Source organism: Eucalyptus grandis, chromosome 11, assembly GCF_016545825.1.
Source record: "Eucalyptus grandis isolate ANBG69807.140 chromosome 11, ASM1654582v1, whole genome shotgun sequence".
NCBI lineage: Eukaryota > Viridiplantae > Streptophyta > Magnoliopsida > Myrtales > Myrtaceae > Eucalyptus > Eucalyptus grandis.
The window spans coordinates 21357362-21428007 of record NC_052622.1 but is presented as its reverse complement, the minus strand read 5'-3'; the positions used below and the strand labels follow the sequence as shown (position 1 = coordinate 21428007).

General features: G+C 38.7%; 6 protein-coding genes and 1 long non-coding RNA gene across 10 annotated transcripts; 4 read left to right on the top strand and 3 right to left on the bottom strand.

Moving 5' to 3' along the window:
• Nucleotides 1-1942: 1942 nt before the first annotated feature.
• LOC108955904 lies at nucleotides 1943-7429 on the bottom strand. Its single transcript, XR_005547303.1, has 4 exons — nucleotides 7304-7429; nucleotides 7127-7227; nucleotides 4331-4404; nucleotides 1943-2481 (listed from the first exon to the last, which is right to left on the bottom strand). It is a non-coding gene; the product is annotated as an uncharacterized LOC108955904 (long non-coding RNA).
• Nucleotides 7430-15360: 7931 nt separating this feature from the next.
• LOC104425336 lies at nucleotides 15361-18125 on the top strand. Its single transcript, XM_010038019.3, has 2 exons — nucleotides 15361-15816; nucleotides 16576-18125. Exons 1-2 carry the CDS (start codon nucleotides 15732-15734, stop codon nucleotides 17745-17747), a joined length of 1257 nt encoding a protein of 418 aa, XP_010036321.2. The 5' UTR covers nucleotides 15361-15731; the 3' UTR covers nucleotides 17748-18125.
• A 4880-nt stretch (nucleotides 18126-23005) lies between these two features.
• Nucleotides 23006-28191, top strand: LOC120289825. The gene is made up of 2 exons (XM_039305181.1): nucleotides 23006-23159; nucleotides 27608-28191. Exons 1-2 carry the CDS (start codon nucleotides 23006-23008, stop codon nucleotides 28189-28191), a joined length of 738 nt encoding a protein of 245 aa, XP_039161115.1.
• A 6268-nt stretch (nucleotides 28192-34459) lies between these two features.
• On the top strand, nucleotides 34460-35049 carry LOC120289824. Its single transcript, XM_039305180.1, has 3 exons — nucleotides 34460-34480; nucleotides 34532-34606; nucleotides 34705-35049. The coding sequence occupies exons 1-3, from the start codon at nucleotides 34460-34462 to the stop codon at nucleotides 35047-35049; spliced, it is 441 nt and encodes a 146-aa protein (XP_039161114.1).
• Nucleotides 35050-41603: 6554 nt separating this feature from the next.
• Nucleotides 41604-48662, top strand: LOC104425337 (DNA-(apurinic or apyrimidinic site) endonuclease, chloroplastic). 4 transcript variants are annotated; one of them, XM_039304663.1, is made up of 13 exons: nucleotides 41604-41835; nucleotides 41907-42068; nucleotides 42389-42578; nucleotides 42656-42753; nucleotides 43502-43581; nucleotides 43952-44197; nucleotides 44281-44603; nucleotides 45246-45356; nucleotides 46391-46528; nucleotides 46609-46656; nucleotides 46831-46911; nucleotides 47268-47427; nucleotides 47611-48662. In XM_039304663.1, exons 1-13 carry the CDS (start codon nucleotides 41627-41629, stop codon nucleotides 47730-47732), a joined length of 1968 nt encoding a protein of 655 aa, XP_039160597.1. In that variant the 5' UTR covers nucleotides 41604-41626; the 3' UTR covers nucleotides 47733-48662. The 4 variants fall into 4 exon arrangements, with proteins under 4 accessions (XP_039160597.1, XP_039160600.1, XP_039160599.1 ...); XM_039304666.1 differs by having other exon boundaries at nucleotides 41691-41835; nucleotides 41907-42024; XM_039304665.1 differs by lacking the exon at nucleotides 41604-41835 and having other exon boundaries at nucleotides 41842-42024.
• Nucleotides 48663-49331: 669 nt separating this feature from the next.
• Nucleotides 49332-53447, bottom strand: LOC104425339 (peptide chain release factor PrfB3, chloroplastic). The gene is made up of 6 exons (XM_010038025.3): nucleotides 53156-53447; nucleotides 52234-52451; nucleotides 51769-51969; nucleotides 50746-50958; nucleotides 49871-50051; nucleotides 49332-49681 (listed from the first exon to the last, which is right to left on the bottom strand). Exons 1-6 carry the CDS (start codon nucleotides 53310-53312, stop codon nucleotides 49389-49391), a joined length of 1263 nt encoding a protein of 420 aa, XP_010036327.2. The 5' UTR covers nucleotides 53313-53447; the 3' UTR covers nucleotides 49332-49388.
• An 825-nt stretch (nucleotides 53448-54272) lies between these two features.
• LOC104427413 (probable F-box protein At5g04010) lies at nucleotides 54273-55173 on the bottom strand. The gene has a single exon (XM_010040508.3). It carries the CDS (start codon nucleotides 55112-55114, stop codon nucleotides 54368-54370), a length of 747 nt encoding a protein of 248 aa, XP_010038810.1. The 5' UTR covers nucleotides 55115-55173; the 3' UTR covers nucleotides 54273-54367.
• Nucleotides 55174-70646: the final 15473 nt, after the last annotated feature.

Here is a 70646-nt window from a genome sequence, read left to right as displayed (position 1 = left end):
TTTTTGGGAGTCGCCAGAAAAAGGCAATTTTTTTTCTTTTGGGGGTCACAAAAGGAGTAATTTGTTTAATTAAAGAGAAGTTGTTGCATGTTAAATGGAGAAAGCGACAGGCTAAGCTATTATTGTGCCACATGATCTACATCAGGCATTTATTGTTTAGAATTAACTTCTGTTTGACCAATGCTAGCAAGCATTATATCCACATATTTAACTAAATCTATCGAAAAACACATTTTCCAATTATTTTTGCATGATGATTTATTTGGTCTATCGCATTTTACATAAACTATATGTATAAGAAATTTTATCTCCGATGGAAACTGTTTAGCACCATATCAATCGTGATTGGTTACGCCTGAGGCAAAATTACATAGCCAAATCATCATGAACGAGTATAAGAAATATGAGCCAATCAGTTAGAAAGTAAGATCTAGAATACAAAGTTCCAAAATTTAATACCGCGGCATGACTGCAATTTGCAATGAAAGTTGCTTAAGTTCAAAGCGTGGACGGCTTAATCATTGTGGCTTTAAGTGAACCCACTTTTGACCGGTTCAATCACAAAAGTAGATTAGCTTCACTAAAGAAAAGGAAAGATGGGCAGAGATCGAAACTTGTCAAATGCTTGGGCAAAGGTCTCATGAGCCGAATCGAGTGTGCATGATACACATCACCATCTCTGTCACAATAATCACACACACTTCTTCTCCCCATTGCCGAACAGCGCCTCTGATGCATGCTGAGCAAACTGAAAAGGCGAAAGTCGCATCATTGTCGTATTAGTTTAAAGCTCGGTTAGAAAATGCTTTCCTCTCACATTTCTTTTGGATCAAATCCCATGTGCTGGAGAGCGGCGGATAAAGGGCTTGACTGGTCCACAAAGCCTCCCCAGCAAAAGAAAAGTGGCTTTGATCACAAAGATGGCCATTTGGGTTGTGAATTGACAGTTCTATTTTCGTTGCAAGGCTCCCTACTATGGGATTGGATGTGATCTGATGATGGTTTGATTTCTCCCATTTTGTGAACTTGGCTCCATTTTGTCGGAAAAATTGTTCAATAAGATTTAAATCTATTATACTTTTATCAATTTCACCATAAATTTTTGAATTTTATCAATTGAACTATAAATATTTTCATGTTTTATCAATTTGGTCCACCCGGCTAATTTTGGCATCACTGACATATACATTGGCTATTATAAATAGCAAAACCGATGCTAATATGCACTTAATAATATTTTAATATTTTTTTGAATTTGTTTCTTTTCTTCTCCTTTCCTTCCTTTTTATTTTATTTTCAATTTTCTCTTCTTTTCCTTTTGCCAGCCTCAAGCGAGGGGCACCCAAGTGGGGTTGGCGATGGGCTGCCCTCACCAAATCGAGGGAGGGTTGCTCACACTTGCCCAAGTGAGGGCAACCCTTGCCAGGCGAGGGTGGCCCTCACCACCCTAAGCCCAAGTGTCTCTTGTTGGAGGCCAATGAGAGCAGCCCTCACCTAAGGTTGGCAGCCTACATTGGCCATCAATGACACTCAATGGGGGGAAATGAAAAGAAAGGAAAAATGAAAATTTATTAAGATATTATTAAAAATTATTCACATCGATGTCAGTTTTGTTATGTAGGACGGACATCATTCATGTCAGCAATTTCCAGCCAAAATTGGCTAAATGAATTGAATTGGCTAAGCATGAAAATGTTAAGAATTTAATTGGTAAATTTGAAAACTTTAAGATTGAATTGGTAAAAGTGTAGTAGGTTTTAAAAATAATTTAGACAATTTTCCCTTTTGTCCTGAAATTGATTAAATGATAGAAAGTGAAAAAAGAAGCCCAAATGGGATTGAATGATGAGAATCGAAAATCTTTAGCTTCTTTTAGTTTAGATACTTTGACATACATTCTTATCTAGCAATAGTAGGATAGCACAATCCGTGCACAAAGGCATGTGAGGAAGTGAATTATAATCATAAATTAACAAGAATTCAATAGTTCACTGGGAATGCCATTCAACAACGCTCGTCTTCACTCTCTTGCTGGTAGAGCTTTTCCTCTCTTCTTTGGGAAGAGATTTCTTCTATCCCTTCAATGGGTGATAGAGTAAACAAAACCCTAAAACCTCCGTAATCCTCATATGGCATCTTCCCCACAAGGATTTCTCCACTCTCCAGGTTCAGTAAGATGTCTCCCCCTCACAACCCAAGCCTTTCCGATGATTACAATCCCAAATGAAAAACCCTAACTCCATAACCGACCCATCCCTTCCCTTCACAACCTATAAACTTTCAACCTCACCATAGTCTAGCCCACCAATCTATCAAAGCAACCTTGCGACCCTGCCACTTCTATCATAAAGCTCCCTTCAATTTGTTCTTCAAAACTTTGAATAAACCACTCAGCAATCTTGCCCGCCTTCACAGTTTGGTCCAATCCCCTGCTCCTAGGTGCCTTTGCGTGAAGATAACAACCAGCTGTAAACCTCATACCTGCAGAAAAGAAGAATAGAAGGTAACATGGAGAATGATATGTGAATGGCTGCCTTATGTAAAAGCCTGGGCCACTTGTGGTTGGAGGATGATATAGTAGAAGTGATCAAAGAAATCCCCCTAGAAAAAAGAAAGGAATGCAACCATACTCTATTTGGTAAGTTATTTTTCAAACCTAATGTCAACTTCCAAGCTTTTCTTAATACAATGAAGAAAGCATGGAAAACATAATTGGTGGTCTGCTCCCAAAAGGAACCAAGTTTTCTCTCTTTCGTTTTTCAATCGGAGGAGGAAAAAGAGAGTCATGACATCCGGACCCTAGTCTTTTGCCAGTAATCTATTAGTACTCAAACAATGTGAACCTGAAATCCCAAAGCATTGTTATGATTATTCTCGATGCGCTTTTTGGGTGCATATTGGAGGGATACCCCCTGGATGGATACTAGAAGAAGTGCTCACTGATCTAACAAAAAAGGTAGGCAAAGTTTTGGAAATTCAAGTGGACTCAAAAGGAAACAGACCACAGAAAGGTGGAAAAGCAAGAGTGGAAGTGGATCTGTTAGCTCCATTGAAATCAGGTACTATTCTAGATATAGAAAATAAGAAGTTATGGGTGGAATTTAAATATGAACGTCTACCGCACTATTGCTATTCGTGTGGAAAAATTGGTTATTATGCTAACTATGAAGAAATTCCTTATGAGCACACAAAATGGGCTGAAAACAATGCAGGAAAATATGGCCCATGGCTTAAGGCGGAAGTGCAAGACCATAGCCCCCACTGGGAAGCGTTCTATGGCAAATTAGAAGAAGAAATTATTGTTGAAGAAACAGAACCAAAAATTCCTCCTACAGCTTCTAAAATGGACTTAGTGGCCAGAGACGAAATTGATAACAGGACAGCCCCAAACCGTAACAAGAAAAGGGCAAAAGCTCAAACGTGCAGGAGGCACAAGAAGAATCAGCAGATACCACTATGAAAAATACAGATCATGGCAAACAGATTATGTGCTTCGAAGCAACTAGGCCGATCCTATCGAAATTTGGGAATTGCAGCAAGAAAAGTATAAAGGTGCAGATAGCGAAAAAGCATAAATGCATAGCTGAACTAGTTCCCCTCATGATCGATGATATAGAGCTTTTGGAGACCCCAATTCAGTTGAGCGAAAATGGCAATGAATGGCTTTGGTGGCTAGCCCTAATAAGCCACCGGCGATAATATGAAAATTATAAGTTGGAATTGTCAGGGGCTAGGCAATCCCTAACATTCCAAGAGCTAAGAGCTCTAGTAGCTCTTGAAAGGCCCAATCCGGTATTTTTAATGGAAACAAAGAATAAAACAACGGTGGTGGAGGGTGTAAAAAGGAGACTTAAGTTCCAAAATATGTTCCTAAAAAACCCGGAAGGAATTGCGGGAGGCCTAGCAATTTTGTGGAGTGGGGAAGTGATGTTAAAGGTAAACACAAGCACTAAAGAGTTTATTAACTTAGAGTGCAAAGATCCGGCTAGTGGCTATCAAATGAGGATTACTTTCCTCCATGCACCGACGAACTTCGGAGAGAGACTAAAGCTATAGCAAAAGCTGAAGGATTTCTAGTCAACAAACCAACTACCGTGGATTTGCATGGGAGATTCTAATGAAATTTTATATGTTTGGGAGAAGGTAGGGAAAAGAGAAGCTGATAATCACCGATTAGCAACGTTTCAAGAACTCTTAAATGAGTGTTCCCTAGTAGATATGGATAGCAAAGGTTGTGCTATGCCTACACTTGGGCAAACAATCGGGAAGGGGAGGCCCTTATTAAAAAAAGATTAGACAAAGTTCTATGCACAATGGACTAGAGAATTACCTTTCCTAATGCTGAAGTACAGGCTCTACCAGCAATTGGCTCGGACCACAGCCCTCTCCTCCTTGTGTTGCATCCTGAAAGTAAGAAAAGGAAGAGAGAATTTAAGTTTGAAGCATACTAGTCAGAAGATCAAGAGTGTGGAGAGATTATAAAGAGAATATGGAACAAAACACAATTAAGCCGAACGAGTTTATCAATGAAAGTCAATGATATTTCTAAGGAGCTTGCAAAGTGGAGCAAAGATAAATTTTGCAATGCACCGTGTCATATCAAGGAGCTAAAAATGGAATTAACAGAGATAACTAACAGGAATTCCAAAAAAACCAGCAAGAAGGAACATTAGAAAATTGTCGACCAAATTGACAAGCTTTGGCAATAAGAGGAAAAATTTTGAGGGATGAGATCACGTATCAATTGGTTGTAATGGGAACACAGGAATACTAAGTTATTCCATGTAACTACAGTGCAGAGAAGGTAGAGGAATAGGATTACAATGCTGCAAATGGAAGATCAAAGCTGGTGTAGGGATCCATCGGCACTCAAAGAACACATAGGGTCCTTTTACCGGAACCTATACAAATCGGTGGGTCTCAGGAACTATCAGCCAATCCTAAACGAGTGCCCCAGCCCAGTAAAAGAGGAAATAAATGAACATTTAATGGCAAACATTACCCTTGAAAAGGTGAAAGATGCGGCTTTCTAACTGGGCTCATTAAAGGCCCCAGGACCCGACGGACTAAATGGCATTTTTTATCAACAGTTTTGGGAGGACAAAAAGCTGGATTTGTTCCAGCTTGTGTAGAACTTCTTTGAAACAGGTACCCTCAACCCCCTCTTAAACAAAACACACATATCCTTGATATCAAAAGTAAAAAAACCCAGAAAGTATAGCACAATTCAGACCTATCAGCTTGTGTAATTTTAGCTACAAAATCATCTCAAAAGTCATGGCCAATAGACTAAAGATTTGGCTTCCAAAGATTATAGCACCTAAACAGAGCGCCTTTGTACAAGGTAGGCAAATCCATGATAATATTTTAATAGTTCTGGAAGTCCTACATCAGCTGAGAATAACAAAAAGAAAGAAAAAGTTTCAGGCAATCTTGAAATTGGATATGCAAAAAGCCTATAACAGAATTGAATGGGATTTTTTTAGGGATTGCATGCTAAAAATGGGTTTCTGTGAGAGGTGGGTATCTTTAATCATGCAATGTGTCTCGACGATGTCCCTAAGTGTGAAGATAAATGGGGAGCCTACTCAATACTTCACCCCTTCAAAAGGAATTAGACAAAGTGGCCCTCTTTCCTCATACATATTCATCTTAACAGCAAATGTTTTGTCTTAGATGATGAACAAAGCCCTAGAAGATGGAAGCCTCAAGGGTATAAAGTTAAACAGGTTCTGCCCTACACTGTCTCATTTACTCTTTGTTGATGATGCTATATTTTTTATGGATGAAACTATTGTAGAATGCCAAAACCTAGCAACTATTCTTAACCAGTACTGCTTTGCAATGGGCGAAGCTATAAATTTAAACAAATCAGGTGTGTTTTTCAGCAGCAATTGTCCTTTATCTCTGAAAAGAAACTTAGCACAAGAACTCAAAGTTCCAATAATAGACAAAACAGGGAAATACCTCGGCATACCAATAGACTGGGGTCATTCAAAGAAATAGATGTTCGCTTGGATTTTAGCAAGAGTAAGCTCAAAGCTAGAGGGATGGAAAGAAAAGTTATTATCCAAAGTAGGTAAAGAAACTCTGATAAAGAGCGTTGTACAAGCCCTACCTCATTATGCGATGTCAATTTTAAAATTGCCTATCTCTATATGCAAAGCCATAGAAAAAAGAATTGCTTCATTCTGGTGGTAGAAAAGTGATACAAGAAGAGGCTTGCATTGGAAAAAATGGGAAGCATTAAAAATAAGAAAGGATGAGGGAGGTTTGGGGTTCAAAGATCTGATGAATTTTAACAGAGCAATGCTCAGTAAGCAAGCTTGGCGATTATCCACGTCCCCTTCAACATTGTGGAGCGAAATATTAAAAGGCATTTATTTTCCAAATGGAGACCTGTGGAATGCAAGAAAAAGGCAGCGACCTTCTTGGGGATGGCAAAGCATTTTAACAGGAAGAGAAGCCATAGAATTAGAGGTTAAATGGTCAATGGGGGATGGCCAATCTATCAACATACAAGAAGACAAATGGCTAAAGTCTGGAGTGCTGGGAGGCCTGGCCAACCAAAATGAACCAGTTATGGTGGCAGAGCTTATCGACGAAGACTTGAGGGAATGGAAGGAAAGTTTGATTATGAAGATTTTTGAAGAACAAGTAGCAAACAAGATACTTGCGATAACCATTAGCCCAACCCCAAAGAATAATTGTCTAGTTTGGACAGGTAACAAATCAGGGACATATACTATGAAGAGTGGGTATAATATGGTCTATTCTAACACCACAAAAACAGAACCAAACAAAGCCTCATGTTCTTTCAAGCCTCCAAGAACCCTGTGGACTAGAATCTGGAGTCTAGCTATCCTCCCGAAAATGAGAACTTTCCTCTGGAGTTTATGTCAAGATGCCATACCAACGAGGGAGAATTTGCACAAAAGGAAAATGCTACCCAACCCTTTCTGTCCGATTTGCTCAGCCCATATGGAAACAACAAAACACCTATTTCTACTCTGCAAGTGCACAAAAAAAATATGGGCAAACACACGAATCAATCTCAGCAGGAACTCATGCAACATAACAAGGTTCGATAAATGGCTAACGGAGGTGTTTGAAGGAAGGGAGGTACCCGAAAAAGAACTAGTTGTTGCTGTGCTATGGAATATTTGGAAGACCCACAACAATTTTATTTTCTGAGCAAAGCCTCCAAAACCAATTGATCTTGTAGATCTTGCACAAGAACAACAAAAGAATTTCAGCTAATGGCAAAATCATAAAGGGCAAAAACCCACAAATCGAAGCTTACTGATTAGATGGACGCCGCCAGAGAGAGACGAGATGAAGCTAAACATTGACGCTTCTTGGTTTCCGGGTGAATTCCTCTGCTCAGCTACTAGTATTTTGCAAGATCCATCGAGTCTGGTCGTTGAGGATTTCACTGCAAAGGTTCGGGCGTCGTCTTCCCAACAAGCAGAAGCCCAATCTCTTCTACACGGGCTGAAGTACTTGAGACAAAAAAGAAAAAGAAAAAGAAAGGCATGTGGGAAAAGAGACAAGTCAAAGTGGAAGCTGGGTGTGAGAAAGTGACAGTTTCAGCTTGGTTGAAAGTGTTCTGGGCCGGGCTAAAGCATCATGGGATTTAAAGGAGATTGTGGAACATTGTAAAGAAAATTTAGCCTATTTCGAATTAGCAAGGGTAGTGTATTGTCTGTGAGAAGCAAACCGAGCGGCGGATTGGTGACTTTTCCTCCCCTCTCCCTTTCGAAAATTCTATGTTCGGAATTTTATCCATCGTTGCCTTGTAAGTCTCGCTTATTTTCATGAATGAATGTAATATCTACTTTCGACCAAAAAAAAAAGGATAGTTCACTGGGAAACCAGTTTTGTATGTATACCAATCTTGATATCTATGGTTATTTTGATCCATGTCGGTTAGCAGCGTAAGGCATCAAGAAATGTTAGTGCAAGTACAATGACGAAGTAGTCTTCTCTTTGCAAACGGACATTGAACATTCAAAACTATCCATTCTCGAAAGGGGTGGCAATCTGTGTGTCCTGTTATGATGCATGCGTCATTCATCCTCAATTTATATTTAAAGAATTAAACTCAAATTCCGGCCAACATGTAGTAGCTGCTATGACATATCTTCTCTGTCTAAGGTGATATAATTAGGGAAAAAAAAAAGGCCATGCTTTCCTCCTCCTTACCCACCTTTCGGTCGATTGGTTGCGAATATAAACATCGGTCACATTCATTTTAAGATCTCTAAACTACCAGTGGCCCATGGACCTGCTGCCGAAAGCTCTTTCCCACCCCCGTCGCTGCAATGGCGACAGAAAAAAGAGTGCTTCGGCTAGCGTTCATAAGGTCATCCTGAAAAGAGTTCTGGGCTTTTGGAACTTTCCGGTTTACAACTCGCAAATGGCATTGCTTTCTAGCCCAAAAGTCAGAAGGATGGGGCTCGATTTGAGAAAAATCCCCTCTAGTCCCAGCCCAAAAAAGATGAGTTTGTCCGGAACCAGATTTGGAATCGGATCATCCGACAGAATCCTGTCTGAGACTCTCCGACTGACTCGCTTCGTTTGAGATCAGAGACACATCCCAACGCTAGGTTACTGCACAGCCTCGTGTGAACATGAAGAACTTGACGTGACTCAACTGAATTGCTGTCTTTTTGCAAGCTCTCGACATGGCAAGAGAATCTTTTCCTCTGTTTACTTCTGTCTTTTTGCTACCATAATCACAGGGGTGCTGTTAGATAAAATAAAATAAGATAAAATATTTAAGCTCTTTTAATGAAAATATGGACGATTTCTCTATCGTGGTAAAATAAACTTTGTTATCTGATTTAAGTGAAGTTGGGTAAAATTGAACCAAATGCCATTAAAAAAAGTGCCGAAAAGTCCTAAACTTATTGTACTAATGTCAATTTATTCATAAAACTTTTCGTTATGCATTGATTTAATGCCAATTTAGCCATTTCTACTAATTTTGATTAGATGTTACTGACGTGAATATTGTCTAGTCCACGTGACACCACCGACGTTGATATTAACAAAATTTGATACTATTGATTTTTTCTTTTTATATATATTTTTACATTTTTTCTTTCTTTTGTTGGTGATCAACCATTGGCCATAGTTAGGCAAGTTAGCCTCACCTAGGCAAGGGTCACTATTGTTCACCATAGGCTAGGGTTGGCAAGGCTTGGCAAGGGCTGCCCTTGCCAAATATGGCCAGGCTAGCCCTTGCTCAAGCCAAGGTGGCCTCGCTCGAGCGAGCCTCTCTTGTGGCTAGCGATAGCAACCCCTCACCCAAGTGAGGCTAGTTTGCTCAACCATCGCCTATGGTCAATGATCGGTCACCGAGAAAAGGTTAAAAAGAAAGGGCAAAAAGAATTAAAGAAAGAAGAAAAAATCAGAAAATAATAAGTTAAAAAATATCAAAATTTTATAAAAAAATCATCTATGTGGGCTTGCCAGTTGCCACATCAACAACATTTGATCAAAATTAGTTCAAAGAACTTAATTGGTACTAATTCAAAAGGGTTAGGACTATATTAGTATAATTAAAAGATTGCAATAAAATTTGTACAAATAAAATTGATTTATGACTTTTTTGGCACTTTCCCATAGTGTCGTTGATCTTGAGCATAACATGGTTTGAATCCACTTTCAGCAAGTCCAAAAGAGCAAAGAAAAGAGAGACAAGAAGATGGTTCGAACCCATAACATTATTTGAATCCACTTTCGACAAGTCCAAAAGAGCAAAGAAAAGAAGATGGTTCGAACCCACCATTGACTTTGAAATAGCAAATTGGGTTCAATTCTTGTGATTCTGTAAGATAATATGCATTGCTTTCAAGTCTATCGTAGTTACCAAAACTTTTAATAAGTACTGCATAAGAGAAATTAAACTTCATGCACTTGAACTTTTAATAATTTTAATTTCCGACCTCCTCCTACTCCCTCCTCCAAATCCAAATCTCAATTTCACCGTTGATTGTCTATTTCCTACTCGTATTCTTTATTTACGGGGAAATTCCGAGAGGGGAGATTGTGAATATGTTGAGCAGTGGGGGACACGAGCATGGAAAGTACGAAACGCATTCAATTCACATCATTATTGCTCCAATAAGACCATAGCCCCTTCTCATCAATGACTCCTGACTTGTACGACGGAGGGCTGCTCTCTCCATCACCTTAGAACCTCGGTAGCCCTACCAATGGAGGGCAGTCACCAGTCAGAAAAGGAAGCTTAGATTTTTTTTCTCTGGACTGGAGGCGACATCGGAATACTGTGCGTGAGCAGTACCATTGAGTCGCTCAGCCCACTGGGGTTCCTTTGTAGTGGGAAAATTGTCATGAATTTTTTGAACTTATTGTATTTTTTTTAATTTAATTAAAAATATTTTAATTATATCAATTGAGTCATAAATCTTTTCATATTTATCCAATTGAGTCAATCTAGTTATAAGGCATGGCATCTAAGGTTGACATAAAAAATTTTTAATAATTTTTTCATTTTTAGATTTTTTTCTTTTTCTCTATTTTCCTTCTTTACTTATTTTTACCATGGCCAACAAGGGACCATGGGCGAGGGTCGTGATTGCCCTCGCCCAAATCTGGGTGAAGCCATCATGGTCATAAGCAACACCAACCTCACTAATGGCCGGTAGGGGTGATTGCTTTCCTATTCCCAAAATTGGGAATCGGATAGGGAACTAGGGATTGGACCACCTTATTGGTCTAGTATAATGACATTGGTCATTTTTTTGTTTTTTTGTAGATTCGACATTTAAAATATTGAAAATCATGTTGAAAGATTCATTGGATATGGACATTATTGATCACACCCCTTTTGGTATTGTATATAATTTCCCCATCCCTTTAGAGTGATTGCATAAAGATTCCCAAAAGTGCATATATGTTTTATTTTATACCATATGCATAGGAGTTAAAAACACCGACCTTGAGAATGGTCTTTGTCTGCTGCTACGGCATTGCTTCATTCATTACGTAATCCCCATTCACGCAACCAACTCCCTAAAAACCTAGTGCTAACTGCTACAGATATGTTATCTCCCCTTTATGTAATATCTCCATCTTATATCAATTAATTTATGTAATAATGTATATATAGTTGGTCCGGTCCAATTAGTTACCCTCTTGGAATGGGAAACTAGACCACCCGAACATTACTTCCACTTTGAGAAATTGGGAATCGGATTGATACTTTTGAGAATTGGACCAACTAGTCGATTTCGGTCCGGTCTAAACGGTTCCCAATTCACATGGTCCATTTTGCACACCTCTAATAACCAGTGAGGGTATGATGACCCTTACTGGCCACTGTAAAAGGAAAATATTAAAAGAGGGAAAATAGAATAAGATAGAAAAAGGAAAAGAAAAGAAAAGAATAATTAGAATGAACAAAAATATTAAAAATTAAAAAAAAATATTTACATTAAAGATGATCGTGTCATATAGGATGATTAACGTCCATGTCAACAATTTTTTTATTAAAATTGATCGAATTGATTGAATTAGTAAAACCTTTCAATTGGTAAAAGTGTAATAGATTTTTTTTAGATAATTTTGTTCTCTATGGTTGGTACCAAAATATCAATCGTTCAGTCAAACCAAAATGCACGTTGAGGTACGCAGGGAAGCATGTGAGAGCATATTCTCGGGGCATTGCAACCTGCATTAGCGTGTACCCTTGGCTTCTTTAATGTGTCCTTGGTTCAAGAGAGCACTGCAGCCGTGGTACATCACCTAATGAATCATGATGTCCTGAAATCTCCTTCGAGATCTCCCATGATTGCTCGAAAGACAATCTTCCTCAAGAGGTTAAAAAAAGTCAATCACCTTGTGCTTGCGGGTACAACTCGCTTAATCCGTCGAATAAAGCATATTTCATTATTGTTCAGGATCACGAATGTGGAGCTTGCTTACCTGGAAATCCACGAAACGCCGGTAAGCTCCATAAACAGGTCAAATCCAGTCATTTGGTGTGTGTGCAGGACTCAGACCAATTTCCACGAAATCAATGGAATTTAAAAATATGTGGCCTATAGTTCTCGATCTAGAAAGCCCCTAAAGCCAAACTATCTAGGTTACTTATAAATTTGTATAGTATCTCTCGATAAGGTTGTTAATATCTCATGTTTTGAAATTCTTTCCAATCAAATTAAATTTTCATGTTTTAATTACACAAACCCTTTCTCTTCCCTATAAGCACTTATTCTATCCCCGTTATGTTTCATGAGTAAATTTTTTTTTCTCATTTATTCGGTAATTTAGCCTGGCACATTAAATAATGTTACCTGATACCTACATGACATTGATCTTCTCTTACATTGAACAATTTCTGTTTTTTTATTCATGAACAATAATTAAACAAACTATTATGGATCAGATTGGGTCAGCAGACCTAATTCGAGTAAATGCAACTCCCTTGCGTTACACCAAATGAAGACCGGCTTATTCTTTTTACAACAAAAATGTGCACTTTATTTGTTTAAAATCTAGACCTATGGAATAGTTTTTAAATTTGACAATGTATAATGTTATTGGAAAAAAAAATTAAAAACAGAAGATTTTTCGATCTATAACTTGAACTGGCCCGAGCTCTATTGAGAATATTTAGCAAAAAAAAAAATTTCAGCCTACAACCTGAATTGGCCCTAGCTATACTAAGTATATTCAGTCTTGAAATTTTTTCTTTTCTTGAGTCGAGTCAATAGACTGGATCAAGACAAGTTAGGCCAAGTCTTTTCAAGTTAGGCAAAAATTACTTCCAAGCTCAACTTGTCCAACTTATTTGTAGCTTCAGAGTCATTTTTTTGAGCAAACAAATAGAAAACTATTATATCTTTTAAAGCACCAATTGTTCTCTAAATATGTATAACTAACACTTCGAAAATAAAATAATTGAAAACCGAATATTTGCTTATGAAGAATGCTTAACAAGTGCCTTGTGGCATTTGACTAAAAGACCCTTTATAATTATGCTAAGAAATTAATCAAGGACTATGCGCTCTAATTATTAAAAATATGACTTTTATAGGACACATTGTATCGCTTTATCACTACAGGTCCTTGGAAGTGCACCGTACACCTGCGTCCCCATCACGAGCAAAGTAAAAAGGAATTCAAGGGACCGCCTCCAAGAAGTTATCTTCTAGAGTGCGGACCATAGAACAATTATAATTTAAATTATTTACAACGGAACAAGTAATTTTATTTATTTTTTAACAATTATAGGGTCTAACATGTTCATGCCAGAATTGTGTTGCAAAAAATTAAGAAAAAACAAATCTAATGCTAGATAATTATAAAATTAAGAACTCAAAGGTTAGTCATATACTATTCATAAATCTCAATAAAGTGACAAAGATAAAATTAACCATCCAACTATAAATTTGACAACAAATATTATTTTTCAAAAAAAAATTTAAAAATTTGGGGCTAAAGCCCAAACAACCTAGATTATACCGGACACATTCGATCCCGACTTTTTTTCCTTTTTAGGTCGGACAAAGAGATCGGGTCAAGAAAAGTGAGGCCGAACACATCCGAGAGGAACCAAAGGTGCCAAAAGCCCTCGTAGGCCCGACTCGCCCAGCTTGGCCTAGTTCCTTCGAAGGTTCACCAGCTTTTATTAAGCAACCAAATAAGGAGCGATTGTATTTTTTTCTTGAATTGATTGTCTATGCAATATGAACAATCAACACTTTCAAAAAATTAAATAATAAAACCAAACATTTTTCGTGAAAAAAGAAAAGAAAAAAAAAAGATTGGTGTTGCGCAGAAATTGTCTAGAAGATCCTGTACGAAAATGGCTAGAAGTTAAGCCCGGATTAGCCACTCCAATTATTAAAAATCATGACTTTTACTAAGGGGACAACCTAGGACCATATTGTACCGCCCTGTCGCTCTAGATCTTTCCCAAGTGCAGCTGCTCACGCGGGTCGCCATCACGCACCCAATTAAAAAAAAAAAAAAAAAGTCAAGATCTCGCACGCGTCTCTGACCGCGTCTAGGAAGTTACTACGAAGAGTATCGACAACACAACAATTATACTCCGAATTTTTCACAATAAAAAAAGGAATTTTTTTTTTTGATATTAGAATTGGTCGAGAAGACTCAGGGACGAGCATAATATAATATACAGTCTTGACCCTGATATTTGGCATAATTCCATAAAAAATGCATTGACTATATATTGGTTCTCAATTCTATTTTGAACTCTCTCTTTTTTATTGAAAAAAATCTCAGACTTTCACTATTACCCAAGTATCCTGACACATATGAAAAATCGCCATTAATTTATTCAAATAATTAACATCAGAATTAGTCAGGGGCGCATTATTTCATCAATGCCATTATCTTTGTATTGAACAATAACAGCCTCCCAATATTGACTTTTTCTTTAGGAAATTAACCCCTTGTTCTCTATAAGGAAAGAAAAAAACGTCTATATTTGAATTTGATATTGAGTGATGATGTTTGTGTACGGATTCTATGTAGCGATTATGAATGAAGATCAATCGCAAGGGAAACTATAATTAGAAGCGAGCGATATTAATCATTCCAAATCAATCCACATTTATGGCAGGATGCTCACGAATCAATTATACCCATGATTTCTTTTTTCTGAGGATGGTGTTATTCGTAGTGCGCTAATCTATATTGACTTGGTAAATTTATAATCTTACTCATGGAGCGCTCTAGCAAGCAATAATATAAAACATGCATATCTTCTATATCCATATATTAACCTAGAAATTCATTTTGTCTCACGTCACTATCTCTCATTTATTCCTTATAAATTTTTTTTTTTACCTTGATTACAAAGCGGGGAGAACAAAATATAAAATTGACCAAAGAAAAGTACAAAAACCAAGAAATTGGCGACCCCACCTACTACTAAAAAGTGCACTCGCTGAATAACTTAATTGTCTTTACTGAATAATCAACTTCACCCTTGCGCGTCTCTCTTATCTTCCTTCAAATCTTTAATATTTTTCTAGCTTAAACATTGAGTTTCCCTTACTCAGAAAAGCAGCAAAATGTTCCTCAATAGTATTTTCTTCCGGAAGAATAACTTGTGCAATGGTAAAACATGAAAATAATTTCTTCTCAATTCTAATGATAATCGTCCAAGGAGTGCAAACTATCCGATCGCACCCCGTAATGCGGGCATGAAAATCAGTACTTTTATGACGGAATCGATTAGAAATTTTTTCATTTCGGAAAAAATAATGTTGTTCTTGTTTTTTCTGAAGAGAGAGAAACGAGAGAGAGAAACCGCCATTAGAGAAGGGGGAGGGGCCTGTATAAATAAAAACGCCAGGTGAAACCCTCCCCCTTATTACTGTGCGTTGCTTTTCTTTAAACTTCACCTCGTGTTTCCATAACTTCCGAAGCATCCCCCCTTTAGACGTTGCTCCCAAAGCCTAAAACCTCTGCGACCCTCTCTCTCTCTCTCTCTCTCTCTCTCTCCTCGTCGTGATCGCAATTCGGCAGCCGATCCCTCCGTTCTTGGACGACCCTCGTTTCCTTTGCCGCCAACGAGGCCGGGGATCGTTGGCTCGAGGAGTTCCCTCTCCGACGGGTGGGTGGCCCTTCTCCTTGTTCTTGCTCTGCTGCAACCTGCAGAGAATTTTTCTGGGGTTTTTGAACGCCCGGTTTTCTTTTTTTCCGGGGGAGTCTTGGTCGGGTCGAGGATGGGCAGTTGGAGGGGACAGAGGGGTTCTTCTCGTCATCAAGGTGGTCAGGGGACCAGATCGCTGGCAAGAAAGCCGCCGCTCGGTAATATTTTATTTCTCTGTTCCTTTTTCTCTTTCCTTTTTTCCTTTCCCTGTGAATCTGTGATTGATTATTTCTGTCTGTCTTCGTGGTTCGTTGGTTTATCTTTTTCTTTTTTCTTTCGATTCTTTGTCTGCAATAATGTTTGCTTGCTTCCCCTGTTAATGTCGGGTTCGTACTTTTAAAGGCTGTTTTCTTTTTCTTTTTTTTTTCTCCCCTGTATTAATCTTGATCGTACTTTAGAGATATACGGTCTGGTGGCAGTTGAATGGCTTCTATTTGCGAAGGGGATCGTGTTTTTACGGTGGTTGGGAGTCTTTCTTTGGTGAACGAGAGTAATTTCAGTGCGTTGGAGTTTGAAGTTGAGAGAGTTGTATGACTGAGCCGATTGCGGACTGGATATCACGAGCGGCTTGAGATTGATTGTTGGTTAGTTTCATTGTGTGGAGTTTGGCATTGGGTGTTGTTTGATTGTTATACTGCCTTGCCGCCGTGTCTCTTACTTGGGATGATTTGGGCTGTTTGTTACGAATTTAGCATTGTCATATAGGGAAAGAGGTGAATTGGCACTGAGTTTTTATCATCTGATGGTGTGGTGGAGTGTGTAACTTTTCCAGTGTGGATGATATTATATCTTGCTAGATTGGGTCATTGTTCGTACTAGATTTGCATAAATCAGTCACCTTTTTTTTCCCCTGGCTTTTGTTTGGAAGTTGTGTCTTGAGTTGATGAACTATAATGACGGTTTTTTTTCATTTACAGGCTGTTGGCAGCCAGCCGTGCCAACATGGGAGAAGGAATTCTGCAAATCGGTTGGCTCAGTTACCTGGCGCAGGCTCTTGGATGCAAAGAAGTACTTGCACATACATGACAAGGTAGTCAAATGGAATGACTCAGCTGTTGAGGAGGCGTTTCACAACGCAAAGGAACGGTATTGGGCAGAGATCAATGGGCTTCCGTGTTGTATCTCTCTGCCTGATCCAGATATCCATATAGACATAGTAGATTGGGAATCCAAAATGGACCCTGAACTGCTTCTGGACTTGGAGCGAGGACCTGAGGCTTTCTATGGCAGTAATAGCGGTCAAACGGTTATCTTTGGCAATGTCTTATCTAATTTATCCTTTGCATGTGATGGATGGGGAGATGTTGAAGAGGAATGGCCAAAGGATCAGACATCTCGGAAGGTCATTGATGATTGTGTGGGTGGCGAAAATGTTTGTGGAGCTGATCCCGCAGAGCAAGTCACAGCTGATGCTGATGCTCTTTGGGGCTCGAAGCAGGGCCATTTTCAGGGCCAGAGCCAGTGGATTGGCAGACAAGAGGATTTAGAGAATGACAAAGTCAAGACTGTCGACAATTGGGACAACTGGGATTGGGATAAGATGAATAGAGAACTTGAACCTACGGGGTGCGAAAATACACATGGAGTTGATTCTGTGGATCGAGATGCAGCTGCTTGTGACCCTTTTTGGGGTTTGAAGCGAGAATGTTCTCAGGGGTGGACTCAGGAGGTCAGTGCTCAACAGGATTCTGATGTAAAGAAGTTGGAGAACGGCCATGATGGAACTGGCAACAACTGGGACACACGGGATTGGAACAACACGAATAGAGAACTCAAACACAAATCGGGCGGAAAAACATATGGATCTAGTCCTGTGGAGCAAATGGCAGCTGATGGTGACCCTATTTTGGCTTCAAAGCAGACCCCATCTCAGCAGTGGAATCAGTGGGTTAGTACTTCAGAGAACAGGCAATATATGGCCAGTGACAATTGGGATACCTGGGATTGGGATAAGATGAATAGAGAACTCCAACCTCATAGACAATTTATCCCAAGACACAAGCGCGCAGGATTTGGCCGGAATGACAAGCAAATAAGGTATGGATGGAACCACGGTAAAGGGATGAAGCAGAATAATTTCGTTTATTGATATTTGTGCTGCAGTCTGCGTCTTATAGCCTTTTATTCTTTGAGATCCCTTACTCCTCTGTATCGTGGATAAACAGGGGTAAGGTGACCGTTTTTTATCTGCGGTAATTAGCATTGTTTTGTTGGGCTGTACATGTCATTCTCTGTGTATTTCGCATATTTTTAGAGCTGAGCGGAGTCTGTTTTGCCGTAGCTTAGTAATTCGTGTTGTGTTCACAATTTTGTCCGACGAGTCTGGAAGATTCGTCAAGTCTAAGCGTTGATTACTTCTGGTTGCCCTACGTAGTTTCTTTGCTGTAATGATCAAGTATGAAGTATAAGCAAGAGCAGTTATTACAGAGTTGTGTCCTGAAAAAGGAATGCCATTCAATTCATTGGATCTCCAGTTCTTTTTTCTCTGGTAATCTTCACTTTCTGCTACTTTTGTAGCCTCTATGCATTGAAGCATAAGGTATAAGCAAGTCGTCAGGCTGCTCGTGTCTTTGCAAAGGCGATCCTTGTCGCTGCTTCGGAACCGGCAAAAACATGTTTCCTCATGGAAATATATATGAAGGACACCACTATGGCATAAACTAAAGGAGCTTCGCATTTATTGGATTCTGAGCAAAACTGAGAGATGATGTCAAATTTGTCAAATGAATTAAGGTTGCTATTTACTCATTTTGAAAGATTTGTATATAATAATGACATACTCTTCCATTTATGTTAATAATCTCTATGTAAAAGCCGGAAATCTGTTTAGACAACTAATTAGGGTATAGAACAAGTTGTTAATTTACAAATAGTTCTATATGACATTAAGACATGGGATTTACAGGCATCAACGTATTTCAGATGATTGTTCCAAAGTTTCCTATACCTTTCATCCATCTATTAATGTATCCAACACTAAATTGAAATTAAAAAGTAATAAAATTATGAAATTGTATAGATTGTTCACTTATTAATTGGAGGAACAAAAATGTCTGTATGTGGGGGGCACCTTCACAATGTGTTTACATGTTCAAAGACATTCATACTCTGTTATTGAAAAAGAATACACATTGACGTACATATATATATGTGTGTGTGTGTGTGTGTGTGAAAATTTGCTACAAATACTAATTTTAATACAAATACATATTATATGAACATAACGAGGGATCAAGTGCGTACCTAGTACGCTTGTACCGCAGACAGCTAAGTGATTCTGTGAGTAATAACTACCTTCATTAAAAAAAATACTGATGATATGAAAAGTGCCAAATTTTAAAATGACACATAAGCTTGTATCCGCTAAGTAAATATTTTCTCACTTATTAAAGGCATAAAAAAAAAAATGATATGCAAGGGTGAGCATTGATTCAGGGTCAACCCTTAATCGACCTTAGACCGGCCGGGTCTGGTCCTAGTTTGATTCCCAAGGGTATTGCGCCGATCCTTTGTCTTGGTATTCCTAAATTGTGCATTGTGCAAGTTGGTTTTTGGTCTTGAGACTTTAGGATTGGTTCAACCCGGATCAATCTTGTATATACGGTACATAATATATATTATGTGTATTATATAATATATTGCATATTTTTGTCTACTCTATATCCTTGTGCCTCCACTTCTATTCTTTCTCATGCGGTTTTGTTTTGTAAATCAGAAAAACCTAGCCTAGATTCGACCCAAAAAAAAATATAGAAACCCTCTTTGCTCACCTCATGAGCATAGCTCAATCAATGAAATCGATTGCCTCTTTTGTCTCGCCTCACGAACGCAGCTTAATAATTCCAAATGGAGATTTTTATTGTTACCTTATTTTAAATTTATGTTTGATGTTCCGGTATTCATAATTTGGCTACTTATTGTCACATTATTGATGGATATATAATTTAAAAGAGTATATTCATTCTTTCAAAGAATATGAAAAAATGAAACAAAAAAAAAAATGTTGGTAGTGGGTTGACTTTGAAATTAGATTGGACCCATAAGTTAGTTCGGATCTAGGTCTCAAGTTCAACAAGGTCGGTCCTCGGTTCCAAAGATTGAAGGCCAACATTGTGCAAGTTGGTTTCTGATTATGTACTAGACCAACCTAACTCAGATCATGCTTACCTCTAACATACATGGAGTTTTACTGGACGGACAAAATACTGAACATCGAGTCATTCGTCTATGCAAATTGACGAGTTCACTCGAGATCGCCGATTTAACTCGTCAATTTGGAAAACCGTTTAATAGTAACATTTATAATTTTCTAGGAGGCACATCCTAGCTGGCAAGTTTAGCGGCAAAACTTGGAGAAATCTGTACAATAACATATGTAGATATTCGGGCCATTATGCTTCCTTTATATATCTTACCGTCTTTACCACCAATTAAGCAGATTTATTTTTCTATTCTTTCTGGTAATAGGAAGAACATTCATTGGTATATTAAGATTGATTTGTAAAGTTAGTATAATGTAGTAAATTTGAGTTGAATTGGCTTGCTTAATTATGGATCTAGTCACAGTTGGTCACGTAACTTAATATATTAATTTAAGGGATATGCACACAGGAAGTCCTCCAACTCGTCACAAAATTGCAATTAAGTTATAAAATTTTCAAAAAATGTAATTAAGTCCTAAAATTTGTTATAAAAGTATAATTGAATCCTAATACTCTCAAAATGTGCAATTAAGTCTTTTCATTAATTTTGTCCAACCTGACAAATGGAAAATGCTAACAAGTTTTAGGATTTGATTACACAAACTTGACAAGTTTTAAGATTTGATTGTACTTTTTGAAAATAGACACAAGGACACTATGAGTGCCAAAACTTGGCACAAAGAGAAACTTAAGTGCCGAAATTTACGAAAGGGACACTTAAGTGCCAAAATTGAAGCAAAATTGATCATTTAAGTGCCAACGGTAAAAAAATCTGGCCAAAACACTAACGTGGCAATTTTCTGGCAAGCTTAGTGAAAAACGACGTCGTTTTTCATGTTGATGTGGCCAAACAGTGCCAAAATGACGTCGTTTTGGTGCTTACATGGTAAATAATTAATATAATAACAATTAAATTCAATTAAATTAAAAACAAATTAATTCATTTAATTAAAAAAAATAGGAGAAGGAGGAGGAAGAGGAGGGAGGTAGTCGGTGGGCGAGGGCTCGGCCCTCGCTACTCCCGCCTCCCCGCCGTGATTCTTTGAAAGGTGGGGGAGGGTTGGTTGGGGCTGCCCAGCCTGGCTAGGGGTCGGCGACCCTAGTCGATTAGCGGTGAGGGCCTGTGTGCCCTCGCCTAGATTTGGGGCGAGGGTTGTTGCCCTCCTGAGCCCTTAGTCGCCATCGCCTCCTCGCCGTCGCTAGAAAGGTGGGGGAGGGTCGGCCGGGGCTGCTGTACCCTGGCCGGGGGCCGGTGACCCTAGCCGATCGACGGCAAGGGCTTGCGTGCCCTCACCCAAATCTGGAGCAAGGGTCATTGCCCTCTTGAGCCCTCAGCCGTCGTCGCCTCCCCGCCGTTGTTGGAAAGGTGGGGGAGGGTCGGCCAGGGGTCGGCGACCCCAGTCGATTGGCAGCGAGGGCCTGTGTGCCCTCGCCCAAATATGGGGCAATGATTGTTGCTATCACGCCTCAAACCCCGGGCATGCACACATCCCTCGATGGTCGACTAGAATTTGCGACGTCCTAGGACGTGTCGTCGACCATTTCATTTTATATACATGCGAAAGTGAACTAATAAACCCCAGACAACAAACAAGCACATGGGATAATGAAAGCAGGACAACCAATCAACACAAACCATACTTTATAAACAAACCAGGATAACTTATAGGTCTATACACACCAGTTTGTCTCCAAAAAGAAACTACTAAGTCACCTACGCTCCTAACCCTCTAGCCTCGAGCTCCGGGTTATTCACAATAGGAACCTGAAAAATATTTAAACCATGACGGGATGAGAACAAATCTCAGCGAGTCAACACCCTAAACCTCGATTAGGACGAGAATTCACTTAGAGGCAGCCTAAACATGCACCATATAAGATTTACCTTGCCTCAGCACATCCTTGCACATTAGCACATCACATATATCATATGCACATAGCAAAAGTATTTAATAACCATGACACTTCATTCTATTCTCAAACAATTACATGGGTCCCGATTATAATGCCAAATCGTTATGATACGTCTCATTCCATGCCACACAATTTTATCTCATAATCAGGCGCTATTATCTCATATCGACGGTTCATTTCACGCTCATTATCTAAACTCAAAGCCCTAGAGGTAGCTCCCATGAAATTACGTTATCGTGTAGCACTTAGCTCTTGATCACATATAACAATAGTATAAGGTCCTAGAGGTGGCTTTCACGAAATTACGTCACATATATAGCAATAGTACAAGGCCTTAAAGGCGACTATCACGAAGTTACGTTATCATGTAACATTTAGCCCTTTACTTCACATGATAGTAGTGCAAGGCTTTAGAAGTGGCTCCCATGTGACTCAAGTCGCCATGTACCACTTAGCCCTTGACTACAAAGCTCTAGAAGTGACTCATACAAAATTTTGTTGTCGTGTAGCACTTAGTCTTTTACTCGTTCACAACACATTTGATTTCCTCAACACAATACATCATCTTTCAATAGTTATCACATAATCACATAAATCAATTGTACTAAAACAGCATACATAACCCTTCAAGAGAGATTTATCGAATCATCCCAATAAAATAGTTGTGCGTGGTCACACATTTAAATTGATCCATAAAACATGATATTCTACCATTTCAAAATTTCACGATATAGTACCTAAAATATTTTTGGTGTCAAAACCTGACACCTGATATTTTTCTAATTAAATACCATAAAATTATATTTTTGCAATAATAATAAAAATCATCACCAAGCATTCAATTGCATAATTTAGCAATCAATTTCACAAATCAACTCATTCACGATGATCAGCGTAAAATTCCAATAACCGACTATCCCGGTACAATTTACGCGAATTATAATTAATTAAATAAATTACAAATTATTTAAACTAATCCACTCAAATAAATCTAATTAATCTAACCAAACTAATCTAATTGAACTAATTAAACTAACCTAGCTAGGCTAATTATCTTAATCTAATTAACCTAACTAACCAGCTAACTAACTAGTTGGCCTAACTAAGGATTAACACTAATCCTTAATTAACACTAATTCACCTAACTAAGTGCAATTAAATTCCTAATCCAAGACTATGGTGTTAACTCATTGGATTAGCGAGAAAATGGATTCATGGCAATAGTGGCACGATGGCGGTGAGATCTCATGTTTATGGCGACTCCAACGGAGGGCCGGAAGAGGCTGAAAACAACCTTGCAAGCTCACTACTTGCTACTGGTTTCGGTTTTGGAGGGGCTACTGGTTGGGCTGAGGAGGGCTGGACACGGCGAGGGGACGGTGAAGGTAGCAATGGTGGAGCTAGGTGGACGAGTGGTTGGCTTGAGCGAGCCGATTGATGGTTAGCTTGGGGGCGGTGGGACGGTGGCTGAGGAGGCGAAGCAAGCAGCCTTGGCGTCGCGGCTGGCAGACGGCGACACCGGTGAGCTGCTAGACTAGCAGACATCTCAACAACTTGCGAGGCTGCTATAGGCGCAAGGGGTGCTAGAATTGTGAGTTGTGGTGGAGCAACAAGGGAGTAAAAATGAATAAAAAGAGCTAAGGAAGAAGAAGAAGAAGCATATTGGTTTTGTTGGGGATAGGGCTGGTCGCACAACAGGAAGGGGGGACAAGGGGGCCAAGAAGTCCACCATGCAGCCAATAGCCTTCCAAGGGGAAATATCTACAACTTGAGTGTTTTCCCCTAAAGTCTTCAACCACAATTTTGTCAAACCAACAACCAATGATCAATTTCTCTTCCAAAACTTCACAAAACAAGCCAAATGGGCAGCTAAAAATGCTCAAGAACTAGCCCATACGAATTTCCATCTATTCTCTTTCAATTCCTTATCAAATTAAGTCATTTTGGTGGTCAATTTATCCCCTTTAAGCTGCCATATGAATTTCCCTTTTATTCTCCACAAAACAAAATAATTGGTAGCCAAAACTACCAATTAAGGTGCCCATCCGAATTTCTTCTATTTAAATTTGCCAAATTTGATTTTTCCACCAAAATTCCGGGCTTGACGGAATTTTCTCAAAAGATGAGACGAGCTCCTAAAAATAAATCATGACATGATTGAACATTTGATTCCCGAAACCGAGTTCAATTTCGTGGTTAAAATCGACCGGACGTGATTTTAGCACGACCTAATCTACCGAGTAGGTTTTAGGGATTTTATCGTGTTTGACTTGTGGTCGATAATTTTTATCCACATTTGTGCTCTTCAACTTGCCGGTGACTCTTGGTTGTCATAAAAGTCTTAAGGTTTCAATTACGTGTACCGAGTTCAGAATCGATAGAAAATCGGGTTAGTGTCGTTCGACGCGAATTTTGTAATCAAGTGGAATCATCCACAACTTAATTACCTATATTCGATTACTAATAGATTATAATGGTGCCGTATTGACCCTTGTCGAGCAATCGATTTTTGATCGAATTCTCAAGTCTGCCGCGTTTATGTCCTTGAACGGCTTCACCTGATAGATTAGTTAACTCGTGAGTAATCAGCTCCAAGAAAAAGGACCATAGGCGCATCGACGAAATACTCATTTCATAAAATTGGGATAGGGTTGAAATTTAGGATGACACAATTGCCTTCCCCCTGGAGGGTTGCGAACCTCACCCTAGATTTGGGCGAGGGCACGTAGGCCCTCGCCGCCGATCGCCGGGGTCGCTAGCCCCCAGCCCGGGCTTAGCCGCCCCGACCGACCCTCCCCCACCTTTTCAGTGACGAGGAGGAGGTGGCGACAGCGAGGGCTGAACCCTTAGCCGTCGGCTGCCTCCCTCCTCCTCCCCCACTCTCGCTCTTTTTTTTTTTATAATTAATTTGTTTTAGATTAAATTTGATTAATTTTTATATTAAAATTCGAATTATACCAAAATAACGTCGTTTTTGTGTGTGTTTTGCTAAGTCAGCCTTCCGGCGAGCCACGTAAATGAGAAAATTAATAAAAAATTACCATGTTGGATTTCCGGTGAGGTTCGCCAGATGTGGCACTCAAGTGTCCCAATTTTCATAAAAAGTGGTACTTAAGTATCCTTTTGTACTAAGTTTTGGCACTTGAGGCGTTCTTTTGCCACAATTATGACTCAATTATACTTTTATGATAAGTTGTAGGACTTAATTGCTATTTTTGAAGGTTTTAAGAACTCAATTGCATTTTCATGACAATTAACACACTTTCATTACACTTATCCCTTAATTTAATAGATCGATTTTAATGTACTCAATTGCGTCTAAAAAAGTAAAGGTAATTTGATACATATAGTGTAGCTAGGGCCAATAGAATATCCTAATTCTTAATTTTGCTAATATCCCTAGGTAATCCCTCTCTAGAATTGGATACTATTTGCATTTTCATTTTCAATTTTCATTTTCAATTTTGAAGGAGATGATATTGCCAAAACTGCTTATTTAACAAAATTTGATAGGCCGAAAAATGGATATAAGCGAGTCATACCATGAGCATCGGCAAACTCTTCCTTTATCTCTGTCAAGTTTCGCCTAAATTTCTATCTGAAACTTTGTCTATTATATTTTCAACCAAGGATACTCTAGGCGACATTTGTTATCTGGAGCTGTTATATCTAGGTTCTGCATCCGCCATTGACCAAGTGTAAAAGTATACGCATTTCACTAGAACATTGTGCATGATTCTTTGTTTAGCTATTAGTAATTTAGTACCTAGAAAAAGCACAAAGACACTGTAATGTAAATGCGGCTAAAATTTTAACCATTACCATAGTCAGCCAGTTATCCTGCGAATTATACCCCAACATATTCCCTGGTCGTGTACATGAATCAGAGAGTCGGCCCAAAAGGTCTCTCTCATCTATTGATTTACTAAAGATTTTGATATTAGACTTAGCTACATATGTGAGCTATGCGTGCGCATGTCTACTTATCCATTGGAAATATGTCATCATCCATGTCCAATATGAAATTTAGATTTTTTTTTTCCATTTTTTTAAAGTTAGAAAGACGACCGAATCCAAAGTTGCAGTTACCGACATGAATTGGATGAAATTGGCTGATTTATGTTGCTTTTTATGTGTGATTCAAATAATGAGCCTTACCCACAAGACTCACTGTGTTGCATGGCTTTCCTATTACGGGGTCGACACTTTTGGAAAACATTCTGCTTTTTCTTTTTTCTTAACCAGCAGACATGAGTGTCGGATTTAAATTCTGAAATTTGTTTAATTTTCTTGGAAACACTCGATAAAGAGTTGCAACTATATGGGAACGACATCTATGGAATTGACTTGAAATTTGAAGGCTCAAATGGAAATAAATATCAATAAATTGAATCACTAAGAAAGTTCGATTTGATTTATTTTTTGGTTGAGTAACTCGATGGTAATTGTCCTTTTCTGCTAGTTGACAAAACAAGTAGATGTTCGGCATGAAAAGAAGGTATAGAATTATGTCGGAAAAACAATAATGCCTATGCATGAATTTGATTCACCGGCCATGGATGAGGACTGACAAAAAAGGAAATTGTAATCCCAATCAGAAGTTGAGGAGCTATATAAAACCGGATCGCCGCCCAGAGTACCGTGTGCTTCTTATGATTTCACCTCGAGTTCAATAATTTCAACTCACCTTCAGACGTTGCCTACAAGCCCAAAACCTCTAAAACTCTATCCCTCTCTTGCGTAGGCATCCCAAAAAGTAACGGAGGCGTGCAGAGGTTTCCTTGAGCCGGATGGAGATTGGCCCTCAAGTGCACAGGAAAAAGGGAGCTTGACTGCAAGATCCACCTATCGTGCAGGACGAAAGTCGGCCTTAGTGATCCGACGGCAGTTCTGCAACTTGCCGGTCACATTTTTGAACCACCTCATTTTTTTCCGGCCAAAACCTCAAATTACCATTCGAAAGTTTCTCTGACAAGTGGCCTCCTGTTCTTGCTCTGCAACCGCAAGATTCTTTTAAAAAATTTTCTATCAGATTTAAGGGGCGTTTTGGAGTTGATTATGGACGGTAGGAGGGGACAAAAAGGTTACAACCGTCATCAAGGCACTCAAGTGAATAGATGGTTTGGAATAAAGCTGCCTATTGGTAATATTTATATGTCTCTGCACTCTTTTTTCTATGATTGACTTTGTTTGATTACCTGAAAGTTGGTTAATTTTTTCTTTTAAAAGTTCTTTTTCTGCAATAATGTTTTCCTTCTGTTTTGTTTTCTTTTTCTTTTCCACGATTGTTATGAGAGCTGCCTATTGGTAATATTTATATGTCTCTGCACTCTTTTTTCTATGATTGACTTTGTCTGATTACCTGAAAGTTGGTTAATTTTTTCTTTTAAAAGTTCTTTTTCTGCAATAATGTTTTCCTTCTGTTTTGTTTTCTTTTTCTTTTCCACGATTGTTATGAGAGCTGCCTATTGGTAATATTTATATGTCTCTGCACTCTTTTTTTCTATGATTGACTTTGTCTGATTACCTGAAAGTTGGTTAATTTTTTTCTTTTAAAAGTTCTTTTTCTGCAATAATGTTTTCCTTCTGTTTTGTTTTCTTTTTCTTTTCCGCGATTGTTATGAGAGGTGTTGTTATTTTTCATGGTAGTAGGCAGTCTTTTTTTTGTTGAATATGGAATAATTTCCTGTGATAGATAAAACAATGTAATGTGATTTTGGAGTTTGAAGTTGAAAGTGGTATGACCTATTTGATCTACTTGTTCGTGGACTGGACATTATTTGAAGTTGTCTTAAGCTGGTGAACTGATGATGGTTTCGTTTGCTTTTAGCAGGCAATTGGCGGCCAGCCGTTCCATCCTGGGAGAAAGAGTTCTGCAGATCTGTAGGGTCAGTTCCCTGGAAAAAGCTTGTGGAAGCAAAGCGGTACATGTGCATATATGATAAAGTGCTTAAGTGGGACGACTCAGCAGTCGAGGAGGCGTTTCGCAACGCAAAGGAACGGTTCTGGGCAGGGATCAACGGAATCCCATGCAGCATCGCTTTGCCCGATCCAAATCTCTTCATCGATGAAGTAGACTGGGCATCCAAAGTAGACCCCGAGCTGCTTTGCGACTTGGAGCGAGGGCCTGAGGCCCTCGATGGCGGCAATAATAATAGCAATAATAGCGGGACCATTATCTTCGGTGATGTCTTAGCAGATCCATGGGCGAGTACTCACGAGGATCCCGATCGAAGAGACGGCCATAAATTCAAGAGCGGCCTAGATATTGTCTACGACAATTGGGATACGTGGGATTGGGGTGACCCAAATGGGGAACTTGAACCTGCTAGGTCCTATGTTAGCAGACACAAGTCCATAAGATTTCGCAGGGATAACAATAGAATGGATTACAGATGGAACTGTGGGAAGGGGTGAAGCAAAATTAAGAATGGTTGTTGCCTTCTTAGTTTCTTTGTTGTAATATATGAACTTGTAAAGGACAAGCGACTGCATTTATATCAAGATGTACCCTGAAAAAGATACGACACTTAAGTCAATGAATATCATATTGTTTACGTGGTATGTTCTTGAAGCAAATATATAGAGCATGATGTTTGGTTGCTAATATTTTGATGACGGCAGCCTTTCTCGCCGATGCTTGTCCGATGAACGGACTAGTCAGGATGCTTCATGTTTTATTGAGATGCAAATGAGAGAAGACCGGAGATAAAACAAAAAGAAAGCTGTAGAATAGTAACAAAAATTAATTAAAGCTCGTAATTAAAAAAAAAAAAAAAACTGTTCCAATGTCAAATTAAGTACACATCATATCCAAGTCGGGCAGTCAAATAAAATTACAACAAAAGGTACTCCGGCTTGTCTGGTCCATCCACAAATCCTCCCGGTTGAAAGATCAACCAACCACCACTCTGAAATTCGTCTAACCTGAAAAATACGACAGGTGAAGAGTGAGCAACTTCAGTCTATGAACTCTCAAGATTTAAAGTGAGTGATCTTGTCCTCAGGTATTTCGATATTGATTGTCTATTTACAAATTCAAGACATGCATTACTTTTCAAAAAAGGAAACCCTTGCATCTAACGAGATTCAAACCATGATCTTCGATACAAAAAACACAACCAAATAACTTCTAGACATAGACATCAAAGAGTTCTTAAATTTAAAGAACAAAATTTACTCTATACAACTACAAAAAAATATTAAGTTATGCAAACAAAAATAACTCAGCTAGTTCTAGGTAGAATTGAGAATTGACCCATTTGATTTTCAGTTCAAATTATATGGATTCAGAGATTATACGTTCGATCTAATCATTTTGGCTATTAGTTTTGATATTTTTAGAATTGGGAACCACTAGTCATTGTCTCAATTCTAGGTGGGGAACCAAGCCAAAGGCAAAATGATCACCCATTTTTAACAATTTTTTAATTACACTTTTGTGATAAGTTTTAGGACATGACTACGCTTTTTGAAAGTTTTTGAACTTAATTTCACTTACACGACAAACATTAGCATTTCCGGTACACTTATCTCTTAATTAATATTTTGGTTTTAACGTACCTACAATTACATTTAAAGAAATAAAGGTAACTCGGTACATATCATGTAGCAGCTTGTCCAATAGAGTATCCTAATTGTTATTTTGCCAATATCCCCAATTAATCCCTCTTTAGAATTGGATACTATCTGCCATTTTCATTTTCAAATTTTGAAAGAGATAACATTGCCAAAACCGCTTATTTATCTAAATTTGATAAGCCGAAAAATTGATTTAAGTGAGTCATACTATTGTATTTTCAACCAAGGCTACTCTAGGCAACATTTGTTATCTTGAGCTGTTATACCTAGATTCTGCCTCCGCGATTGACCAAGAGTAAGGGTGTACACGGTTCACATGAACATTGTGCATGATTCTTTGTTTGTCTATTAGTAATTACCTCCAAAAAGCACAAAGACAATGCAGTGTAAATGAGGCTAATATTTCAACCATTACGATAGTAAGTGAAAGGCCACTTATCCTGCAAATTATACCATCAAGATGTTCCTCATGTTGTGTACATAAATTGGAGGGTCGGTCCAAAAGGTCTCTCTCATCTATCAATTTACTAAAGATTTTAATGTTAGACTTAGTTACATGCGTGAGCTATGCATGCACGCATCTACCCATTGACTAGAAATATGTCTTTCTCTCTTCTTCTTCTTTTTTTTCCAAATTAGAAAGACAATTGAATCCAAAGTTACAGTGAATGACATGAATTACATGAAATTGGCTGATTTACGTTGCTTTTTTATGTCTGATTCAACTAATGAGCATTCTCCACAAGACTCACCGTGTTACATGGCTTTCCTATTACAAGGGTCAACACTTTTGGAAAAAATTTTAATTTTTCTTTTTCTTTACCAGCAGACATGAGCGTTGGATTTGGATTCTGAAATTTGTTTAATTTTCTTGGAAACGACTATATGGGAAGACATCTATGGAATTGACTTGAAATTTGAGGGCTCAAATGGAAAAAAAAAATATCTATAAAATTAAATGGCTACGAAAGTTCATTTTCATTTATATTTTTGGTTGAGTAACTCGATGGTGATTGTCCCTTTTTGCAAGTTGACAAAAAAAGTAAACGTTCAGCCCAGAAAGAAGGTATATAATCATGTTGAAAAAATAATAATGCCTGTGCATGAATTCGATTCACCGGCGGAGGATGAGGACCGACAAAAGGAGCTATATAAACACCAGACCGCCGCTCGGAATATAGTGTGCGTCTTATGATTTCACCTCGAGTTCAATAATTTTCGACCCCCACTTAGAAGTTGCCTACAAGCCCCCCTTTGAAGTTGCCTACAGGCCTAAAACCTCTGCCACTCTCTCCCTCTCTCTTGTCGTTGCCTACAAGCCCCCCTTTAGACGTTGCCTACAGGCCTAAAACCTCTGCGACTCTCTCCCTCTCTCTTGTCGTGTTCGCAATTCTGCAACTTGCTAGTCACATTTTTGAACTACCTCGTTTTCTTTTCCGGCCAAAACCAAAGATTGCCATTTGAAAGTTTCTCTGACAAGTGCCCTGTTGTTCTTGCTCTGCAACTGCAAGATTCTTTTGAAAATTTTTCCATCAGTTTTGAGGAGTGTTGTCGAGTTGATTATGGACAGTAGGAGGGGACAAAAAGGTTACAACCGTCGTCAAGGCACTCGAGGGAATAGATCGTTCGGAAGAAAGCTGCCTATTGGTACGTCTCTCCACTCTTTTTTATATGACTGTCTGTCTGATTACCTGACGGTTTATCTTTTCTTATTGACGTTCTTTGTCTGCAATGATGTTTTCTTTCCGTTAATGTCAAGTTCCTTCTTGTTAAGTTGTTTTCTTATGAGCGGGGTTGTTGTTTTTTGTGGTAGTGGCCAGTCTCTTTTTGTCGAAATATGGAATAATGTCCTGTAATCGATGATCAATGTCACGTGACATGGGAGTTTAAAGTTGACAGCAGCACGACCTCCTTGTTCGTGAACAGGACATTATTTGAAGTTGTCTTGAGTTGGTGAATTAATGACGGTTTCGTTTACTTTAGCAGGCGAATGGCGGCCAGCCATTCCATTCTGGGAGAAGGAGTTTTGTAGATCTGTGGGGTTAGTTCCCTGGAAAAAGCTTGTGGAAACAAAACGGTACATGCACATATATGATAGAGTGCTCAAGTGGGACGACTCAGCAGTCGAGGAGGCATTTCACAGCGCAAAGAAACGGTTTTGGGCAGGGATCAACGGAATCCCATGCGGCATCGCTTTGCCTAATCCAAATCTCTACATCGATGAAGTAGATTGGGCATCCAAAGTAGACCCTGAACTGCTCTGCGATTTGGAGAGAGGGCCTGAGGCCCTGGATGGCGGCAATAATACTGGAAATTATAGTGGGATGATTATCTTCGGTGAAGTCCTAGTAGATCAGTGGGCGAGTGCTTATGGGGATCTCATTCGAAAAGATGGCCATAAATTCAAGAGCGGCCCAGAAATAGTTTGTGACAATTGGGATACTTGGGATTGGGGAGAATCTAGGGAACTCGAACCCACTAGGCCCTATGTCAGCAGACATGAGTCCTCAAAATTCCGCGGGATGACAATGGAATGGGTTACAAATGGAACTGCAGGAAGGGGTTGAAGCAAAACTAAGAATGGCTATTGCCTTCCTAGTTTCTTTGTTGTAATTCATGAACTTGTAAAGGATAAGCGACTGCATTTTACCAAAATGTACCCTGAAAAAGAAATTGGCACTTAATGAATATCATATTATTTACGTGGTATGCTTTTGAAGCATAGATACTATCTTCAATTTCTAATATCTATGTAATAGAGCACGATGTTTGGTTGTTTCTATTTTGATGACGGGTGTCTTTCCCGCCAATGCTTGTGTCACGGGCTGAGAGTTTCCTTGACCTCGAAACGACCTGCAGGCGCCTGGCGAGTGGAATTCGCAAATCCAGCCATTTCTTTAGCTGTCCCACAAACAATACAGTGAATGATTATTCGTACGAGATCCTACCACGCCCGGCTTCGCTCGGGCGACTAGTCCATCGAGTAAGACAGCAGTTCTCTTTAGGCACAACAACCGGTTTCGGCCTGCCATGGCCTCGTCAGGAGAGCGGCATTAGCTCCCGACCAGTTTGTGCACGGGAGACCTACCCCGTCTTCAGAGCTTCTAAGTGATATAATCCTTCTATCCTAGAACTCCTAACACCAACCGTCCTGACGCCACTTCCACAGACCAGTTGTGTTCTACCCTTCTGCTCACGCTTGAGCGAGCTGCGAGTGTTTGCTCACTCGCTGCTGCTCACGCTCGAGCAAGCAGAGCAGCAAGCGTCTGCTCGCTTGCTTCTCTGCTCGAGCGAGCAAAGCACCGAGCGTCTACTCGCTCGAGCATAAGCAGCAGCGAGCGTCTACTCGCTTGTTTCTCTGCTCGAGCGAGCAGAGCAACAGCCCCGCTCCGCTCGCTCGCTCGCTCACGCTCAAGCGAGTAGAGCAGCGAGCATCTGCTCGCTCGAGCGTGAGCATCTGCTCGCTCGGCGTGAGCATCTCGAGCGTGAGCAGCGGCGAGCGTCTGCTCGCTTGCTTCTCTGCTCGAGCGAGCAAAGCAGCGAGCCTTTGCTCTGCTCGCTCGCTGCTGCTCACGCTCAAGCGAGCTGCGAGGGAATAGAGTAGCGAGCATTTGCTCGCTTGCTTCTTTGCTCGCTGCTCACGCTTGAGCGAGCAGAGCAGCGAGCGCCTAATGATATTAATTATTGAACTTATTGAAGATCTTTGGATTGTGTTGCAACTAGGAGAGATTGATGCATAGGTGGATGCATCCTAATACTGTTAATTCCTGTATTAGTGTCAATCCTGTTGATCAAACGATAAGGTAACATGATTGTATGAATGACACATTAAATAGAGAGAGTATTGTTTGATGACTACCAAGTATGTCGTTCCTTAAGCGGAAGTTTAGAATATCCCAAAATTTTAGATTGCATGGAAGAGTCCCAGTTGAAAAAACACCTAATTCTAAATTGTCATCACATTATGTGATAACTAGGGTACTCTTTTTGGGAGCTTAGGTGACATAAACCAAATTGGGTTCTTACAAATATTGACAAGATAATCATAGGATAAAATAAATGTAATTATAAGAAGAGAGTCAATTTTTCTTATTGATCAAACGATAAATGGAAAAATCATACAAGTAGTATTAAAAACACGCAAATACTTTCAAATGATAGAGTTGGAGTTTATTTTACATAACTAAAGAGAGGAAAAGGACCTCTCAAAATCTCATCCCTTCTATTACAGTAACACGTTACATTTTCTGGCAAGTTAAGTCATTGAAATCATTTAACTAATTACTTTATAAAAGTTGTGAAACTTAAATAATCATTTTCAAAGGATTTTTTTGCCCAAAATAGGCTTGGTACAGTGATTTTTGGCAATGATAATGTCCGTCTCCATCATTTGATTTTTGTTGCAATGTGGAATTAAAACTTATCCTGTATTGTGGAAGCCTCTTACATATTTGCACTCATTTTGGTGACTGTTTCCTTCTCTTTTCCTTGTTTCTCACTCTATCTCAATTAGTTGTCTCCTTCCCAGGTGAACAATGCTGGTGTTGGTGGATCCATTATCGACGTTGATGCTTTGAGAACTTCGGTGGATCCATCCAAAGTTCCGCCTTGCCGGTGCCAATCCACGAAGACATATTTTTTTTTTCCCTTGCTCTGTCCGCAATTTGCTAGTCTCTGCCACATAAATCACAATTTGCTGATTTTGGAAACAGTTATCCGCATGCTAAGGTTGGCCTTTCGGCTTCTTTTTTCATTGTCTTAATCTTAGAGATCTTATAATTTAGTTGGACCGTGCACAAAATAAGATAGGGTATACGGATCCATATAGGTTACCATGCTGATTCTGGGTATGGCGTGTAGTTCTTATGGTATTATGTTATTGATTTAATTCATAACTCATATGATGCTCAACCGGTCAAAGATTCAATGGCATCTGAGAGACACTCATTCAATGCAAAGTGGACAGAGTCTGTAACCCATATACTTATTGGTTTATTGGTGGATGAGGTAAAAAAAGGGAAACCGCACCTCTTCCACTTTCAACATAGTGGGGTGGAGGAATCTACAGTCTGAACTTAGTAGACAGACATGATTCCAATTTACCATGGTACAGCTGAGGAACAAGGTAAATAAACTGAAAAAATAGTATGACAATTTTCACAAACTCATTTCTCAGTCCGGATTTGGTTGGAATAATGTGAACAAAAGAGTTGTTGTCGACGATCCAAGTATATGGGAATCTCATATCAAGGTATTTCTTAACTTTGTGGTCATTTTGATATCATTACAGATGTCAATTTTAAAATGTATGATTATATTGCTGAAATGTCATTATTGTGAAAATTGTAGGATAATGTCAAGTGGACAAGATTCAAGAAGAATGGATTTCCTCAGTATCCTGAGCTTTGTATTGGTTTTTGTGGTACATATGCTACTGGGGATCATGCCATAGGAAGTGCTCAAGATGTGAATGTGTCGGATGATGATGACAATGGTGATGACAATGTAGGTGGTGACAACAGTGGTGGTGATGCAAATGGTGTCAATGCAGGTGGTGATTATGATGGTAGCAATGCAAATGATTTCATTGGACACCACAGTGATGACAGACTCTTTACAACAGACGATGCTAGAACTTCAGTTCGTGGAAAGCACAAATTGGATAGAACTCCAAATAATAAGCGGAGAAGATAGAGTAACCAATCTGGTATTGCTGAAACTTGCAGAGCCATACAAGATTTTCTGAAAGTTAGGTCATCAAGTCAATCTGGTGGTGGCTCTGCGAGCTCAGGGACTACACAACCACCTGTAGACCCTTTCTCCGTATTTGCTGTGGTCCATATTCTTATTGAGTATGCCTGAGATAGAGCAAGATGTTTACAATAAAGCAATGGAACGAGCATGCGCCAGTTCTCAATGGAGGGAGGCTTTTATTATATCCACACCTGCAAGGAGGATTGGACTTCTTCAATTCCTTTAATAGATGTTTGGAAATATATTATGAATTGCATGGAGTTTCATTAGACTGTATAACTTATATTATCTATTAATCTTTAGTTTATTCAAATATGATTAGTGTTGAGACTCTTGTACTTATATGTAATGGCATATCTTATTGAGATTTTATGACTTATGTTATTGAATGTTATTGGGATGTGTTTTCAAAATCTATATTGATGTTTTGGTCATTTTTGTGATTGTATAGGTACTATGGAAGGGGGATCAAATAGTGTGTCTAATGAGCAGGTATAACCAGCTGAACAATTCTTGGATGATAATATTAACATATTGGTAGCATGGTTCTGCTTAGCTGCATTGGACACGTCATTGCATACGAGAGAACCTATTAGGGACAGTCAATTATCAGTAGCAGAATGGATAAGGGAGATTGTTCATGGACATTCAGATAGAATGTATGAAGCATTTAGGATAGAGAGACATGTTTTTTTTGAATTTATGTGACTTAATGAGGGTAAGTAGTTGATTGAAAGATAGTCGATATGTTCAAATAGATGAACAAGTTGGGATATTCTTAAGTGTGGTTACTCACAATAACTCAAATAGAGATTTATGTAAGAGATTCCAACATTCAGGAGAAACAATCAGCAAGTATTTCAACAAAGTGTTGAAAGCAATGATCAAACTTTCAAAGGAGATAATCAAACCACCGTCCTTTGACGTCATTCCACAAGAAATTCTTATTGATCCTAGTCATAAACGCTACTTCAAGGTATGATTTTTATATTGATTTTATACCGTTAAATACATGTAGTTGATAATCTTATATGATATTAGATTGTTAATATATTGACATGGCTACGTAGGTGCTATGGATGGCACCCATATAGATGCTACCGTCCCTGTGTCTTAGCAGATTCCATTTAGAGGTAGGAGTGGGAGAACAACCCAGAATGTGCTATGTATTTGCTCTTTTGATATGAAATTTACTTTCGTGTATGCTGGATGGGAAGGATTTGCTAACGATTGTCGAGTGGTTTCAACAGCACTTGAAAATCCTCAACTGCAATTTCCCCGACCACCACCTGGTACTTACTTTGTTTATGAAGACAATTTTATGATTATATATTATGGTTGAATATCACAACAAATTTATATATATATATATATATATATATATATATATATATCATGTTATAGGGAAATATTACGTGGTAGATTCGGGTTATGCAGCACTTCCAGGATTTTTAACTCCATTTAGAGGCGATCGATATCATCTAAGCGAGTATAGAGGGAATGGGGGACAACTAAGGACAGCAAGAGAATTGTTCAACAAGAAGCACTCTTCATTAAGAAATGTAATTGAGAGGTCATTTGGGATATTAAAGAATCGCTTCACCATTTTGAGACATATGCCTCCATTTACAATTCGGAAGCAAGCACTTGTTGTAATTGCTTGTTGTGCTCTCCATAATTACATTCGTGATCAAGATGCGATGGATAAAAACTTTTGCCTATATGGAGATCCGGAGTATCCATGCGGACCTACAAAAGTGGAGGTTGCAGATGATACATTGCATGATGCACCTGGAATAAACATGCTTAGGACAAGGATTGCAAATAAAATGGCGAGGGATCATAATATGCTTGAGATTTCATGACTTTGTGTTTCCGACTTTTGTAATTTTGTTTTTAAGTACTCACTTATCAAATTCAATGTGATGAAGTTGAACAATGAACTATATTACTTCATTATTGTGATGTTATGTATGAAAGGGTCTATGTAGAGATCTATAAGATATTCTTCTTTTAGCTAGCTCTTACTGTATAAATTTTACTTACGAAATTTTGTTCCAAGTATGCACATGACCATGTTCAGAATGTTTTTCTTCACCCACCATGAACAAAATTAAATTGATGAGCATTTCATTAGAGTGATAATGCAATACCAAGTTTACACTTTATTGAAAAAAAATGCATGTGACAAAAATTTGGTACAAAGTTTATTTATAAAATTTTCTTCAAAGTATGCACTTATAACCATGTTTAGAATGTTTGACTTTACTCACCATGAACAAAATTAAATTGATGAGCATTTTATGATAATGAGAATTCAAAATCAAGTTTACACTTTATTATAAAAAAAAAACAATTGGGAAAATTTTGGTACAAACTTAAAAAAATTTCTTCCAAGTAAGCAAATATGATCATGTTTAGAATGTTTGTTTTCACTTACTATGAACATAATTAAATTGATGAGCATTTCATGAGAATGATAATTCAATACCAAGTTTACATTTTATTAAAAAAAAAACACTTGAAAAAAAAAATTAGAACATAAATTTTGTACAGTTATCAAACGTGTTTTGTTCTTTTCTATTCCGAAACAGAAATTTTGTGCGATTACCAAATGTATTTCTATTCTTTTTCTATTCCAGAAACATAAATTTTATACGATTTACAAACGCGTTTTTTTGTTAAAAAATTATTCTCTGGAACAGAAACATTTTTTCTATTTCTGTTTCCTGGAACAATTTTTAAATAGAAACGTTACCAAATGCACCCTTACTGGCCTGTGGTCCGATTAGGACTCCATAGGCCACGCAATTGAAAATCATTGCTTTGTCCCTAAATTTTGACCAAATGCTAAATGTCATATTTAAACTTTTAATTCATTCAATGTGTTTTCGCGATAAAGAAAAATATTTTTCATGAAAATTATTTTCAAGGAAAATAATTAGTTTTCATTTGTTTGATGTTTAAAGGAAAGCATTTTCCTTCTTGCCAGCCCAATAAAAGATTGTTGTTTTCAGTTCCATAATCCAAACATAGAAAGGTTGAAAATATTTTTTTGAAAACAGTGTTCCTTTAAACAAATGGATCTTAATACATAGTTCATAAATTCTCAATTTATTAATTGATCCCTCAACTTTATATAAAAATTTTAAAATGGCCCTTCAGTAGTATTTGGAAGTTTTCATAGTTAAACTATCAACGAATTAGAGAATATCGTTTCATTTTAATGCTTTTCTTGAATCAAAAAAATATATGCTATCTAGCTTTTTGGTTTTTTTTTTTTATTATTTATAAATATTACGATAATTCTATTTAAGTAAGTTTTGGGGATTTTTCCATGCTTGATTTTAGGGTTTCATTTCTCCCGGGTTTCGTTGATGTATAAATCCTGTTTCGAAGGAGATTAAAGGAATTTTGTTCACTCTCACAGGTGCCAAATTTGTGCGCGTCCAACCTTGATACTCTAAACGGTGAGGGTGTTAAGGTGTCGAACCTAAGCATGTATCATCGAAAAGCAAAGCCATAATAATAGATAGAGGTCTTGATGTGTGCTCATTACTAAGATGGCCACCGATGGTTTGAAGAAGTCATTGATTTGCTCTTTAAGTATGTCTTATCTTCTAGAGCTTGTTTTGTTTTGGATTTGTTTTGGTTTACAGTTGGATTGCATGTCTCTATTGTATATCTGTGGAAATGAATGAAATGTTTCTTTAACAATGTTGACACCGAAATTTTATTCTTTTTACTTATGACGTAATCACGTAAAAAATTATGAATCGGTCTCTTAAAAAAAAGAATTAAAGTAAAAAACAAAGCAAATAATTTTCATTAAAAGGTATCATTTTTTCATTGAATTGCACCACGTATTAGCATTAGGAATATTTGCATCACTAATGGTAATTTTAAATTTTTCCGAAAAATTTGTCATCAAAAAGAAAAAAAAAAGGAAAAAGAAAAATCGGATGGAGCCAAGTAGTGGGGTGGGCTTACCCGGCCCTCCTTCTCCTCCTCCTCTTTTTTCTTCCTTTCTCTTTTCTTTATGCGTGGGCTGGCCCACCTATCTCTTTTCCCTTTCTCCTTTTCGCGCTCGAGTCGGCCCATCTCCCTTTATTTTAGCCCGGCCCGCACGCAAGACAGAGGAGACGGGGGATCGCAAGGGGGGCAGATGACGGCATGATTCGCGGGATGCAAAAGACAAGTGCTTCCATTTTAAGAGAGTCAATAGTTGGACAAAATTTTTGGCTCTCATGTCATCCACTTCTCACGGATCGACCACGGAAGAATGGTAAAATAATTGAATACTCAAAGCTTATCTTCCTATTATTTTATCAGTAGAAATTGTAATCACTAATTGATAATCAAAGAGAGTACAAAACAGGCAGGTGGTGATCGGTTAAAAGTTTGACCTTTTTCTCCAGCTTTTCTTTGAAGTTGTGTCTCGAATTAGTGAACTAAATGATGGTTTCGATTATTTTCGCAGGCTGTGGCAGCCAAACCGTGCCATCGTGGGAGAAGTCTTGCAGCTCAGTTGGCTCAATACCGAAGTGAAAGCTCATGGAAGCAAGGAGCTTCTTATACTTTCATGACAATGGTTAAGTGGAATATAGCTCAGCAGCTGAGGAGGCATTTCACAAGCCAAAGGAACGTGGGCAGAAATAAACATGCTGCCACGTGACATCCCTTTGCCCGATACAACAATCCACATCCCACGCTGACGAAGTAGATTTGGAAACCAAAATGGACTGGGAACTGCTTTTGGACTGGGGAGCGGAGTAGCTGATGGTCTTGACTGCAGTAATAGAAGCGGAACATTCATCTTTGGGAATGCCCTCACGAATCAGTCACTTGCACGTGATGCATTGGGAAATGTAGAAAAGGAGTCGTCAAAAGATGAGTACAGTCGAAAGATCGTTTCTGATTTCGATGTTGGAGAAAATACATATGGATTTGGTTTGGTGGAGCGAGTTGCAGCTCAGGCTGACCCTTTTGGGGGGTCAAAGCAAGGCAATTCTTAGTGTGGGATCAAAAGGTTAGCTGAATCAGCAGGTCTGTTACCAAAACAGAATGTTCTAAGCTGGAGGATGGCCAAGACACAACTCTTGATGTCTGGAACATATGGGATTTGGGGCGACATAAGTAGAGAAATTGAACCTACTCGGTTAGGAATATAGACATATTGGAGTGTATTTTAAGGGGCAGACTACAGGTGATGGTCATTGTTTTTGGGGGTCGTATTGGGATAAGTGAGTGCATCAATTGTGTTGATTTCTAGTTTCTTCACTGTTACTTATCAGTTGTGTTTCTTCACTGTTACTTATCAGTTGTCAAGAACTAGTGCATTTGCAGCAAAATGTGTCCTGAAAATGAAATGCCATATAATGTCAATCAATGAATCTCCTATTCTTCTTTCATTTCCTTTCGGGTATTCTGTTTTGCAATTTCTGCTATCTTTGTAATCATTATGCATTTGAAGCATGTTATGGATTATTGTGTTACTGTCGGTGGTCAATGTCATCCTTGGCTTTATAATGTATTTAATGTCACCTTTGAATTATTCCTATACATTTAATATAATCCTTAAATTTTCAATTTGTTTGATCTAAGCGTTCAACTTTTCATAATAATTTCAAACTAATCTTTCGAATCCCTTTCCTATATATAAAAAAAAGTACATTGTCTTTTTTTTTTTCTTTTTTAACTTTTTGGTCTTTATAAATATTATAATAGTTCCATTTAACTTATGGGTCTCTACATTAATAAAATTAGAAACTCATAAGAGTTATACCGGGTTGATATTTCTATTATTTTAAGTCTAAGTGAAGGGTGCATGTGATTTAGCTTTTCCAGCGGACTTCTGCGTTAGGTTGAGTTTTGAGAAAATACTTCATTTTCCCTAAGGTCTTGGGCTCAAAGTGTATTTGTTTAAAGCAAATGCCTTGGACATTGAGTTTTGGTGTAGCTTTTTCTTCCCCACCTCCGACGGCATCGTGCTTGAGAACCTCGCTATCCGCTTCATGAAGGAGGTCCATCTCTCCAAGTCATGCGCTTTCTACGACTTCCAGATCGCCATCGACAGCATCCACTCCGAGGTGTACAGCCTCCTCCTCCTCAAGACCCGCCCCGAGGACTTCGCCGAGAAGGAGCACCTCTTTCGTGCGATCGATATTGTACTAGCCGACGCTCGACCGCTCCAAGTCCCAGCGCCTCCTTGTCTTTGCCTGCGTTGAGGGTGACTTCTTCTCCGGCAGCTCCCGTGCCATCTTCCATCTTCTGGCTCGAGAAGAAAAGCACTCGTGAGGGCAAGAGTGGAACATGCAAAGTATTAGTGCGGGCAATTTTGGAAGAAAAAGCCTCATTAATCCCCAGAAGTAGCCATTCGAAAATGTCGAAAGCGAAAAGCCTTCTTATAAGCTTTCAGCTTTTTGGATACTAGCATTTTCTTAAAAGTGATTAACTTTCACCTCAAGGGAGGGAAAGTCGAACAAAAAGCAATAGGCCTCCAAACACCATTTGGAAAATGTTAGGGCATCCATTAAAAATTTATTTTGGACCATTCCGGAGAAATATCAATATTAAGAAAGCCGAAAGCACAATTCATAGGTCGATTTGCCAGTATGCTATTGTTGGGGTTCATGAAAATGAATCTTTTTATCGATTAAAATTTGTTGAGATATCGGAAGGGTTTTTAGGACCTTACGGATTTTCGACGAACCAAAAAGGACGGAGGTATGCCTTTTCTGTAATCGGACGGTGAACCCTTCACGTGAATGGTGATCTTGACCAGAGTCAAAATGCAGGAACGAAGCAGACGTGGGACGATCGGTTGATTCGTGGGAGTCCGGCGGTTGCCACCACCACCACCCACGACCTCCACACTTTCGGCGGTTCTTCCCTCGCGGTTCGGTGACGTCTCGGGTATGCCCTCGTGCTGCGTCTCTTCTTCCTTGCTCAGCAACGCCGTACTGCCTGCCTCTCTCTCTCTGAGTGTGTTTCTCTGTGCATTCTTTCATCCATGATGCAAGCATTTCGACTAGGGTTCAGGGGTTTCGCCACCCCTTCTTTGAGGTTCGTCCGGGTACCTCTCATTTTTGCGTGAACCCAGCGTGAATTTTTAGAGTCTTTCCTTCCGGATGATTACCCTTTTCACTTCGATCGGTCCTTCAGCAGACGCGACTGCTAAGCGACAATGCGACGGCAGTTTCGAATCCTGGGTTTCCCGCTGTGATGCTAGCCTTGCTTTGGTTCCTTAAAAAGTTGCTGACTTTTTCGCACGTTGTAGCTTCGCGGCTGCTCCGAGATTCTGGGTTGGTCGTTCCATCGTCTTGCCCGGAGCGAGCGAAATGGTGTCCAAAAGGGGCGTGTCGAATTCGTCGAGACCTGAGTCGGCGGTGGCTTCTGAGGACAAGAAAGGGAAGAAATCGAAAGGATTGGTGGCTTCAGTTCCTAGTTCTAGCAAAAGTCATGTCAAGGTATTGTCTTTTAATCGAACCTATCTTTCCACCTGTGTTTTGGGGACTTGACCGTTTAGCATTCATTTTTTCTGTAGAAAAATTCTGGTGCAAGCATCGGTGAAGTCGTGTTGCCTAATAATGACCCAGCCAAAATTGAGGCGATGACATTTCAGGAATTGAGAGCTACATTGAGGTGGGGATGAATTGTTTTAGTTGCAAGCGTGTGGTAGTCATTATAGTGTTTCCTGCATAACCTTTACAGTAAGCAAAAATCAAGTTTTTCTATTGATGCTTGTAAGGGAGATTATTGAGCAGGGAAATGAATGTTACTGACCATGAGGTCTTGAGAATTTGCCTTCAACATAGAGCAATGTGTTTATGAAAATGAAATTTTTGCATCACGCCTTTCCTCAATATGATAATGAAACCTGTAAGTCCTTTTTTTTTCTTTTTTTTTTCTATGGTTGTTTGAGAGGCTCGTAAATCGTTTTTGTAAAGCATGTTGGAAGAGTACATGGAACGACTGGGCTGAAGGACTGGCTCCCTACTTGCTGTTGCATTTCAGAGGCACAAACTGCACCTTCTCGGTTGTCCTGCCAGTTGGACTTACAGTCTAGCACCCTCTTGGAATTGCACATGAACTGCCTTCGTTGATTCCTGAGTTTTATTAACATTAAATGTATAACTAATTGATGGGATGTTTGATGGACAAAATAGATGCTCTCATGACAATATTAGAAATATCATCTGTTTAGAGATACATAAATATAAGGGTATGCCACTCGAAAGAGTTGGATAAATAATTTCTATTGCATGATTGGTTCCCCCTGACTGTATTCCATTTTTTGTATTATCTTAAAAGCTGTTGTTTTTGTTTGAGAAACCTGCAAAATATTTTTTAATTGCATTGCTTGTTGTTTTTTATATTCTTCTGACACCAGGAGAATTGGAATCCCAGCCAAAGGGCGTAAACTGGATCTAATATCTGCCTTGAAGTGTCATTTCAATCAAGAAACAAATGGTACCATCTCTATAGTCTATTTACAGTATATTGATAGTTCATTTGATTCCTGGCAGGCAGAGCAAGATTAGAATTTTTCTCACAACTGTACATATTTGAAATACTTTCACTTATAGCAGCAGCTTTTCGTGACAGCTTGAAACCTATTTCATGTCCTCATTGAATTATGTTGAAAACTTTCTAAGAAGGAAGAAGCTTTTGTAGCAGTTCACGATCTTCTTTATGCAATTCTAGTTCATTGGAACACATTTTAATGCTTGCTCAACCATTCTACATTCCGTTTCCTATGTTGGACCATTGAAGTGCAAAGATGAGCTCCTCACTATCGTGGTTGACAAGCATGGTGGTTGTCCTATATTGGCTTTTGTAGGTGATAAGATTGAGGGAGCAGAGGATCAAGCATCTTATGGGTTCTCTGAATATATTTCAGTTTCAAAGAGGGAAGAGAACTTTAATGAGAATAATTGTGTTGGAGCAATTAGCTCCGACTCAAAAAATTCTAGAATGCAAAGAAGTAAGAGGGTAAAACAGTCTACCAAGGAAAAAACGATGAAAGTTGATGGCACAGTGGTCAGATCAAAGCAGATGCAGTCAACTGAAACTGATGAAATTGCTGGTAGGTGAAATATCTACTGTTTTACTAATTAAAGTAAAATGTGCTCATGCTGTTTGCATAGTTCACTGAATTTAAATTATCAGGTGAAATGACGAAAGGGAAATCGTCATCCATTTTGAAGAAAAAAGTTGCAGGAGTTTGTATTGAAGAAGTAGGAGCCAAAGTTAATGGAACAATAGAACCATGGACAATTCTCGCGCACAAGAAGCCACAGAAGCACTGGGTCGCTTACAATCCTAGAACCATGAGGCCTCCACCTCTTTCAGGGAATGTGAATTCTGTGAAGTTGATGTCTTGGAATGTCAATGGTTTGAGAGCATTGTTAAAGATGGAGGGGTTTTCTGCTCTTCAGCTTGCTCAAAGGGAAAACTTTGATGTATTGTGCTTGCAGGAGACCAAACTGCAGGCAAGCATAGTTGTTTTTCTTCTGAGTTTGTTGGCACCATATCATTCTAGTGGGACATTCAAAGCCTACTAGTTAGTCCATGCAGACACAAAATCATTTTATCATGAACCACTTTATGGATCTGGGTTTGCCAGGATTCACTCAAACAGAAGATCCATGAATTGGTGCGTGGTTTGCAATTCGTGGTTCACTAGAGACTTGGTACTCTGAGAGCATTCTGGGTGGAGTAAAGGAAAATAAGGGTGAAATCATCTATTGATGCATACTACATATATATCTACTCTAAACATATACTATATATGATTTAACTAAATAAGGAAGATATCAATTCATTAAATGTGCTCTAAACATAACATATTTCTTAAATTACTAAAACTTGATCTCTGAAAATGTTCTGCTATGCAATGTTTGAATTTGAGTCAGAAAAAGCATTCCAAAGAACCCTACCCCCTTCATTCTGCATTCCAAATACATAACTTTCCCCATTCTTATTTTCTTCCATATACCAAATCGAACTGCAAACCAGGGAATTATTTCAACTTGAGGGAAAATGTTAATATATCCCTCCTGAGCATCAATGATCTGACTCCTGGCTTCATGTGTGTTTGAGGTTTTTAATGATTAAAATTTGCCTATATCCAGGAGAAGGATGTAGAAGCAATCAAAGATCGGCTAATAGAAGGTTATGAGAACAGCTACTGGACGTGCAGTGTTGCCAAACTTGGTTATTCTGGTACAGCAATCATCTCACGGGTATGCTTTATTTTGTTTTTCTTATATACATTTTAAGAATATTGTTTGATGCCCACCTTAGTTGGAGTGCTGTACAGCTTTTATAAGAAAGGTTTGATTTTTATAATGAGAGAGCTTGATTATATCTGGCTGTATAACGTACACATTCTGTTTCAATCTGCTGCTTTTGAACTATGTTGGATGTAGTTAGTAGGAAATAAGGAAGAACTTGGTTACTTCTTGAGTAGAAGAAACAAAACAGATTGTTGGCATATTTGAAAGAAGAATGAATAAAGCCTGAAAGCATCAGTCTGTCCTTGAAGAATGGAGAAATGAGATGGCATGTCATCTTACAGTTAAGTTGTTTTAAGCTGGGAATGAGCAGAAACATACTTTATGTGATTCGTCATGGATTGAATGAGCTCCTTAAAACTGGATATCTTGGGAAAATTTTCATCATCCCAGTTTTCTTCATTTCTCTCTTTTAAAGCACTTTGAAGGAGTGATTTGAACCCATTCAGCCATAGTGCCTTCATGGTCCTTTTGACACCTCATAGCATCCAATAAAATCTTAATGGAAAAGTTTGTAAGAATGTAGAAATTCAAAACAGCCCCATAGATTTGTTACAGTGAGTGTATTCGACCCCAATGAATTGTCATATTTTGACCGAGAATGTAGGATTCTGTATAGATATTCTGATGTTTCAATCTAGTTAGTTGATATAATAATATGCTTGTAGTAGGGTTAGTCCATTTGCTTTGTGTCTATTCGAATGAAATGCTTTTTATCTTAAATAAAGATCACAGCCAATGATCAGTTAAGGTGCTTATGAGATATAATTAGCATCTCTAGTGATGTGGGATGAATAATGAAATTGACATAAGTTGCAATTTGTATGTCAGAAATGCAAAAAGTACTACCTTTACTCTATATTAAATTGTGTAAGGTGGGTACTGTGCCTTCTGGTTTTTTCCTACATTTGGCTTTTTTGGATTATTATTTCTGAGGTTATTACTAGTATTTTTTTTTTTTTTTTTTTTTTTTTTTTGTGCAGATAAAGCCCCTTTCAGTTACATATGGCTTGGGCATATCAGATCATGATTCTGAGGGACGGCTTGTCACTGCAGAGTTTGATTCGTTCTATCTCTTGAGCGGTTACATTCCTAATTCTGGTGATGGCCTGAGAAGACTGGTATTAAATCTATTTCATCAGTTTACTCTGTTACACAATTTCAAGTATGGTTCATTAACTCTGTTGCTTATTTGTGTCAGACGTATAGGATTTCACAGTGGGATCTGTCTCTTGGTAACTACATAAAAGTATGTCCAGCACTATGTAGCCCTTTTGTATTTTGATAAAGCTATTTAGCCTTTTGTTCTGAAGTCATTATTCACCATATCATGGATCAATTCTACAACCTATAAACTATTATTGTTCTGTTGCAATATTGTTTCATCTCTTACTCAAATTTGTGCTTGCTGTTGGCAATACAGGAACTTGAAAAGTCGAAGCCCGTGATTTTGACCGGTGATCTGAATTGTGCCCATCAGGAAATAGACATTTACGATCCTGCGGTAAGGGAAACAGTCAATGTGCCTTTTCTGCCTTTGATTGACTAGGTGCATTAATAATTTGCATGAGCTTTTTAACTGTCACAGTACAACGTCCTGGCCACACCATATGCCCCCCGCCCCACTTAGAAAGAGGGGAAAAAAACCCAAAACAGAGAAGAGGACTGTAACTCGGCTTTTCCTCCATACAACTGAATTTTGTTTTTGGGTTGGGGGGGTTTGGAAAAGAGGCTGGGGGGTGTTGTGTTGGGGGGTGATAAAAATCACAATTCAGGCCATTTGGCAGCCCGAAACAGAAGTTCTTAATACGTCTAGTGTTTCTTATTTCTGTCATTAATCTGATTGTCGTGAGACTCCAGGGAAATAAAAGAAGTGCTGGATTTACAATTGAAGAAAGGGAATCTTTTGAGACCAACTTCCTGTCAAGGGGCTTTGTTGATACCTTTAGAAGACAGCATCCTCATGCTGTTGGTTATACTTATTGGGGTTATCGGCATGGCGGGAGGAAGACAAATAAAGGTATACATAGATCTACTTGATGGAACATTATATATCTGTTACACTTCTCTCCTGTAATGGTGATAATATGAGCAATGACAAGCTTTTGCTTTTTATTGAGTCATTATTCATATCGTTGTCTTATCAGATGAAGCATATGGAAATGGTATTCTCACATGCTAACTATCCTCTTGTAATCTACAGGGTGGCGGCTCGATTATTTTCTTGTTTCAGACTCTTTAGCAGACAAAGTTCATGACTCGTACATCCTTCCTGATATCACCGGTAGTGATCATTGTCCTATTGGCCTTATTCTTAAGCTTTAGTTCTGTCATCGCTTTTGGGATCTTGGTGAATGGATTCTGTGAAGGTAGTCGGGCAGCGTCATCTTAGATGCTGGTTGGTGAAAAGTATCGAGCTTTTATTGTCATTGTCATTCATGTTGAAGCCACTAGCAAGGGAAAGTTTTTTTGATGAAATTTGCTTAGCAAAGGGGGCAAAGAAAAGGAGGACGAGATGAGAGGGCTGACTGTATTTACTTTGTCTGGGCCCTGTGGAGTGATCTGGGTTTTTTCTAGATTATTTTACAAGGCATCTTTTGGAGGAAGAGTTATGATGGAACATTGAAATCACTTCCGAAAAAATCCGTGCAAGTTTTTGAACATACATTCTGATGCCGAAGCCAGTAGGGGAATAATGCTGAAATGCTGAGTGCAAGTTTTAGGTACAACTGTTCTAGTTCGCAATTCAATCTGATTATCTGGTGGATGTTTTTTTTAATTGAAAAGGAAGTCTGGGAAGACAGTTGTCTACAACCGTCTGCTGCTCAGTCTTTTAAGGAGTAAGGCTGGGCGTAGAATGACTTATCATGGATCCTTGCTTGCGTCTTGTTGCTAGAGAACCTCAAAGGAGCACATATCAGCAATATGTCGTTTTTGGCTCTTGAATTTTGTATATGAACGTGGTAGACCTGAAGATGATGATGTTCCCATAATTAAGTGCGAAAATGTTGGCAATGTTTTAGACAAATGTAATTAGCAAGTTTCATTTATTTATGGAATCCTCCAGCTGCTCAAGTGTATGACAGTTCGCTTGATTCCTTGACAACTACGAATGCTCCTAGAATTTGTCTTTGCATGATAAGGAAAATTTGCTTGGAATTGTTATGTTGGTTATACCAGGAAGTCCCAGCAGGCTTCACAAAGGCCAGGATAAAGCCTGAACTGCTAATTATTATCATCGTCCATTGACATGTTTTTGCCATCTTTAAACTTTCATCTATATCAATGAACTCGTTGAACTGCAATTGCTTCTTCATAAATCCTGAACTGCTTATTATTGCTTCTTTCGTAGTTATTCATGCTCATAACGTGAACTTGTCATGCCCACTGACTTCATAAACCAAGTGAGAAGACGGAGGGGGGAACAGTAACATCGAGAAACGAACCTCCCTCGTGCGTTTAATTGGCACGCCTGTTCCTCACACCAAGTCAAACATTGGGATATTAACATGTAAACTTAATTACGGAATAAACATTGGGATGTTAATGTAAACTTAATTACTTCATTCCGAATGCACGTCCTGTACATACTCAATTACTTAGTGTCAACAGTCAGAATTACTAAAGATCTTGAACCAGCAAAGAGGCTCGACTACCTGGACAAACCGGTAACTTCATATGACTAATTTGTGTCAATAGTCCTGATCTCGCGTAGTTTACACACGGATGATAGGAATTTGATCGGATTACCTTCAATTTTTGAGCTAAAATCTCTCGGTGCCCCCAATCAAAATGCCAACCGAAGGGTCACTTTTTTTTTTCCAACTTATGGTTTTGTTGGCGTGGATACATGTATGAGAAAGGAACAATTGTCTTGTTTTTAACATAAAAATAAAAGAAACTTCAAGGGCTAAAACTTTGGGATGAAGAACCAACGCAGAGAAATAAATTAATAGAGTGAAATTGGGTAAAACTGCTTTACTATCGAGGCATGTCATTTGAGTATCTTATCTGGATATGAGCTCCAATCAGAGGTTCTATATTACCGTCCAAAACAGAATACAGGTCAGGCATTTCAACACCACTTCTTACATCTTTCACATGCTTGCGAGGGTAAAGAACGTATCTTCGGACCTCGTCTTGCCATACGTTGAACACGTCTTCTTTCTTGATGCCATTCATGCCTGGAACTCCTACATCGCTGGCTGTGACAAGAAGTTTAGCCTTCAACCGGTTGAGGGCCTTAATCTTATTTGCAAAAATGCTCCTTTCACCTGTGGGATAAAAATTTTGAGATCTCATTTCTCGATCACAAAATGTCGTACTAGACAGGCAATCATGAACGTGTGTTGAGGAGCAGGCATTTGCTTCTTTGTAAAGTCAACCGGATTGCGGAAACCATTGGTAAACAAATTTGAGTTGGAAGGTAACCCTAACAAATAAGCGAATAGACAACTCATTACCTGAAGATTGGACGACGAAACCAGTAGGAACATGCTGAATAACAACTCCAGACCGGCCTTCACTGACTTCTACTTCAGGCGATGACGATGGGCACGAGATTAGCAAATCCTCCTCACTAATTTTTAGGTCAGGGGCCGAACCACGGAACAGAGGAATTATATCGACAGCTGCTAGGCTAACCTGCAAATTTTGAGTACTAAAATGAGGAACTGACAGGCATTTAGGGGCCAATGATGTAGCAGAACAGAAACAGATTACACAGAAAAGGCTCGTCTCAACCTTCAATTCACTTATAGAAGAAGCAGACATACTATAAAAAGAAACAACTTGAATGGCAGGATCCCATAACATGCAACAATTCCCTGGCTATGTTTTTGAGTGAACTAAATCAACCTCAAGCTCATGTGCAAAATTAATCCACACACCATTTGAAGTTGCATATCTTATATTTTTTAGCCAATGTTAGACTCTAAGTACATGTATACATCTAGGTGCCACACAAATATCTAAAGTGTGCAATTAAGATAAGATCAAGAAAGAATTTACTTAAATATATACAATAAGGCGCCATGAGTACGAGTTCATATTTAGCTGCTTTGATTCAAGAAAGAGCCACAGAAACAATCAATCTTCCAATTCCAATGTGTTTTTCCTTGCGCACAGTCATTTACATGTTGGTCATGTTTTTAATACACTTTAAATTGTTTCTTGATACTAATGATGCACTAACAAGATGCCTTTTTTGCCTTCTGAAATCTCCGGAAAGAGAAGAAACAAATCATTCAGAGCTCATTGTTAGAAAGAAGTCAAAAACCAATAGCAATATACAAAAGTCAATGTTTCATCAGAATGAAAATGATAATTGTAAACCTACCTGATCAATTGTTGATACAGTTTCTGAACCACTTATCATTCGATGAACACCCCTCTCCCCTTGAAGACAACCATATGCATAATCAAATTCAAATTCAACTGTTGCAGAAGTGATTCCACCATTCGTTGCCCGATGCTTCTCTACAATCCTCCCTCTATAACCTTGCTTCTCAGCCCATTTTTGGTACATTCTCAGTAGTTTTTCAGCCCATAACTGGATTAGCAAATGCACGAGAAACAGAGAGATTGGAACCAGCAGAGGCATAAGCCCAAAAGATTTATTTATTTATTTATTTTTTTGTGTCAACAAAACTGAGTGAATCTTTAAATTAGGTAATGGAAAAGGAATATATCCCCATTATAGATGAATATTACAGCCCGCTATTTTCCAGGATTTCATCTGTCATATGCAAATAGATTGGCAACTTATCATTCCCTGTCCTAGTTCATACTGATGTTGAAATGAAGTATCCTCATAACAGAAGTATCCTCATAGTGGAGAGTAATATTGAACCACTATCCATACTGATCAAATTCTCACTTTTCTTTTTTTCTCATTATTCTTTTGATAGCCATCACATTATCACTCAATGTTTACTTCTGAGTTGGAATTCAGGGGAGGGACATGCAAAATACCTCCCACAGGAAGAAGGATACTAGACAAGAAATTAAATATCTGCTAAACCCTGGAGAAATCCCACAATTGATTTTCAAGACATCTAAGTCATCAAGCAAAGAGATTCGTAGATAAGAAGTAACTGAAACGGTGATGCGCACAAGCATACATATATACTAACAAAATTCCACTAATAATGTCCCACCCTTAGATGTACATAGATATGCAGTTTTTCATTCTCAAGTTCTTTGAAATTCCTATATTTTGGTGTAAGTATTATAAAGAAGCAGGAACCAGAGACTGTGCATCCATTCTACATCAATGTATATAACAACGGAAGAGTATGATAAAACCATCATCTCTTTGTGCATGCATAATTATTCTAGAAATGAAGTTAAATTATCAAACCTCATGGTAATTGCCATTGGATTCAGCTTTGATGACCATCGACGCTCCATCCACATCATATGGTCCCTTAAGAAGCTTTAACATCTCATAACGGTCCAAAAACTTACTCATATCCAAAGATGAAGTGTATGCCTGCTCAAAAAGAGCATAATTAATAGCATCCATCTCCACCAGTTGAGTTATCAGCTTCGCTTCTTCCGCCTGCAAATTTCAGCAGATAAAAGTCAACTAAAGCCCAGGAACTGCACTTCCTTTAATTGATACAGTTAAACTAGATATGACAGTCATCGACACATTAAGAATCAAGTTAATCTCAGAAGAAGAGTCAAGACAAGTATGTGCGCATGCTTTCAGGCTTTGGCACAGATAATGGGCAAACCAATGACCCAACAATTGCCCAACTTAATCCACACCTACTGGGAGGAAAAGCTTATTCTATGAGATGGATATGGCATTCGACATCACCTTGTAAGTTAAATCCCTCAGGGCATCAACTGCTCTGGCGATGTCTGCCAACTTCACAAGAGCATCATAGGATTTAGCAGGGTCATCCCAAAGGTCATAATCTCGAATCAGTCCATCAAGCTTAATCCATTTAGCTTCTTCGATTTGCAGTGCAGTAGGAGCCATCTTCTCAGTGCGTTGAACTGCATCTTCGATCTTCCTTTTTAGTGAAAACAATCCTGGAGAAAAAGAAATACGAATTTTACATAAAAGCCGAACTGCAGAGATTTTTACCCCACCAACATCCCAGAAACACTTTTGCTTACATTTCTCAGAACTCGTCAGATTATACAAGAAAATTAAACTTGACTTCAAGTCCTCTGACAGGACTCATATTTTGCAAAACTCATCTTTTTCCAACATGTTCGACATAACTTCCTTGCAACGGCAACCATAGATATCAAATGAACCCCTGGTTCGAAATTCCAAAGAGCAAACTCCGAAACCAAGCATATTTGGAACACCGAGGAACAAGAAAGGAAGAATCTTTCCACTAGGGTGATAACTTAAAAAGCAAGAACCACTCACACATGGGAGTTCGCCTAATGTAATAAGACAAGCGAGAGGCCTCATGAGAAAGATTCAGACCCAAAAGAAACGCACTGACTTCAAATTTTACGCGAAAGACATGATTGTCTGACCAATAAAATCCGGAAAAGTTCACTCTTTCTCTTTCATTTTACCACGAACCGGTCCGGATTTCTTCACGAGCAGTCTAAAACAACACGTCAAAGAACTTCTCAATAAAGCAAGAACCATCTATCATCTTGAGCATTTGCAAATGAACCGAGCACTCCCATCTTAATCTGACCAAAAGAAGAACTACCCACATGAAAGCATTCGAGAAAGACCAACATAATGGAATTGGGCGAGAGAGACGGACCGAGTTCTCTGTAGACCTTGCTTCTGCCGTCGACGGAGCTACAAGCCCGGACCATACAGCGCGAGACCGCGGACTTGTGCGGCTGCGGAGCCCGCCATCTTGACCCGAACGAACCAGAGCTTAGGCTTGTTCGAACAAGGACAGCTTCTGCCGCCATTTTCGGACGGGGAGAAGAGGAGAGAATTTGAAGGAAACAGGGCGTGCCGTCTCTTCAAGACCATGAGAGAGAGAGAGAGAGAGAGAGAGAGAGAAGGGGGGGAATCCACACGCAGACAAGAAAATGCGTCCACGTATGTGCCAAAGGCCTGGTCTGCCCCCACTTCCTCGCCCGCCTTATCCTCGCTCTTTTTTCTTTTTTCTTTTTTTCTATTCGAGAAAAATATCTGACTTATTGATAAAATAAGTTCAAGATTAGAATTTTTGAAATAATAAGTAATAATTGCATTCTTATATTTCAAAAAGGGTTGCAAACATCCCAAACGATGAGGAAACTAAACCTATTCAAATGGACCTATTCCTAAACATGTTAAGCTTAAGGGCATTTCTGGAGTTCTGAAACTCTTGCCGCGGCCTTCTTTCTTTAAGGTAAGTTCATATTGGAAGGAGCCGTTGTTGATGTAGAACAAGAATTTCCCTATTTGACCTGGTGGTTCAACATTGTCTAAGATTTAGAATATATAATTTAATTCAATTTTTCTTAGAGTTCTAAAAGTCTTGCTTTTGTAAGTTTGTATTATTTGATTAGTGAATATGGCTATTGGGGTTCTGCACTCATCATAAAACCTTTTTAATTGATTTGATGTAGTCATAAAACTTCGCCTGAAAATTCAATCAAGTAGCATCATGACTCGCAAAAATTATTCGGAACAATGTCGTTTTCCTTAATTCTCTGATTTTCATTTCCTTTTTTTCCTTCTCTTTCCTTCTGGTTACTTTCCATCTTCATCTTCATCTTCTCTCTCTAATTATGCTGCAAAACAAGCTCAATCTGCAGAACTTCCTTTGTGTAATTTAGACCCGTCAAAGGGTTTTAGAACTACACTAGATCGCTTCAAAGTTTAAGGACCTATAGCAAAGATCAGATGACTCAAATCTATTCTGTCTCAGGAAAAAAAGAAGATTTTTTGTCAACTTTTACTCGGAATAAAAACGACAACGACAACAAAAGATCCTCCCTTTTCATACAATCAACCAACGTATAACTTTCCTACATCAAGCAAGAAAATTCTGCAAGTACCTCAAACCATCCTCCATACTCGCATACCTCCAACTCCCCATGCTCAGAATCCCCACGCTCGCGCTCTCCACCCTGATTTTCCCCCCAGCCACCCCCCTGCTACAGAACCCTAACTTCATGTCCGCCACGAGCCCACTGGCGGCGGCGCTCGAGCAGCACCCCGCTAACGGCAGCTCCTGCGAGAACCACCCCTCGGCCCCGGGAATGAAGCTCGCCCTGCCGTCGCACTCCATCATGGTGAACACCGCCTTCCACCCTCTCAGCGCCACGATCCACGTGATCCTCACGGGATCCATGATCTCCATCGCCAACGAGCACTCCTCATCGGCACCGAGCTCGAACCGGAACAGCCCGTTCGGGTCGGGCGCGATCTCGTCCCCCGGCTTCGACACGGTGGTGATGGGGAGGTCCTCAGACCGCACGTCGACGACGAAGACGAGGTCGTCGAGGGACAGGCGGGGCTTCGCAGGGGAGCGCGCGCGGCACCTGGAGGCGGCGAGGCCGAGGGCGTAGATCCGGTGGTAGGGGAGGGCCGGGTCGGTGGACTGGAGGGCGGAGAGGGAAGGGAAGAGGGAGGCGCACGCGGGTTTCCAGAGGTTGTCCGAGGACATGGAGGCGCGCCACGACTTGCAGACGCAGGAGGCGACGGCCAGGGTCCTGGGGTCGAGGAGGTGAGAGACGAGGAGGACGACTTCCCACGGCGGCGGAGGAGCGGCCGACATGGCTTTGGCTTTTCACACGAGTTTTTTCTTGAGGTTTTGGTCCGACGAGAGGAGGAGGGCAGTTTTATGGGCTGGTGTTCTTCATGTGTGGAGTTTGGCTTGGGAGGTTTTGAAAGGCGTTGGCACGTGGAAAGCGGTGGGGTCTTGCATGGCGAGGAAGAGCCAGGTGGATTTTGCTTTTGATCGCATGTCTCGTGCGGACTCGATACAAACTCGTCTAATTGTGGAAAATTTGTTGCAAACGAGCACAATCGGATTTCAGCCCCCTTGGATCCAGGAAATCCCGTAAAAGTCAAACAGATTCAACCAGTATGAAGCGTTTGATGGTCCTAGTTAAACGGGATAAGACTGGATAGAATAAGATAAGAAATCCATGCAAGTTTAGGGTCATCAAATAATTAGGTTAACTCAGATCGGGTAGAGTAAATGGTCCAATTCAGATTGAGACATTTATATGTGATATAAATTCAATGATCCATATCAATTTAATTTATACCCAATTTAATCCATATTATATGAACATTCATATTTCACCCTATAATGAAAACTCGTATTGTACCTATTTGATGCGCATTTCTCGAACTTTCCATTATTCAATCAAATTTGCTGTTGTGAGCTGAGAAACTTGCCTAATTCCTTCAAACTCAGTGGCCTTCATCCTATTTTGTCTAACAATGGTTTCTCTGTATATATATTTTCAGAGACGAAATGGAAGGAGCTAGAGAGTAGGAGCTATAGGGGAACCCTAAACACCATGAAATGCGGAGAGGCCAAATTGAGCAAGGATGTAGGGAATCGACGATAGTTGAGTTACTCACAGCAGGTGCACGAAGTCAGATTAACCAGAAAGCAAGGAAGCCTATGATGCTGGAGACAAATGAGTTCAGCTCGCCGGAAACGGGCGGTGGCGACGGTGCGACATTGATAAGTTGGGATCGAAGAGGAGGGGGAGACCTTGTGAGTGACGGTCGAAGGAGAGAGAGGAGACTAGCAAAGAAGGAAGAACGAAGATGGGCTAGACCCATTTTCTTTTAACTTTACTCTTTTGATTGTATGAGCTGAAAGTGGGTTTCATAACAGACCCATTTAGGTTATATTTGGTTTGACTTTTCCAATGTGTTCTGGAAAAATGCAAGACTTTAATTTAAAAGGATTTTCCGAAATGCAAATAAAATTTGATACATTGTAATTTAAAAAGTCATTTATAATGCCATTTTGGATTAAATAGTGTTTGAAAAACTCCTCTTACAAAGGGCTTTGGTTTTCTTTTTTCTATTTTTTTTTTTATTTTTATTTTTATAAAAAAACACACAAACTCTTTGCCAGCATGCCAGATTTGATGCCGGTGGCTATTGTCTGAGGTCGCACAACCTCAGGTAGCCCCTTGCGACCCTTGACGAGGGCCGCCTAAGGTTGCGCGATCTAGATTGCCCTCGTTGGAGTCATGTGACCTCAAGCGACCCTTGCTTGGGGTCGTGCACCCATCGGTAGTCCTCGCCTAGGGTTGCCTAGTTTGCTAACCCCAAGTGATCAATGCCTAAGTTGGCAATCTCGCCGGTTCCTTGCTGGTCCTTTGTTGCTAGTCTCGCCGAGTGCTCTTATGTAGAGAAGATGAACAATAATAACAAAGACAAAACTAGAAAATGAAAAAAATTTGTAAGAGTAGCTTTGATTTTTTATTATTTAACCATAGAAATAAAATTGTTGTTGGTCAGAATTAATGAGCTACAATGTGAGGAAAAAAAATCCATACTTCCTTATTCAGATTAAATGTTTTTTTAAGGCCATATTTACGTGAAAGATGTAGAGTTATTCCTTTAGTCTTTTAGGGTTTGCTTGGTAACCGGCCAATTTTTGGTTATTTCTATTTTTTTGTTCTCCGAAACAAAGAAAAATAGAAATTCGTTTGATAATATCAACTAATTTTTTATTCTTATGAATAGATTTGTTCTCAGGAATAGATTTGGAACACAATTAAGAAATATAAAAAGTTAGTTCTTTGTTCCTAGGAACAATTCTAGAATTAAGCCATTTTATTATTATTATTCTTTTCTTCTTCCTTCTCCTCCAACTGGTTGCTTGGCCGGTGACTAGCCAGAGATGATGTTTGGTGACCTCCCCAAATTCTCCCAGGCGCTCCCCGAAGCCGACAAGGTCACCAGCTCTCATCTATGGCCAGTTGTTAGCCATCGTTGAGGCTTGGCTATCAATTAGAAGAGAAAGAAGAAGAGAAAAAAAGAAGAAGAAGAATCTTAGAAAATTATTAAATATTAAAAGAAATTCTTAGTCACAAAAATATAAAATAAAACGAGGATCATACTGAACACATTCCTCTCTTTTTTTTTTTTTTCTCTATTTTGGGAATAGACATTTTGTGCAATTACCAAACATGTTCAAATGCTTAGAAACTTGTCCAAGGAATAGAATTAGGAAAAAAAATATTTAGTAGAAATTATTTCCAAAAACAAAATGATTACCAAATATATCCTTAATAACTCTTTTTGGACATAAGATAAGAAGAGAGCTCATGTCCAGCTGCAAGAAAGAGCTCTAAAGAATAAAATGGCAAGTGGAGTTGCTTGATTTCAACCACATACATGGGTCTATTTGTTTCACGAAAATGAATAATTTGAAATACATTTTCTTAAAAAATAATTGTTTGTATCGCTTACAAAACAAATGAACAAAAAAATATTTTCATCAATCACAAAAATGTTTAGACATAAATTGTTATTGATAATAAAATTATTTTTTCATTGATTAATTATTTCAGCGAAACAAACAATTTTAAAAAAACATTCTGTAAATCATTTATTTTTCATGAAACAAATGAAACCCGAGAGTCCTCTTATTAGCCATGTGGAGAGCTCCAAACATAGGTGGATTTGTTCTCTAAGTTCTATACTCAAATTGCATAATAATAATAATAATTATTATTATTAATTAATAATAATAATAATAATTATTATTATTATTATTATTATTATTATTATTATTATTATTATTATTATTATTATTTATTTATTTTTTTTTTATTTTTTATTTTTTATTTTTTTATTTTTGTGTGGAGACACGAGTGTTTTAGATTAGTGAAGCAACTTGCATGAGGCTAAACGTAGGAAGTTTGGATATAATTTAGGGTTATGACATATTTGATTCTATGAGCGAATGCAACTCTATAATTCTCAGATTCTTTAATAGATTATGTGCTCCTAACTCTTCTTGTTGAGTAGGTGCCAATAATTAAACCAAACTACATATACATCTTGTGTTCTTTATTATCTGCTCTTTAATTTTATGGTGATTTCATTGTTTTGTGTTGATTTAATTATATGATCCGATTAGCTTCTACATTAATTTACGACAGTGTGGATATCATTCTACAATTACATCCCTTTATAATTGCCGGACCTACGTCTAACCAATCCCACATAGACCTCTAGCATAGAGAATTACTTTATTACTGGACTTGGAATATTCCCTCTCGTGTTTCTAAGACATGTTGGTCGTGATATGTTAGGTTCTTCCATAAACATGACAAACATATGTCCACCGTAAGATGTTTAGATTCTTCCGCGGACATGATTAACCCTCTTTAGAAACATTCTTTGTTTTTTTTTTTTGAACAGAAAAAACATTCTTTGTTCAAACATCAAATTGTCTAGAAATTATTCTATGGTCTACAGATTATGTGGACTAATATCTTCTAAATTGTTAATTATATAGATCCCATCATGGAATCCACATGATCAACAATTATGATGGATTTGATCTATATCGTCTAAAAATCATACAGTAATCTTTCAAATTGGTCTATAAGACCAATCTCTATTTTTTTTTTTTTTAATCTAAGTTTTGTTTCTAGATATGTGACATAGAATTGTAGATCTATAAGGTTTGGATATGAATTTCCCGACAATAAACAACTTGATATCTCATCATGCGGATCTCATAAAAGATTATGTTCACACTTTTAGAGGGACATGCATTTGATTGATCATAGTCATACAACAGATCATAGTCATAAATCAATCACTCTCGTCGGAGGAATCCTTGAAGTTTTACAGGAAAAGAATCAAAGACAATGCTTTCGAAGAGGCCACAAAAAATAGCCTCTCTACAACTCACAACTTCAAACATGTTCACAAAAGTAGGCGCAACACAGTATTTGTGGAAGCCTATGAGCAAAGCACAAACGATCTTCCAGCGAAAGCTCAAAAGCAAAATCAATCAGAATAAACTACTGAAGAAGTGTTTATTTTATAAAGTCTCTTCCGGGTAATCACAATTCACATTGACCACGTTAGGCTTGCTTCGGCGTGTTCGAGACGATGGAGCTCTCTCTCAGTGCTTGACCGAGAGAGTGCTAGTGATGACGTGGCGGAAGCAGAAGTGGAGGAGGGCTGTTGAGGAGCGCTCTTCCGACCGACGAAATTGTCCCCGCCGTCTGCCCCTTTCAGGGCCTGCACAGGAAGGACGGCGGGGGTCGGTGACAGGGGTGCCAGGTTAGAAGTCGTCGATGGGGAAGAAGTAGTACTGGAGACCGGCCATGTCAAAATCAAAGGATTGAATGGATTCTCGACCGGAAGCTGAACCTTAATATAAGAGCACAAGCTTTGGAGTTCGCGAGCCGTCGTAGGTATTAGAACTTCTTGTCGTTGTTGGTCGCCGCGGTGTTTGGCCAGTGGTTTCTTAGGGGCGGAAACAATGGCGAATAACTTGGAGGGCTACGTCAGCTTTGTCGCTCCTGTGGTGTCCTGCGCGGGTCCGTTTGTAACTTTGTGTGGAGAGAGAGAGAGAGAGAGAGAGAAGAGAGAGAGAGAGAGAGAGAATTGATGTTTTTTGTGAGAGAGAATTGATGTTTTTTGTGAATTCTAATTTGGTGGTCCCACTTGTCGTGCCACATTTTTGGCCCTTCGATTAGTCCATGGGGAGGAATATTCTGCATAGGGTGGGAGGAGGACCTGTCTTTTGTGGAAATGTTTATGGTCAAGATGAATTGTTTTCCACTTCGACGACCGCCATTTTTGCAAATCTATGTTTTTGGGCGAGGGAAAGTCTACAATTTCACATGTAGACGTTTAGTAAGGTAACGGGACAAAAGGCATCGTTTACAATTTTTTTGTATTTATTTTAGTCTTTCCATCAAATATATGGAGGGAAATCATTAACATGGTGAACCCCAGCATGTCTTGACCATGTCAATCCCGATTGACTAAAAGATTTTGTTCAATTTGTGGAAAATTTGGCATTTTTAAAAATGTTTTCAAAGGTCATTTTGTAGGATAAGAATAAAATTTTCTGGTGTTTAGTTGAAATATGAAAATGAACTAAAAATTATTATCCATTGTCGGAAAAAGGAAACTTGATATATATATTTTATAATATATATATATATATATATATATATATATATTTAAAGAGACATGCACTATTCATGAGAAATAAGGGATACCTAACTGCTTGGGTCTTGATTGTATGAGCTAGGTTTCTTGAGCCCAACCACTTGGAACTCGAATACAAATGCCACAAACCTAAGTCCAATATTGATGAATTCAGGCCTGAGTGTTGGTAACTTGGGCTTGAGAGTTGGGTGCCCATGCAAGGGCGTTGGGCTTCTCATGCCTAAGCACTCAAGACCTGGTCATGTTTATGGGGTCTCAGACCATAAAACATTTTGGCGTTTGACTGAAATATGAAAATGAACTAGAATCCGTCATTTGGAAAAGAAAAATTGATACTATTTCCTTAAAGAGACATGCACTATTCATGAGAAATAAGGGATACCCAACTGCCTAAGTCTTGATCATATAAGCTGGGTTTCTTGAGCCCAACAACTTGGAACTCGAATGCGAACACCACAAACCTAGGCCCGGCCTTGATGAACTCAAGCTTGAGTGTTGGCAACTTGGGCTTGAGAGTTGGGTACCTATGCAAGGGCATTGGGATTCTCGTGCCCAAGCACTCGAGACTTGGTCATGGTTATGGGGTCTTGGACTAGCCTTTCGCAGATTCAAGCCTAGCTTTGATAGATTAGAGTTTGAGCATCAGTTGCTTTGATAGAGGAGCCGAATACTAACTATAGCTATCAAAAACCTCCGCACGTGCGTTGAAATTTTGAGGCTAGCCTCTATGGACTTGGTTTTTTTGAGCATTGGTGACATCAGTGTTGAAGCTGAGTACCCAAGCATGGTTGTCCAGGACCCGAGTACGAGCATCGGGCTCTCAAGCCTTGCCTTTATGGATCTAGGCTTGGCCTTAATGGACTTGATTGGGTGCCAGTAACTTGGGTGTTGAAGTTGAGTACCCAGGCACAAGCATCGGGTTCATGGGCCCAATGCTCAATGGACCCAGCCCTAGCCTTTTTGGATCTAGGCTCGACGTTGATGGATCCATGCCCGGATACTAGTGATTAGGGCAAAGGAGCCGCATACTCAAACATGACTATTAGGACATAGGCATAGGTATTGGGGCATCGGGCTCAACCTTTGTGGACCTAGGGCCGAGCACCAATAACAAGCATAGGAGTCGGGTCTCTAGGCATAGTTGTTAAGGATCCGAGCATGGGCATCGGGCCTTAGGCTTGGCCTCTATGAACTTGGGCCTAACTATTGATTAATTGAGCCTATCCTAGATGGACCCGAGCCCAAGCATTAATGACATGAGCATGACAGCTTGGGTACTTGAGCATGTTCACCAAGGACTTGGACAGGGGCCTTGGTGTCTAGAACCAGCCTTCAAGAAACTTGAGCCCGACTTTGATGGACTTGGGCATACAAAGGTAAGTAAATAATAGTCCAGGTTTTATTTGGTTTAAGAAATTGATTGAAATGAAACAATCTTTCAAGTTTGAGTATTTTTGTAATTTAAAAACTTTTGAATAACATAGAGGATTGATATGACGTAGTTTTGAAGTTGAGGAACTACGGCATGCTTGAACAATGGTATGGCTAAATTGATAGAACAAATAAAAGTTTTCAGATTAGATTGTATAAGTTCCAACAATCTAGTGATTAGTGGTAACTTTATCTCGTTTTATTATGCCGAGAATGGCTTCACATGACGAAATATCCATCATCAAAGTTGATCTTTGATTTTTATTGGATCAAGTTTCATGCCAATTAGGACAAGAAGTAGAATGTTTAATAAAAAACTAGAACCGTGTATCCTAAAGGAATCTAAATGTAGGAACTCAAAATACAAATTGATAAATAAAAAAATACATTGTTTTGTTGATGATTGTTGATCCCTTCTACAACAATCTAAAACAGCTTATATAGCCAATAATAATACGTAATAGCTCATAAGTGATTAGTATTCAAATTGAAGTTTACAATCACATCTCCATTATTTTGGGCTCCATCACATCTTTTGATTGCACGTCAATTTTACCTATAAGTCTGTAGACTTAATTGCATTCCATAAATTTAGACACCACTGTCGCTCTTTATCATTGCATGTCGACCTAAGCAATTGTATCTTCTCAATTGCTATCAGATTTGACTATCAATCAATACCCTAATCATCTTCCATTCATGTATTTATCTTAAGAGTCAATTGTCCACCAATTGTCATTGCATATTGATAACTGTATTATGGTCATTAATTATTTTGATTATAGACAAGCAGTTTTGGTATCAATGACTCACCGATGAGATAATTACTTAATATCAATATTTGGATTGATGTCACGTTGATTTGGAAGACTTCATCATTTTTGGTATAAACATGTGCCCAATTTTAAGAGAATTGAAGAACTTAAAACTTTTGTACCTTTAGAAAGGTAATAATGATTACCTTTCAAAAGTATGACTAGGTGCGTATTGGCCCCATCACTTTTCTTACTTCATAGCCCGATAATTACTTTTTGTTTGCATTATGAAATCTAGACACATCATCGTAATCGACTCATTTGCCAAACCATTACTATAACGTACCGTCGAAACTTCACTCAACACTTATAAACCATTACTTTTTCGGCATCACATATATACTTACCAAGATTCTATTTTTAATTTTACTTTTACGTCCCTTTTGCCTTCAACCTTAAGCCAAATCCTTCTTCTCTTTTGTTGCTTTGACTATGCATCTCATTTATGTTCATTCAAAATTTCCATGGCCCCAAAACCCCCACATTTTCATGTTCGACATACTTGTCTTATTTTGATAAATTCAAGGACGAAGACCGTGACAAATATCTTCTAGAACTCCTCAACGATGCAGAAAATTTCAGAAGTAATTCTGGATCCTTGTTTCATAAATCCTCATCACATCCTTGCATCTCTTAATGGTTGTTTTCCTTGCTACATCGAAGAAAAACTCCATATTCATAAGTCTTCCATCATCAAGTATTTGGACTACCAAGTCCATTCGATTTAGGGCTTTCCCCTTTTCGAACTTAAGTTTTCCAATGATACTTGAGAATAGAATATCAAGTTCAATCCATTTGGGAAGACGTCAAAATTGATGTGGCTCTTTAATTTTGTTGGTTTGGCTTTTATTATGACCTAGGTCTTTTGGATTGCTTGGCTAGTTTTTGATTGCTATCAATGGATTGATTTTTTCTTCCTTTAGACCTGATGTCAATTACTCATCTCAACCTTTGTGCTATTACTCATTTCAACCAATATGGGGATATTGTTAGAGAAGTCCAAACCGCTAGTTGCCTATACTTTGAACATATACTTAACTTCTAGGTATATTTTCTGCCACATAACCCTCCAAATTCCCAAGGATTTGGCTAATCTAGCTCATCGCTTGGCCAAAGGCACAAAATTCACTTTAGGCTTATTTGTTCTTGCTGTTTCGTATAAATGAATCACACATACATCTTTGTTGATGCATGAAAACATTTGGGTGTATTCGACCATTTTTGAATTTTTCAAGCTCAGGCAATCTGTACTTTCCTACTTTACTTTCTAGTGAGACACTTTTTTGCCCCGCGCCAAAGATATAAAGGTCCAACTTGACACTCAAGGAAATCTTCTATTGAGCTATCGACTCAAACCCATTCACAAAAGATTTCTCCTTTCAAATACTTCCTTAAATTCTTTAACCATCGGACCAATAGTTTCATCAATTTCTTTCCTCTTTGTGGTCTTGCTTTTGTCGGTCTTTTCCAATTCTTTCTCCCAAAGAAGGTTTCAAAGCTTTGGCTTGGTGTGCTTGCTCTCATTGGTTTTCCTTTGAAGATATCGATAAATGGAGAACTTTACCCTGGTTTTGAAATCTATTTATCCCAATACCATGCTAGACAGTTTGAGCTCACATAAGGTGTTCTTATGCTAATCCTTTATTTGATGGAATATCCTTTTTGAAAGAAGATTAAGTATGAATCGATTAATGACGCACTTTTGAATGTTGTGATGGGAGTACTAGAGAAGTATACAATCGACAAACCTTCATAGAATGTAAACTAAGCCCCATGTTAACCCATGAATTCGATGCATGGTGAATTTTTTACTGTAGTGAATACTTTACTAATGGTATCGGGTTGATCTTCAAAAAGGTAAAAGAGAACAATCATTTTCGTTCAAAGAATATCAAGAAAGCAATCACGATCCTTGCTTCATAAGAAGCTAGAGAGGGACTCTTGAGATCCAACCTCAACTTTCTCCATCAAAATCCCCACAAAAGCCACAAAAGAAAAGGAACAATTTGGCCTCATCCATTCATTTTATTGTCACATTTCTTACAATTTCTCTTTGATTACAATAACTAATTTAGTACAATTTCCCTCATAAGAGCTGTTAAGAAACAATCAAAGAGGGTTTGGATTCTTGTAGGATACGGAAATGGGGGACTAGCTTTGATCAAACACAGAAGATTGATGATGCAGACCTCACGAAGTCTAAGCAACGATGTCATTGTTGATGTCAAGGATGCCCATAACTTACTTGGCCTTGAAGATTGGCCTCGACATTGACAACGTTCAAAACCTTATTATAATAGTAGACCGGCAAGTCATTAATACCAACAATGGTGTGGATGTTGATGAACATGAAGTAATTGATGCTCTTGCCAGTCAATAACTCCGACATCGACGTTGGTAATGGGCTATTTATGCTCAATCACTCAAACATCAATTCTAGTGACAGAGCAATGAATCAATTCTGAAGAGAAAATGATAGTGCTCTTAATAATTATTTTGCCAATATACCATAATTTATGATTTTATATCTATAAATGCAAGAAACTCTTCGACGGCTGCTTTTGTTGAGACTAACAATACAACTTAGATGGGGATTTAGATTGAATGATGACACTAATTTTTTTTCATGGAATATTACAACAATAAGCAAGGTACATTATTGGAATGTTGATAAGTGTATGTGATAATAGTGAGTAGATAAATCAAATGATGAACAATGAAGATATATTACACAACAATTTATAATAGTTTGGCTTTATTCCCAAACCTACGTCCACTCTCCAACTAACAACCTTAACAATGGATTCTATAAGTAATTAGCACTATAAGTTACAATTGACAAGTGTTATTCCTTTCACACTATTGATCACACTATCAGGACACATCATCTGCACTCACGCTTGTACACTTGACCATATGCTATCACAATGCTAAGTCTTTAAAGAGAGATATTAAATGAAAAATAGAGAGGATTTCTAATTCAAAGCACAATTGCGATATATCCCGTGTCCACCTCCTTCAAGCTTTGCTTATCCTCTTTTATAGAAATCTTCAATTTAATTATTGGAGACCTAGCAAGCCATTTGAGAGTTGGTAGAGACCCATGCTAAAATCAGGATTACTCATATAATCATTTTTTCTAACATTGGCAAGTTTCCCAAAATGGAGTCTGTTGTAGCTGTCTCTTAACCGAGATTGAAATTTGGTAACTACTTTTCTAATATCTTTCCCAATACTTTAGTTACAAAATCCAATTTTGTAACCGCTCTTTTAGTACCATCAATAGTAATCTTTAGATAGATACCTCACCATCATTAGTGGTAACTTATCATTAGTACAATCTAATGCTCATCATTAGCATGCATGCAAATTATAAGTGAGTTGGTTGACAATATTTAGTAATGATACCAATGAAATGACACGTGATGACATGATCAATGATCCTTTCATTTTTATCAATAACAAAAGACCTTTAAGAACACCAACTTAACTTTGGCACATTCAAGCCACCATGAGACATCACTCACATTGATTCTTGTTGACCTAATTGTTCCAACCTATTTTCTCATCCTTACTAATACAAAGGAATAATTGACATTTGCAAAACTATTTTACATCTGCACTTATAATAGTAGGTTTAGTGCCAAAGACTATTTTGGAATCATTTCATAAGGATGTTTTCCCAATAATCTCCCCATTTTTTTTTTTTTTTTTTTTTATGATAACAAAACTGTCCCAAGGATGTCTTCAAACTGCATACCTCTCTAGATGTCTTCAATAAGAATAGTAAGACCAATGTTGGTCAAATTCAATTAATTCAAAGAGTACATTAAGAGGGTGCATGACAAACCTCAATTTTTATTTCAGAAACAATTTTTCTATTCCAGACTTGTTTTTGGAATAAAAATCCGTTTGATAAAATTATTTCATTTTTCTATTTCTGAAATAGATTTTTGTTCTAGAAATAGGTTTGGAATGGAAATCAGAAGTAAAAATTTTCTACTTTTCTATTTCTGAAATAGAAATGAGAAATAAAAACTATTATCATCGTTCGTCCTTATTACGAATCGATCCTCCATTTGTTGCCGCTGATTGCCGTCGCCATTGTCCGCCGGTCGCCGTTTGTTGGTTGCCAACGTCGTCATCCGGCCGCCGCTATGCCGCCACTAGTCGCTAGTCGCCGGCCGCGGCCGCCACCGGTTGCCGCTTGCCGGTCGTTGGTTGCCGTTTGGTCACCGCCGTTTGAAAGGGAACAATTTTGTATCATTATCAAACAAATTTCTATTTTTAGAGCAGAAATTTTGTGTCGTTATCAAATGGATATTTTTGCTTAGAAACTCATCTAGAAATAGAAATAGAAAAATCTATTTCTCTTCTAGAAATCAATTTCTGACTATAATGGTTATCATTCGCACCCTAAGAGACACCATATGTTCAAATAATTTCAGTTTAGTAAGGTGACATAAAATTATGACTGTGCAACAGATATGAGTTAAGGAATAATCATAGCAACGCTCAAAGTAGTTGTCTAATGTCATCTCGCAATAATCTTTAATTTTGCTCATAATACTCATAATCACCACATTGCGTACCTCTATCCCTTTTTGTTCGCATATAAAAGAATATAATATAAGTGCAAGAAAAAAAAAATCCTTCATTTCGATCAACTTGGAGAAACATCATCCGCATGGTTAATAACGATGGAGATGTTAGAGCATAAATCCCTAAAATCTGCGAGATCCCTTCTTTGAGGAGGGAATCAATTTGTAGTAGGAGACAGCTCAAGGAATGGTTGCATAAGGTTATGATATTGAAGGGATATGATGGCTTGCTCCAATCGAACAAGGTATCTGCCAATTGAATTGACATTGCCCTTCAATTCCTAAATCTCCTCATAAAGCAAGGCATTGTCAAATGGGTCATTCTTTTCTTTCCTACGAGCAGGCTCTTCCTGATATGTTGATCGTTTTGGACAAGGGCGAGCGGTGGATGGCCTTGGAATCACCGCTGGTGTTTTCCCTTTGCGCTGCATGGGCTTTCTCAACACCTTCTCTGAGTCTTTCCTTCAAGACTTCCTTTGTAGCCTCATTATCACCATGTTTGATTCGGGCAATCTCATTCTGCATTTTACCTAACCATCAAGTGTCAAACGCAGCATCATTCTTGAGGGAATCCTTAATAATCTCAAGGTTGATAATTTTCTTGGCCTTGAGATCACTAGTGATGCTGGTACCTTTTGTCCATAGAATGAGAGCAACAAGGCTCCATAAACAATTTTCCCATTTCCTCTTTGCAATTTGGTACATGTTGAAAATGATCGGGGTAGAGAGAAACTTATACCATTCATGATAGCCTATAAAAGTCTTACCTCATAATGAGAAATGTCGTTTGCCGATGACAATTTGGGACATAGGCACATAGCAACTATTTTGTAGATCATGTTGACTTTAAGCGGCAGCATACTCCGCGATATCTTATCTCCACGGACTAGCTTGAGACTTTCAAAAATAAAGGAATAAGCCTTAGTGTGGTTTATGGGGAGTTTTTCAAATTAGCAGAAAGAGGAGTGAATCAAGTCAACTAGAGCTTCAACAATGACGGTGTAATCTTGCTTGCCAAATATAAAAATGAAACCATCACGGTTTGGAAGGCAAAGATTGGAATAAAACATCGTCACAACATTTGGATAAATTTCCTCTTGAAGAGTGTAGAAGAAATTGGTAGTTTCTCAAAATGAAGTCTATTGCAGTTGTTATTTCACTGAGGCAAAAACCCAAAAGCTACTTTTATGATATCTTTCTCGGTTTTTCAGCTATGGAGCTCAGTCTTGTAATAGCTCTTTTCTATATCATCAACAGTCACCTTCAGATGCATTCCCCACCATCATAAGTGGTATTAGTACGATTCAACGCTCTTCATCAGCAATACAGATCGTAAATAAGGTGGTTGACAATCTTTAGTGACCATATTAGTGAAATGATGTGTGATGATAGGATCAACGATCCTTCCACTTTTATTAGTGACCAAAGACTTTTTAAAAATACTAGCTTGGCTCTGGTTCTTTCAAGTCACCGTGAAATAGCACTCACATTGGTACTTGTTTATCTAATCGTCACGACCTAGCTTCTTGTCCTTGTTGATACAAAGGAATCACTGACACCTACAAAACTATTTTACTATGTGCACTTATCATGGTATATATATATATATTAGTGCCAAAGATAGAATTTTGGAATCATTACAATTTCATAGAGATGTTTTCCCAAGTTCCAAGCCATCGTCATCAATTACTAAGAATGTAGTCTCGGCCGTAATGGCTGGGACGACCACAGCTATCGATGGTGAACTTAAATAAGGATTTGATGTGCCCGCTCAAACCGAGCCTGGAACTGTTGAGACACACTAGCCTGTGGCCATAATGTACCAATTCCTGCATCAGTTGTAATACCAGCGTCTAAAGTACTCAAGTTCCAGCTCCTCAAACTATTGAGCCGTCACATCCAGAAATTGCTATTACTCGGTCCGACACTTCAATTAACCAAGAGTCTCCAGTGCCATCGACAAACGAGCTAGCAAATCAAGTACTTATTTCGTCAAATCCCGGGACATCAACTCTCAACCTCATAGAAGAATATCCACCAGTTGAGTTGGAGGATGTAAGGAAAATCAGTCAATAAGAGACAAAGAAGCCTAAAGTTCCACCTGCGGCTAGTGTCACCGTTAAAATTCTTATCGAAAAAGTGAAAGCCAAACGGAAGGAATTCCTTAATTTCATACAGGGCGTCACAAGATTTCCGAGGAAGCCGATTGATACAAATCTGATTTGGATCGACAACAATCGGTGAAGGCCCAGTGCCTTGCCGAAAAGACCAAATTAGATAAGAATTGAGCTTGCCTTAGGATCGCTATCGAAAGGATTTTTACGACCCGTAAGCTTGTAATTTGACAGTATCAATGAACTAAATTTTCGTTCATTTCTTTTCCAATGTTCACTTCTGCGGCTACTAAAGGAGTTAAGGAAGAGAATAAGAACTTTATGTTGTCTTTAACCCTTCTTGGCTGGAATAGACAATTACCCACCGGTCGTCACTCTCTTGATTACCATCCTCTCAAGAAAAGCTTTTAAAGTACATTCAGAAAGAGGCATGTTTAACTTTTTTTTTATAACGGTTGAACACGAGAAATAGCCTCTCATCTACAAACAACTTCAAACACGTTCAAGAAAAGCAGGCGCAACACTATATTTACGGAAGTCTTTGTGAGCATAGCACATACGAACTTCCAACATAAATTCAAAAGCGAAATCGATCAGAATATACTACAAAAGAAGCGCTTATTTATAAAGCCTCTTCCGGGTAATCACAGTTCACCATCGACTGCGTCAGGCTTGCTTCGGAGTGTCCGAGATCATGATGGGCCGTCCACGACGGAGCTCTCTCTCGATGGTTGACTGGGAGAGCGCCAGCGATGATGATGTGGCGGAAGCAGAAGCGGAGGAGGGCTGAGGAGGACTCTTCTGACCAACGCAGTCGTCTCCGCCGTCTAACCCTTTCACAGCCTTCACAGGAACAACGGCCTTGGCGGCAACACCATCGGCAGAGGATGGCGACGGGGCACGAGGGTAGAAGAAGTCGGTGGGGAAGAAGTAGTACTGGAGACCGGCCATGAAGAAATCAGAGGATAGAATGGAATAGTGATCGGACACTGAACCTGAATATATGAATGCGTGCTTCGGAGTTCTCGAAACGTCGTATGTTGGTGGTGGTGGTCGCTGCGGTTTTATGGAGGCGATTGTGTGGCGCGCGTGGTATCATACGTGTTCCCCTTGTCATGCCACTTTGTTGGTCATTGCTCCAAGGGGGAGGAATATTCTCTATTGGG

What these genes read in the sequence shown, in the direction of transcription:
- LOC104425336 (XM_010038019.3), top strand. Translation starts at nt 15,732, where the DNA reads ATGGGCAGTTGGAGGGGACAGAGGGGTTCTTCTCGTCATCAAGGTGGT. An exon ending in GGCAAGAAAGCCGCCGCTCG is followed by an intron (nt 15,817 to 16,575) that starts GTAATATTTTAT and finishes TTTCATTTACAG; the next exon opens with GCTGTTGGCAGCCAGCCGTG.
- LOC120289825 (XM_039305181.1), top strand. Translation starts at nt 23,006, where the DNA reads ATGGCGGTGAGATCTCATGTTTATGGCGACTCCAACGGAGGGCCGGAA. An exon ending in ACGGCGAGGGGACGGTGAAG is followed by an intron (nt 23,160 to 27,607) that starts GTAGCAATGGTG and finishes TGCTTTTAGCAG; the next exon opens with GCAATTGGCGGCCAGCCGTT.
- LOC120289824 (XM_039305180.1), top strand. Translation starts at nt 34,460, where the DNA reads ATGGTACAGCTGAGGAACAAG. An exon ending in TGGTACAGCTGAGGAACAAG is followed by an intron (nt 34,481 to 34,531) that starts GTAAATAAACTG and finishes CTCATTTCTCAG; the next exon opens with TCCGGATTTGGTTGGAATAA. An exon ending in TATGGGAATCTCATATCAAG is followed by an intron (nt 34,607 to 34,704) that starts GTATTTCTTAAC and finishes TGAAAATTGTAG; the next exon opens with GATAATGTCAAGTGGACAAG.
- LOC104425337 (XM_039304663.1), top strand. Translation starts at nt 41,627, where the DNA reads ATGTTAGGGCATCCATTAAAAATTTATTTTGGACCATTCCGGAGAAAT. An exon ending in TTTCAATCAAGAAACAAATG is followed by an intron (nt 43,582 to 43,951) that starts GTACCATCTCTA and finishes TGGCTTTTGTAG; the next exon opens with GTGATAAGATTGAGGGAGCA. An exon ending in GTACAGCAATCATCTCACGG is followed by an intron (nt 45,357 to 46,390) that starts GTATGCTTTATT and finishes TTTTTTGTGCAG; the next exon opens with ATAAAGCCCCTTTCAGTTAC.
- LOC104425339 (XM_010038025.3), bottom strand. Translation starts at nt 53,312, where the DNA reads ATGGCGGCAGAAGCTGTCCTTGTTCGAACAAGCCTAAGCTCTGGTTCG. An exon ending in CCAATGGCAATTACCATGAG is followed by an intron (nt 50,959 to 51,768) that starts GTTTGATAATTT and finishes TTGCTAATCCAG; the next exon opens with TTATGGGCTGAAAAACTACT. An exon ending in CTGTATCAACAATTGATCAG is followed by an intron (nt 50,052 to 50,745) that starts GTAGGTTTACAA and finishes CAAAATTTGCAG; the next exon opens with GTTAGCCTAGCAGCTGTCGA.
- LOC104427413 (XM_010040508.3), bottom strand. Translation starts at nt 55,114, where the DNA reads ATGTCGGCCGCTCCTCCGCCGCCGTGGGAAGTCGTCCTCCTCGTCTCT.